General features: G+C 41.3%; 1 protein-coding gene across 4 annotated transcripts; it reads right to left on the reverse strand.

Annotated features, from left to right (window-relative positions):
* Nucleotides 1–4,051: 4,051 nt before the first annotated feature.
* LOC138210383 (complexin-1-like) lies at nt 4,052–56,509 on the reverse strand. Of its 4 annotated transcripts, none has more exons than XM_069169501.1 (4): nt 56,123–56,509; nt 55,036–55,155; nt 13,314–13,489; nt 4,052–7,932 (listed from the first exon to the last, which is right to left on the reverse strand). In XM_069169501.1, the coding sequence occupies exons 2-4, from the start codon at nt 55,064–55,066 to the stop codon at nt 7,738–7,740; spliced, it is 402 nt and encodes a 133-aa protein (XP_069025602.1). In that variant the 5' UTR covers nt 55,067–55,155; nt 56,123–56,509; the 3' UTR covers nt 4,052–7,737. The 4 variants fall into 4 exon arrangements, with proteins under 4 accessions (XP_069025602.1, XP_069025603.1, XP_069025605.1 ...); XM_069169502.1 differs by lacking the exon at nt 56,123–56,509 and adding an exon at nt 55,501–55,647; XM_069169504.1 differs by lacking the exon at nt 56,123–56,509 and adding an exon at nt 55,497–55,647.
* Between the last annotated feature and the right edge of the window lie 15,580 nt (nt 56,510–72,089).

Here is a 72,089-nt window from a genome sequence, read left to right on the forward strand (position 1 = left end):
TCTGCAGCTACACAAGCAATGGTTCATGTAAACATACTGTGCGTACTGGTCTTTAGGAGCAGTCGGTGGTACACAGCCTTCAGACTGAACTTTAAGGACATTTAACTTTTCGGTTTTTTTCATTCCTAAGAGACGCAAATGCAGCTTCCCTGAAAGCAGAAATGACAGGTGTCCACATGTGGAGCTACTTCAGCATCTTTAATTGGCGAAATTGGTTAAGAATAAAATACTAAACACAACACATCTACACTGCCAGAAATTGCTACAGGTGGGGTAAGAACAGGTATGGCAGGTGCATATAGCAAATCCATTCATCATTTTCCATCCATTGGTATATCCTTGCATCCATCCATCCATTTTCTACCACTTATCCCAGGTCAGGATCCCAAAACGTTCTGGGGCCGATGAGCTGTATCATCTCTCTAGTGTGTTTTGGGTCTACCCTGCAGTCTCATACCATTTTGATATGCCTGAAAACGGAAATGGAAGATTCCTTTCAACTGGCTGCTTTTGACACGAAAGGCTTTACTCCGAGCTTCCTCCGGATGTTGGAGCTTCTTACCCTGTCCCTAAGGTGAGCCGGCCACCCCGCAGAGGAATTCCCATTCTTTCAGACACTACCCAAAGCTCATGACCATAGGTAAAGGTCGGAACCTACATTAACTGATAAATCCAAAGCTTTGCCTTCCTGCTCAGCTTCCTCTTCACCAGAACGGTAGAATAGCTGCTTCACCGCTGACGCCGCTGCAGTCAATATATCCTCAGTAATATTTTCTGCACCTTTACTATGGTCACCATACAGTGTATCAGCAGTTAGAACAGTCAAAATGCCACTGATATCAGCAGGTCTGTCCATGTCCTCATGAAGGTTATTATCTCTATCCGCCCTTAAAAGAAAAACTCCAGATTCCAGTTACAGTCTGTGCACACTGGCTAGTACATAGGGCCAGGGGCCAGTGCCCAGTGGAGAGCAGTTAATTGACATTGACTGCTGAATGTCTACAGGACACCAATAGAGTCACAGATCTCCTGCTGCCTGAGTGCCGCTCAGAGAGCACAAAGGCAGCTCGGTTTGAAAAGGCTACTTCGGAGCATGAATGCTAATGGAATTGATTTATACCTCCATTTCCTGCAGGGAGACTTGTGGACTTTTATTGCAAAGGAGGAGCCAAGACCCTTGTGAGTGCTCAACAGCCTGAAGAGGAGGAAAGATGCCCAAGTAAAAACCGTCAGAGGCATTGCAGTTGTGTCGCAAAAGAGAGCTACTAGATCTGGAGCTATTATGGAAGTCCACCAGAGAAATGGCTGTGAACATAATGGCACAAAAGAAGGCAGGACGGAAAATTCCCGTGAAGATGTTGGTGGTCTCAATTTAGTAAAATGCAGATTAATGTTTCCTGTGGTAAAGAATACTGTCCCTATCTTTACCTTTAAAGCTGAACAGTGCGCTCAGCTGACTGAAGGGTAAATTAACTGAAGTAGCCAGCTGGCTGATTAGTAATCATTTAGCAGCCACTAATCAGGCTATTATCTACTTGATATATGACTACTGACAGCAAGGAAGAGATGGTTATCTTACTCAATAACCGGATTTGGAAGCTTAAAAAGCTAATGTTGCATTAAGGTTGTGTAATGTTAACCAGAACAAATCCGACAGGCTAAAACTTCTATTTTTTTGAGACGGTTGTGTCAAATGATTAAAACGAAGAATGTTAAAATCCCAATATGTTTTTATATTTTGACCTATGATGTCTGAAAACCTTTATACTGTAACTACTGCAGCTATAACATCATATTTTTCAGACCAGCCCACACTCTCTTTCAAGTACATTTTGAATGAGTCTGCAGGGCACCATTTACATCTAGAGCTAATATTCACTCCCACAGCTGTGAGTAGTTTAAAGGCACAGTCACATTCATATTATTAATTAAGTCCAGCTTACACATCAGTGCTGGTATAACTCCATGTGAAAACAGTTCATGTTATCTGTGGCTTTAGAGGAAGCTCTCTAATATCAGAGGGAATACACTCTGATTATGTCATGGTGATGTCATCAGGTTTACTTTGTTTCTTGTGTAATGCTTCAAAAGACCGGCATTAATGAGGCTCTTGAAAGTTATTGTTTTGCATTATGGGCTGTGTAAGTTTTCATGGGTTTATTTTAAGTGCCTCAGAACGAAGAGTCAGGATGTCCTGGCCTCCTTCTGCTTCCTTTCTCTTTTACAATTTTCACAATCTTATCCTCACTATTTGCAAAATGCAAGAATGAGAAGTTCAGGGTGGTGAATAAGTGTCCAACATGTTGGACTTGAATGCTGGGGAATGTCAGCCTGGCTCCGCTGGACTGTTGCTCACAGCGTCAGTCTTCGCTGTATTACAGTCTGGAAACCCTGTTAGCATTAAGGTTTGTGGACCAATCAGCGACCAGTGGCGGTAGCTAAGCACAATGACGTTGAAGTAGTTCCAACAATGGTGGTGGCGGTAATGTTTTAGCGCACAACTGCATGTGGCGGTCAATGCAAAATTGTTAAAGGCTGCCACAATAATTTAGAAATTAACTCAAGGTCTACGGCCATTCGGATGCAACGACTGGAATCAGTCCTCAATGGAGGGTCACCAGACTCGTATATTCACAGTGAATTTGGGTCAAACCAGGATAGAGGTAAAACCAGGATAGGAGAATGTCACCTTGTGTATCAGACAAAAAAATGAACATTGTTTTCTGTCAAGTTTTTAACCATGAGCGAGAACTTCACCTCATCTTAACCAAGCGTTTTAGTGGCCAACCCTCAACCATACCTCAATCATCAGGCTTTTAAAAGAAGAAATAACCAGTTTAAAACGTGTTGGCACCAAATGTTTAAAAACAGGAAAATAAGGAACTTTTATCTCAGTGGATGGATAAAATGTACCTACTGAGTTGTAAGTGGTATTTAGTAATTAATCTCAATACTACTGCTAATACTTCCATAAGTGGTTATAATAACAACCTGTCTGTGAGATGAGGGTATTAATGTGTGAGGAGCTGGCAGAGCATAAATCACTCAACATCTGTTGCAACAGACAGCGAGAAAGATTTCGTCCCCACACTGCTCAAGAAACCACGTGCTTTTTGAAGCGCAACAGTATGCAGCCATGTTGTCTGTATCTGGCAAGTGAAATATTAATTTATACCACAACTGAAGAGCTATGTAAATTTGTTTTCAATACTTTGCTACTCTCAAAAAGAAGGTGTGTGTTTTTGTAAGGTAAATAAATGACACGACCTTTTGGAAGAACCGTTTTTAAAATCCAAACCAAATCTCAGATAAGCACCAAACTCCAAAAATGTCAAGGCATCGTAATCGTTTAATTTCCTTTAGACGTCAGCCTCCTTTCTGTGCTAGAATTAAATGCAACTCAGAAGTCATTGCCATCCCTGATCCTTGCTTGGCGCTCCTCCATTATCTTTTTAGTGGATTTGTTTGATGTAAAAGGTTTTTTTCCGATACCCGTATCACAGGCCCACTTATGACAAACCGACTGCTGTTGAGATAGAAGCCATTTGCATGGCTTTGATGTCCGTGTACTCACTGTGACACCATCACGCATCTTGTCTCCCTCGCCAATCACGATTTGAACGACACAGTGCATTCTGTTTACAGCCCTTTTCGCTTTTATTGAATAGATGTTGAAATTCCTTCTGAGAAAAAAATAAGAATAATAAAATGTAAAAAAAAAAAAAAAAAGCACAACAGTCATGTCGAGATGAAAAACAGGATTGACTGACAGAAACAGTAACATGTGATATACATCGAAGGTCTTTTGCACATACTTCCTTTTACGAATGCCATGCAATGGGATATGATCCATGACTGCAGGTCACGTCTCAGTCTCACAAATCAGGGATGATCCTGCCTCCCAAACCAGAAATACACTACATGTCTCTACTACTGCTTCTACATATTGTTTTTTAATTTTTTTTTTTTTTTAATTTTACACAGAGGTAGCAGTAGCCAACGGACTGCTTGCAGAATTAGTTTGAATGCAGAAACACAAGACGATGAAAAATTATATGAAATCACTTTATTCTCAGTGTGCGGTGATTCCATTTTTGCAGGAAAGTTACAGACTGAAATATTCGTCTAAAATGGCATGCAGTGAGGCTAACAGGTGGAGCTTTGAAACACAGAGGACACAAAACGATTATATCAACAACCTTGCCTACATCGCACACCATAAGCATGCATACATTTTTGTCAACAAATAGGGAGAGAGAGAGAAAGAGAAGGAGGGTGAAGATTTTTGCAGTACAAAAAAAATGCACCAAATGAACATGTTTTTTTTGTTTTTTTTCTTCTTCTTTTTTTTGTTTTTTCTCAAAATACCAAACCACCAGAAGACAGAAACAGGACTGGCTACAGACACGAAAGAAAGAAAAAAAAAGAAAAAATACTGCACCAGTGTAAGCATCTTCTCAAAACATACAGAACAGAGGAAGACAGATGCAAGAAGAGAGAAAACGTCAGACAGTTACAGTCAAGTCACATCGAAGGAGTATTTATTCAAGTGCCATGTTTCTTTTCAGGCAGTTTTTTTTTATAATCCTATTAATGGCTGAATGAGCGGCACTAATGAGTGACTTCTAACTGCAGTGGGGTTTCTGACACGGCGTCTACCAGACGACAAAATATTGATTACGCATGACTCGGGCAGTTTGTTCGGGCAGTGGTCTAGAAGCCATTTGGAGCGCAATCAATTTACAAAATGATGATCAATGTGTTTATGACGGGGTGTGATGATGTCAGTGGGTTGAGATGCGATGGGTGATCTGATTTCAGAGCACACCAGTTTGGAAAAAGACTCACTGATTTGCCTGAACGCGCTAACGATATCTGCTAAGGTGTTGTCGACGGGAGTCCTTTTCAGGGGCAGTCGTTGTAGCTTTTTTTTTCTAGAATATTCTTGGGCCAAACAAGAGTTTGAATAAAAGTTGCTGAAGGCTCGCTAGGCCCCTGGCAAGGAAATCGTTAAATTCGTTAGCAGAGAAGGCTAATTTTGCACGAAGAGAAGGCTAGTTATGGTTAATCTGGTAAAACTTAAAGGTAGAATACCTGAGAATTTACAAATAAATAAAGATATGCAGCAACTAAATAAGAATGAAACCTCTTGTTTACTACTACCAGCACTATTCTTTGGTTTGATTGAATAATTGCTCTGATAATGGGAATGGGAGTGCGTGATGCGTGATGTATGATTCCAAAATGCCTAACAGCTAACGGTTGCCAACTATCTGCGAACAGAGGCTGGCAAAGGCAGTTGACAAGTAAAATCACAGGAAGGTCAATACATGTGCTCTACAGGTGACCTCACCACACTGTGCCTTTTTTATGTTATGTATATATATATATATATATAAAGAATATATAAATATACATATATATTTATTTATATAGATATATATGTATGTATATATATCTAAATATGTATATAAATATATATTATCGAGCTCACAATGCACAGTGGAAAGCTAATTTCCCTCGTCTATGCCACATGAATACACTGCTCTGTATGTAAAAACTGTTGACAATGTGGCTAAATAGGTGTTTTTTAAAACCCCTTAATTACACCTACAGCTACTGTGTGCAAGAGGATCACAAAAACATTTTCCAACAAAATGTATCACAAGATTTAACTGATCACTGCTAGCCGCACATTTAAGATTTCCCTCAAAACATCATGTGGGTTTTTTTTTTTTCTTTCTATACATGGCAGCTATAATAGCTCTTGAATGCATCAAGTCAATACATTATATTCGCTCTAGCAACAATTTTCAGGTTATATTGTTGTGATGTACTTGTTTAATAAAAAGGCATTTACTGCGGCCTACTGTAAATATTCAGCGTGTTTCCAGAAAAAAGTCTGGTGGAATGTCTGAAATATCTGGAATGTTTAACAAGACACTGTGGAATGAAAGGGAAATAAAAAACAAGGCATATGGAGAGAAACTAGAGTTCATTCTTGTCTCTAAATTTGTGCCTTTACACATTTACCTGCAAGAAAGAGTAGACTCTGCAGAGTCGGCAAATGTTTTTTTTCTTTTGTATGATCGTGGGCTTTAAGTTTCTCGTTTTTTTCCGCAAATTTCTTTGCATGATTTGTAAACATCTACTTGTGAAAACCTCCGGTGCAATTTGCCTTTCGGTTTGCAATTTTGGCCACGAGTCCTGGTTGTGTTCGTTGCTCTGTGACTTAACATTTTTCAAGACATGAAACGAATCGTCCCACCTCCCCTCTTTTCTCTGTTTTTAATTAAATATGCATGACCTATAAAGGCGTCACCGTTACTACAGCATGTAGACACGTCTGCGTCTTCAACACACGACTAAACACATTAAGGAGTAACTTTTAAACACACAACAATGAAGATTGTCTGTTATTGCTGATTTGGGACTACGCTCCCATCAGTAAAACCAACGGACACAGGACAACTTCATTTCGAACAATATATTGCACTATTGTCACTGTCTGTTCACATATAATGTGTTCACAACATAGTTGTGTTTGCGAAATGGATTTCTTACTTATTTTTTTTCTTACAAAAAAAGTCATGAAAATGTTAACACAACTCAAAAATTAACTAGCCTGGTCAAACTTTTACACGTCCTATTGCGAAAGCAGAGTATGCGACACCTGCCACGGGACATCCAACTGAATTTTTAAACCACAAACATGTATAGCCAGTGAATTTTTAGAATTTTTATGTTACTGCTTTCAGACAAACTTTATGTATGGAGAAGCTCTATAGTCTTCCCCATGGAAGAACATTTTAGACACAAAGTCAATTATCGCTTACTGTACATGGTGGATGTCAATTAAATAAAATTGGAAAACCAGTTATTGCCTCAAATATCAATGTATTTTGCTTCATCATAACAAATGAAATGGTATCCATTTATGTACTTCACTTCACACCAATTTACTGCATGCTTTAAAAAAAAAAAAAGTAAACAAACAACAACAAAAAAGTCTAATTTCAAATTAATTCCTTCCCTTTGTGGGTTTACAGATGCTGCTTGGACTTTACCGGAGCTCACATTACACATTCACAGTAAAATCAATGGGAACATAAGGGACAGTTTTTATGGGGTGAATCCTCACAACGGAGAACCAATAAAAATGCTTTTTTTATATATACACTATGTATCAAATATTAGTAAGAACATAAGAGGAAAATTTCAGATTTTGATATGATTTGGATAATTTCTTCAAAGTTAAAAATATGGCTTATACTCTTAGTCATCTTGTTATATGTCATATTTCATTCGTATATAGTACTCTTTGTTTTTTATATAACCGAGGCTATTTACAAACAAAAAGGGTGGATGATGGGTGATATCAGGTCTTTTTCTAAGTGCTGGACATTTTGAAAACATGGCATCAGTTTGCCTTGAAGTAAAGACATTAGATCTAGGTGTTGCATACTTTTTTAGAAATACGATTATAATAACCGGTTATCAAAGAAGATGCTCTGTTTTGAGAAGTTCAAAAGTACGAATCACTGTCTGAGACCCGATGGTTTAACTCGAGGACAAAATCATGGCACGTTGCGCAATTCCACGACACTTAAAAGTTGGGTTGGCGGGGTGGGAGGGAGGTGAAGAGAGGTGTGATTGCGGGTTGGGGTGGGCCAGGGTGGTACAGCATTGATTAGATGAGCGTTGTAAGAAGTTAATCACGTTTCACCCAAAACACTGTTACTTTTTATTGAACATATCCATGAGTGGTGTCGGGATGAATTTCATGACCGTATCCACGATGCTCTCCTCTTCCTCCTCGTCGCCGCAGCCAGTGGGAACCGCCTTTTTCGGGCGGGTGAGGCTGCCCTCGGAGGCCTGCTCCATAGCAGCCGCTGCCTCGGCTTCCTTCTCTTCCTTCTTCTTGATGCCATACTGCACAGGAAAGAAGAATGAAAAAAAACAAACATATAAAGCCGTCTTCAGACAGGGTGTTTTCTCCAAGCTCGGTGCTGAGTTTTGTCTCATATTTTTGTTGGATCTAAAAATAGATGGTCAGGAGTAAATGTACTTTTGCAAAAAACTGCCAACATCAAAAATCAACCCCATTTGTTGTGTGCAACTTATAAAACTTATTATGACCCAAGTTTTACTGTCTGTGGTTGTTGCAGAAGAAAGTGTAGGCCATTTTAAAAAATACAAAATTTACTGGGAAAGAAATTCAGAGCTGCATGTATCTGCTGGACGAAGGTGACCCACAACATGCTCTTGTGCACCCTGAATGACAGGCACACAGCCGGAAAAAAACTTAATGGATTCTTTTAATGGCCCACTGGGATTTGTTTCAGTATTCCAAAAGGCCAACACACCACTAGAGACGAGAAGGGCCTTTGCTCACTTTCTTCTATTATTTTTTATTTTGAAGTGCTCTATTGATCCACTAAAGTTGTACCCATTCCTATGTACAAGGACTAGTGAGCATACATATATAGTAGTAGTATAATAACGCCAGGGGACCGACCAACAGGAAAGTTTTACATCACACATTTTGTATCACATTTCTAAAATTTTTGGTAATTTGGTTTGAAAACAGATACCACTCTTGCAAAGTAATTCAGAAGTATTCATTTGTTTGTATTAGCTTCATACATTAAGTGCAGTGTATAGTGTAATATTTTGGGTCCTGTAAGAACAGCAGTTAAAATGGATTTCTGCAATTAAATGTAGAGTTAAAACTAAAAAGAAATTGAGGTTGTTTTGTCTGTTTGTGGCTGTAAATGGAAGCTTTAACGGCTGCTGGCTCTAATTCTAAAATTTTATGGAGCAATTACAGAGGCACTCAGCAGGTGTCCTGGACAACAATTAGCTCACAAACCTTGAGCCTCACCGGACTTCTATTAAATCAAGAGTGCGTTTAGGGCAGAGCACAAAATTGCTTTTTAAAAACATGAGAGAGAACAACATCAGCTGTGAAATCTGTTTCACCTGCACCTTCACTGAAATGCTCCTCTCTTCAGTAAAGAAATGATACTAAATCAGTTTAGTAGGACGTTATTATGTGAAGGCAAATTGCTCTTCATTGATTGATGATATCACTCAGCTGGCACCTCAACTCTCAGTTAACAGAAATGCTCCATTATTGCAATAACAGGAAGTAATTTAGTATTTTTACTGTTGGTGTGCCAAAAAAAAACCAAAAAACCTAACAATGCACAATGACTACAAAATGAAACAAACAAATCTGGACAGCCTAAAACAATTTACTACTAATGCAGCATGTCAGTTCAAACACTACATTTGTAATTGAACCTGAAGCCTTGATGAATCCAAACAGATGGCGAACTGATTGGATTAGTTTCAGTTCTGAAACCAGGAACTTGTATTCTATTTTGGCATCCAGTCTGTACATTTGTGCTCATTAAAGTATATTTTGTGCATTTGCAATCCAAGTTTGTGCAAAATCAATACAGCTGGACTGCAAGGAAAAGGTTGTGGAGTACAGGAAGGTCACCATGCAGGCTGAGTGGTGGTTGATCGAGAGGCACAGATATGGAAAATGAGCCGCACTCCTCTGTGACCTCTTTGCTGCTTTCCCAGACACGAGTTAATGTGATTGTGGAGCAGTAAATATCTTAAAGGAGGACCAGTAGTGTCCATTTCCACTGTAAAGACACAAGCTTAGACGAGTCTTGCTGTGGAGGGAACGGTAGTTAATGTCTGTTGCAAAAACACGTCGTTTTTTCCACGGTACAGATGTTTGCCATTTATTAAAGTACAAATCTAGCTCAATAATATATGCTGCCATCACTAAACCATCCTTTTTGCCTGTATGTGATATTTTTCTTAGAAATGCCTCCAAAGAAAGTCTCTGAGGTTTGAGTGACAGCCTAAAGACTTGACAACAACTGAGAAATGAAAAGACCGTCTTGGAAATAAATACACATTAAAGAGCTGAGTGTTTATAAAAGACTTTGCACACTGACAAAGATCAGTAGCTGGTCGGGGCTGATTGTGGGATTAAAACTCAGTTTTACTGTAATTCTGGTCCAACATTTCACTCAACAGAGGATTCAAAAGATTTGGTCTGCAGCCAACGAGGCCCGTTCGGATTCTTCTCAGCTAACTTCTTTATACCCAGTCAGCCAATAACATGCCACTCTCTGATCCTTATCACACAGATATTTTTCCTTAAACATACCGTGACAGCCATCAATGTCAAATCAGATATTGTAAAAAAAAAAAAAAAAAAACTGTTTCACTCGGTCGATGTTGGGCAATCGAACAAAGAGCATCAGAGAATAAAAATATCATTAGAAGACAGGGAGGAGAGATTATATCTAACTTGGATTGATCTTTATCGTCAGCACTAAAATACCATTAGACCAGTTCAACCAATTCCCATGTTTTTAAAAAGGAAAAGGTCCTGAGTGTGATGAAGGTGCTCTTTGGTAGGGAACACAAAAAATAAGGTAAAAAAGTCCAAGGCACTCTTCTGGCAAAAAAAACTAAACAAAAAAACCCCACCTTTATTCAGATTTCATGTAGAAATTCCAAAAACAAGGAGTTTTTACATGTTAAAACAAAACTGGGTTACAACTCTTGTGCAGCGGCACAAATAGTCTTCTTCGGAGTTTAAATCTCAGCACACAAACTGCCCCTTTAGTAAAATCAGGATGATTGCAGGCACTTGATAATTTCCAACACTTAAACAAGAGGCTGATATACAAAGTACAACATGTGTAGAAGGATAACGAGAACAAAAAAAGAAGACATGAATATACAGATACCAATAAAAGAGACTATATATTGAGTGCCTTGCACTTTTTCCTTTCGTACAATTCCCATGTTCGTCTTTGTGTTATAGTTTTGTTATATTCAATTTTTTTATACAGTAAACATCTGAAAAAACTGAAATTGGAAAATAGCACTGGATTATTAATCACAAACAACCATTGAAAATAGTGTGATTACATTATGGATGACTTCATTAAATGAAGGCGATGGAAGTATACATTATTGACTATGTCAACTAGTAGGAACAGGAGCCACAACTGAGCCTTGTGTGTGCATCACAGATGCGCTCTAATCGAACTACAGCCCTGATCATCAGGGTCCTTAAATCGTAGCTGCAATCCTGCATGCCTCTCAAATTTTGCGAAACATATGCAGTTGCATTATTTAACAAGTCAAAATTTTAGCACAGTTCTTCACAGGCAGCTTTAATAATGAAGATATTTCAGGGGGTTATTGTTTGACTTTCATGCCACTATAAGAAATTGCATTCATCTGCAGCTGCATTGCATTAGCTGCTATGCTTTTAATATTAATGTGATGTTTACCACTAGAATGTGGTTCTTTGAAAAAGAAAAACTTTGGGTAGGGCAGATGTAACGAAGCATCCTGATTGGCTTGATGGTTGAAACCACTTCTTCCCAAAAACATTTGAGAATCAAAAGTATTTTTTTCTGAGAAACCTTTCTTCCTGGTTTTATGACAGAAAAACACACTGATGCGACCGGTTGATGGATATCTCTTCTGGATCTCCCTCTATTCCCATTGTTTGCTCTCTGCCTTCCCTTCATGCTGCTCCGTCTCAGTCTCTTGCAATCTGTATCACTCAGCCTCTCTCTCTCTCTCTCTCTCTCTCTCTCTCTCTCTCTCTCTCTCTTGCGCTTGTTCCACAGTAACAAAGGCTTGCATCAGTTGAAGTGAAGACAGTCACGCTTAGTCAGCCCCTCTCCACTCGCTATAATCAAACACTTCCCGGAGATATGCTGTCATATCGTGCTCTCTCTCCCCTCTTCTTTCTTCTTCCACAATTGTTTCAAAAGAAAAAAAAAGTCACGGCCACTCAGTGGAGTTCAGAGCTGATCCCCAAACTCCACTGATAGTTTTACAAGGGCTACACATGAAAAAGTTTTAAAGTCAGCCCGAAAGCCCTCAAAGAGCACTCAAGTCAAATATTCAGTGTGTTATTAGCAGTCTGAAGGAGAATATTTCACTGCCAGCTGCAGACACTTTAATACTATCATTTAAAATTTAATTACTGATTAATTAAATATTGAACATGAATTTATCAAAGACAAGATAGTCTTGGTGAAAAAAAAAAAGAAAAAAGGGGGGTCAGTAAGACAAAAAAATAAAATCCCTGTGAAACTGGAAATTAGACTCGTGCTGAGAATATTTTTAGCGATCTGTGCGTCTAGTAATCTCATTTTATGACCTGGACCAGACTGCAGCAAATAGACTAATGTAAGGCAGCTTTTTTTTTTTCTGAATAGAAGCAACCCTGTCTCCCTGGCTAATTAGTTTTGGGTGGAACATAATGCTTCTTGCATTAATGTTTTCAGCAGTAATTGTTTCAGTGCAATGCTTCCTCCTGCCTCATGCTTCATGCCAGCATAATCTTTTCTTTATTCGAAGCTGCACTAAATTATGTATTTATATTAACAATGGGTGAAAGACAATGTTTAGAAAACGTGGGCAATGGCCCTTAGAGAGTGTTCATCAACTTTGCAGTTTCTCTCAGCTGTAGAGAAACAGCTTAGCATCCTCCAGCTCATTGGTTTGATTTTATGTCCTGTAACTTCACCACTTTGCTCTCATTGACCTGATTTGCAGCCGGCAGATGTTTTTGGCAATACAACTCTGTTCCTACAATATTTTGTAGGAAAACTAATGGGACAGTTACACTTGAACATTTACACGTTTTGCTGTAGTGGATGCGCGTGTGACTTAAAGGAAAACAAAACCATGAGCAAAAACACATGGTTGGGGCTAGGAAATAACCACATGGTTAGCGTTAAAAAAAATCCAAAATTAAAGAACAATCGTTTCAGCTCCTGGATTCGAACCCCATCGTCCAGCATGGCAGTCTGTTATTAAAAATGTCCCTTGTACCTGGTCTCAGGACCTCTGTTGCGGCACCACGGTCACATGATCCTTTTTCATGTTACATTTATGTGCGTGTAAGTTTCACACCTACAAAGCGTGTCATAGACACGCCGGTTGACTACAGCATAACGTGTAACTGTCACGCCTAAACATCGCCAAGCGTGGCTATCTCACATTTTGCCTTAGTGGACTGGCGTGTCTATTTCACGCTTTGCTGTGAAACTGGGTTGAAATATATTAGCTGCTATACAACTTTGTAGTATAAGATCAATATTTGTATTAGACAATGCTGAGTCGTCCATTTCACCCAGTGATGCTGTGCAGTGGTTTTGTAGGTAAGAAACAAAGGAGCAATCCTCTAAATATTACCTTGTGCAGCTCTATTAGAGTTGGAAGTACTGAAGTATTTTTTTTTTTTTTACCTTATCCCTGATGCCCTGTCGGAGGTTTTCTCTCTCTGCCTCCATTTTTGCATATTTGGCCTTCCTCTCCTCTTCCTGTTGCCTCAGCGCTTCTTGTCTTTCCTCCTCTTTTTTCGCAGCATCAGGGTCTTTCTCCTCCTCTCCACCGAGCATCTTGCCCATGTCTTTGGTGGCCCCTGTTGTTGATGGTGACAGAGAGGGAGAGAAAAGTGTTAGATGAAACAAACGTCAGACCTTTTAATATACAAGTCTGGCTAATCACGAGTAATTTTGTCCTAATGGATCCCAGCATTTTGGCCTGTTGCTCAGTGGTACATCTAAGATTTGGATAATTCAAGAGATATCGGTTTGTGTTTTGAGTCCTCTCTCAGGCCCTGTGAACGAGCAGGACAAAGTGCCCTCCACTGAACCAAAGACAAAAGGGTCTGACAACAGAGAGAACAAGAGGTGAGTGCCACGAACAAGAGCCGGGAGATAAAAGACGCTACAATAAATTATTAGCAATTCTCCTGATTGCCTTTGTTCTGCTCTCTTTGGCCTTTGCTGTCTCAAGCAGGAATTTACATCCTCGTGTCAAGTGTCCACTTGGATCGAGGGTTAAGACTCTGAGAACAAAAGGCACGTAGCGCCGCTCTGAAGGACCATAACAAACCGACACTGGGGCTCCTTCTACTGCTCATCTCATCTCGTGTCTGCACGTCAGATATGCGAAACAAGAGATGAAGCATGTGGTAAAAAGATAATATTCCATGTTTCTTATAGCTGAAGGTTGTGTTGTGTTCCTTATCTGCTCACTTTTGATGCCGATGATTGCCGATTAAATATTCTCTCACTTCACCGCATCGATTCCTATCTTGAATGTAAACGTCGACGACGTTTACATGTCACCGGTGAAACCTTTGGATTCTGTATTTTTAAGGACGAGTAAAAGAGAGACTAGAAAGATGCCAAATAGTCATTTTAATGACGCTATCTCTTAACTAATGCTTATTAAAAGGCCCGCTGGCGTTGGCAAAGCTGTAGCAGGTGCTGACAGACCACTCTGTCTCGACTACTACTTGTGTCTGTGTGGAGCATCTGGTGCGTGCTACAGGCATCAATTTTGCATGGATGATGTGTTTTGTCCTATCTCGGTGCCCCCTAGGAATTATTGTATAATTCAATATTAAGTTCCAGTCTGAGAACCTTTTATGTAGGGAGTCTGAACGTAACATGAACTGTACTGTAGTAACCACACACAGATGGAGAGAGAAGGAATATTTAAACATTTGCACTGAATGTCCAAAAAACCACCATGAAAAATATCTGCTTGTGTGTGCACATCATCAAAGCTGTCAAAGTGGAAGTCTATCCTGGAAAATGTAACTTCAAAACACAAGCTGTCTTACTGCCGTTATTCAGTCATGGATGCTTTATCGACACGTCATTTTTGTTTAACACACAGATACACTCACACCAAGACAGAGAACATTGGTACTTTTACCGGTTAAGTAAAACTCTTAAAAACAAAACCTGTCATTATAATATAAGTGGTAACAACTTGAAAAAGTCAAAGTTCAATTTAGGATATCGCACAGCCCAATCTTGAGTGTCAGCCTGCATGCCGAGCCGCTACTGCAGTGCTTCTGCACATTGCCTTTCCACGGGGCTCCGCCTGTGTGTTCTCACGGCAGGGGTATTAGCTCTTCGCTTCCAGCTCAGTGGCTGGAAACAAGCCAGCGGCCCGATGAAGGCTGAACCCGTGACTCTCTGTTCCGTTCCAACTCGCAGGGAAGAAATTGATTTTAATGAGAACTGGACCTCCCGGACCACAGCGGGCACATGTGAAATACACCTAGCTCTCACCCTGCCCTCAGTCCAGCAAACTGTCCTTTCCTTATTAGAGCCTCTGTCTCCGCCCCGGTCGGTCAGTGCTCGGCTGCAATGCTGAGCCTCGCAAGGCTCTCTGGAGGGAAAAAAAACTTAACGACACAGCCATCTGGTTGAGCAGTGAAATTGATGATACAGTGGTGAACTTGAGGTTCTTGGCAGCAGTTCTAGATTGCCATGTTGACAGGGTGACTGTTAATTAATGTGTTTTAAGTGACTTGTTACACGACACATAACATGTTGTCATGCCAAGAATGTATCACCTTCATTAATCTCGGGACTTTCTCATGTCAGCGTAAGATATACGGTAAAGTGATTTGCATTTTGTGGCCGTCGGCGTGGAGTCCATACAGTGCAAATAAGATGTAGTCAATCACTTAACATTAATTCAATTAATTAGATATATAAAGTCATGACCTCAAGATAAAACATGATTTAAACATGTGCTTGTCATCACCAGCTGTACTTGTTTTCTTATTATTAAGTGCATTACATAACATCCTAAAGTTATTGATCGTCAGTGTTCACTGGTTTTCTTTTTCTTTTTTGGAAGGAGGGATTGTTCAACACAAAAGTATAATTGTTACTTTAGACTTGCTGCTTGTATTTTTATGAATTCAAGGTACTGCAGTCATATTATAAGTAGGACAGTGACCAAATATGAAGTTTAAAACTTTCTCAGGCCCGCCCCCACACAAACTTCCTGAAAGTTTGCCAGCACAGAGTTCTGTCTCTCTCAGAGATGAGGTCTATGGAGGGTTTAGAGACTCATCAATCACCTGTCCATCTTTGGCAGCCAATTGGTGCAGTCTATTTCTATGACTTATAAACAATGCATGAACTTTAGTGTACCTAAAGTACCGTTAAGCAAAAGGGAAAACAAGTCAGCTACACTTGATAAATAAAACATGAATAATATATAAATATAAACCCTGTTTTAATCTTTAGGTGTTTGTTGACTTCAATTAAAAGCGGTGGCCTCAGATTCAGCTCATATTCAAAGTGTGATAATAACTGAGACCAGCAAATAACGTTTAAGAATTCATTGTTTTGTTAAAGACAACAATAATTATCAAGGAGTCAGACACTATCTCTGTTTTCTCTCTGCTGTTCTCTCTATGATCTCCATATTCTGGAGGCTATCGAATCCTTTCCTTGCAGGCTCCAAGGAAGTCTGATGTTTCATTATTAATAACATATTTCTATGCATCCATAAAGAGTTTGGTTACTATCTGGCGGTAACACTCATAAAAATGCGTCTTAAAGATTTTTTTCTGTGCCCCGGGATAAAGTAAAACTGCTGAATAGGACTGTAAACTTTCTCTCTGTTTACAGCTTGAGGGGATTTCCCAAATACTGTATTAGTAGCAATCTTCACAGAAACTGAGGGCGACCATACTTCATCACTTCAGGGATAATATATTCTCCTGTGGCCGAGCCAAACGGAGAAAACTTTCTCAATTAAAACTTGTTCAACTTTGGAGTCGGCAGCTACAAATTAAAATAGAGCACGACACACAGTGTTACATTGTTTGAGCTTCACCTTTATTAGATATATCTTCCTGCCTTCGTTCAACGTGAACTATTCTTACCTTAGATTGGAGAGCACCATCGTACTTTCATTAAAATTGCTCCTTAATTTTCTATTCATAACAGTATGTCTACACTCCAGTGGGCTGGACCATTCTAGCTAACAAGTTTTGGCCAAATTGGGTCTTTTTCAGTTTACATGGGCTGAAATATCAGACAGATATGTTATCTGTCTACTACTGATGTATTTTTATCTCTTGGTTATTGATCCGTCTCGTCTCTCCATATGTTGCTGCTTTTCTACGCCAGCCTCTCCCAAATGTTCGCATGAATAATCTTGATGCTCACGGCTAATTAGCTCGCCTGATTGTGACAAAGTTACTGTGAAAAAGTCGGAGACAGTTGTCGGTCCCAAAAGCCTTGGTGTCATCAGAAGCTGCCAGCTGTGGAGTCTGGGAGCAGCGCAGTGAGAAAGCTCCAGAGTCAGAATTGAGAGCCTCGGCTATGGTTAGGAAAACACTGAAACATGCTTTAAAGTACTTAATTAGAAGTACCTAATTAAAAGACAAAGAATAACTCATTCCTCTCCAGAACTCTAGTGTTTCAGAGATGTAGATAGTAATTTATTTTGTTTTAAATGGCAGGAAAAGACCCCTGCAGATAAAGATTTTCACAATCTTATCGTCACCTAATTGGCCCAATGATCTCTGCCTTCACTGAAGTTCCCATCAGTCATCTCTGATCACCCCTCTAGAAAACAGGTCAGATGACCGTCCATATCTGAGCCTGGTTCTGTTGGAGGTCTTTTCCTGTTAAAAGGGAGTTTTATTCCTGTTAAAAGCGTTTTTTTCCCACTTCTTGCCAGATGAAAAGTCCGAGTCCATGCTCTAGGTACCATGAATGTCTGCTCCAAATCCTTATAATACTTGTTTCAGTCTGGACCAATCTGACCAATTACCTGACGGATGGTAATTTCCAGTTTTATAGAGATATGCCGCTTGGGTTTGTAAAAGCATGTTTCAAGTCACTGCAATATACCATACTACAGTATAATACATCACTGCCATGAACGTGGAGAGCGAGCTGTGCATGCTAACTTACTCATTACATCTTTAGAGGGACTTTTTAGGTCAGCTGAAAGCCTGGAGGCTAATTTTGAAAAAGAAAAAGGCTTCGTAGGATGACGAGCAGAAATTGAAAAGGAGAGAAGTTTGGAAGTCACGGATGGTCGGGTCAAGAGGTGAATTAGACTGTTATATAAAAAACAGTCTTAGAGTTAGAGGGCGCGTGAAAACATGAAGAGAGAGTGTGGAAGTGTGAGTGGTACTGTGTGTGTGTGTGTGTGTGTGTGTGTGTGTGTGTGTGTGTGTGTGGTTCTGCAGAATGAGAATGAAATGTACAGGTCTGAATTCCCTCTATGTGTTTGAGGTGTGTGTGTGCTCTGTGTTGGTGCACTTATTTCTGTGTTTAAAGTAAGCTCGAGTGCGTGTCCTCCGGGTGCATTTGGGCTCCAAGAGCATTTCATGAATGTGTGTGTGTGTGTGTGAGACTTGTATGTTTCGTGCTGATGGATTGGTTGACACCACATGAGAAGTGTCCCCTGTGGAGCCCAAAGGCTTCTGAAGAAGGACAGCAAAAAATAAAAAAAAGAAAGCAAAATAGGACCAGAGAGCTAAAAATGAAAACAGAAAAAAGTATCACTGTATGGCATAAAAAAAAATATTATTTCTACGACAGCTAATTAAAAAATGTGATGAGAAAACATCAGACTGCATCAGGGAGGGAAAAAAAAAAGTGTCAAAATAAAAGAGGAAATCGGTGACAAGGACAAATAAAAGAACCAAAGAGTGGTTCACAGAACGATCGACGATGAAAAGGAGCACTGGAGAATAAAAGAGAACAAGGTGTATTTAAGAGAGAGAACAGAGGTTGAAAAAGTCCATACTAGTGAAAAGTTAAAAGGAAGCGACAGAAGGGGAAACTGAGAGATAAAGAAACATTTGACAATAAGAAGGGAAGAAGAAACACATTTAGAGGGAGAAAAATGTCATAAAAAGGCAACAGTGAGAACAAGCGAGCCAACGGGAGATAATGCAGAAAAAAAAAAAAAAAAAGCGGTAGTGTAAGAGAGAGGAAACAGCAGGAGCAGACTCAAGGACTCTGTGTTCCTGCCCTCCCATCTGTCACCAGTCCTCACCAGTCCCACGGCTGCCGACCGGCAGGTCCCCGCCTCAACCCCCACGGCCCACACCGGCCGTGTGGACCGGCTTCCATCAGCCTCCTGCCCCGGGGTGGGTGGGGAGGTGGTCCCAAAACCCAGTGGAAAAACCACCAAGGGAACTGAGTCTGGCTCAGTATGGAGAGAGCACACTGAAAATGTTCTTCTCTTTTTTAGTGTGCTCATTTTGCAGGTATAACTGGTGCCCATACATACATATATACATAAAGCTCTATAAAATGACCTGTTTTTCCATAGATGAATAAAATTGAGAAAGTAGCAGCTAATTAAAAGCTAGATATTGGGCTTTACATGGATGCTACTGACAGTCTGTGTCTGTTGGATGTGTAAATAATTCAATTTTAGCCCCAACTACATCATAAGTTAATAATATAGGTATGTGAAATTTTAACCTTTTAAATTTGATTGCCTGTTCTGGCTGTTTCAGGATTCATGCAAAGCACCTTGGGAGCATTTTAGCGTCAGTAAAGTTTAATCGATTAAATGTTTCGATGCAATGTTCAGTCACTTTGAAATGATTGTGAACAGTGACAGCTGACATGGTGGCGTGAACACAATAGGTCATGTGATTTGGGGTGATCACGACACTCGTCATTTTACACCCGTCTTCTTCGCCGTGACATAAAGGAGTTAGTTTGCATCAGTGGGTCAGAAAATAGCCCTATTTTGTCCATGACGAAGACTTATGTGACATTAAGCATAAAAAAATAAAAATAAAAAAAAAGTAATGTGAAGATGAAGCCGTTACATTTACTAGCAGAGGATCAAGGATGGTCCAGTTTTTTTCCTGTTATTGTGTGAAAACATTTGATAATCGCCTCGTGCGGTTTATGGCTTTTGAAATTGCTTCGACTGGATGAAAACAGTTGCCGAGGGAAAAGAACCAATCGAGTTATCAGTGTAGGTGTTTACAAAAGTGACAAAAGCATCTTGCCAACTTCTCAAAGATCACGCAGAAGTCACTTTAGCATCGTGATTGCTTTAAAAGAACCAAGGCTGTGTTTTTGAAACTCCTACACAGAGTCGTATCAATGTCAGACCTTGAAGAGATCGTTTGTGAAAGGACCACTGAGTCACTTTTCACACGGAGCTGTCTGTGCTCGTCCTGACTGTTGACTCCATCAGCGAGACCCGTCCGGTTTGTGGAACACAGCCGTCCTCGGAGAGTTTTAACAGCACTCTGGGTAACAGAAGAGGAGAAAACCGTGTTCGGTACGGGAGATTGCTTCTGTATTGTTGTGAGTGACAGGCTGACTGAGGAAAAGGTTATTTTATAGTGAAATGGTGCCAAGTTAAATCTGTGTGCTCGAGCGAGATGCTGAGCTCCTTCCTTGTCATTCCTTGTATATTCATGTGGATGAGAGAGCGCACTCTAAGCGGCCTTGCATATACTTCTACGAAGGTGATGCAGAATAATAAACAGACTGGAAATTAAAAAACATTCAGGGCTACAAGGCCAGTGTGGAGTGTATATTTCATTATGTGTTGCTCATTTTTTATTTGTTTTTGCTTTGATCGGTACTTCATATTTTTCAAAACGTCTGTTTGGGTTAATAGAAAATTCCCTTTTAATATGGAGTTCAATGTTAAACTTGGAGTAAACACTATATACACCGAGTTTGCTTGGAGGATCTCTGTCGTTGCATCCGTACTTATAAGCACTTCGTATTATATCACGTTATCTCAACACGACAATAAAAGGAACATTTAATCCATCCAAGAGGATTACAGGAAGTGCATCTCAAACATTCTACCCAGATACTGAAAAGGTAAAAATGCATCTGTCACAAATATGCTGTGTTCAAATGTTTTTGTTTTTGTATTTCCTGCCTTACGTTACCTCCCCGGTTAGCTTGCTAAATTGTTAGCCCCTGTGGCTTCTAGACGCCGTCCATTTTGTGGTCGCTGACAAGAGTAAAGAACAGGAAGAGTTTAAACAAAGGAGGCTGATGGTGAAGTGCAAACAGGCGGAGAAGCAGAAGGAGGAGACAGCAAAGTGGAAACAGGTGAGAGTGATCAGAAGAAGCGGGAAAAACACACGAGCGCAGAAACTGCAAAGACAAAGTGCAACCAGGAAGTAAAAAGCTCAGTAGCAGAGGAAGTGAAAATATATGACCACGGCAGCTGAACATGAACGCATAACAATATTTCATGATCGAGAAGCAAGATGGAGAGAACGCACTCATGAGACATGAGGTGTGTGTGTGTGTGTGTGTGTGTGTGTGTGTGTGTGTGTGTGTGTGTGTCCACACCCTCACCCCATCCACAGAATATCTCAGGAAATCTCTGGGGCACATTGGAGGCTTGAGGTACATCACTCCTGTGCTTTATCACCCGCTCACAACCATTATCGTTGAAAGACAGCCTCACAGAGTCTGGCCTTGGCGACGAGCGAGCAGGGACAGAGCGCATTTATCACCACTGAGGTTGGCACCAAGGGCGAGGCATCCATCCACACACACACACACACACACACACACACACACACACACACACACACACACACACACACACATGCAGGTCACCACAAGGAGCTTTTACTTTTGGATCTCTGTTTATCTCAGTAAACTGTGCACATTCTGCTTGATAAAGTGAGCATGAAAATAAACACGTAAATCAAAATGCGCAGTAGATTTGAAAATAAAAAACGAGCGTATGATCTCGACCGTCATCCACGAACTATATCCGATTGAGAAAGAGACGCATCCCCAGGAAGCCTTAAAGAATGATATTAAATCATAAATCATATCTGTTACATAGAAACAGCGAGACAAAAAAGTAAAGTAATCATGTCTACTCTGATCTCAGTGAGGTAATATCACTTTAGCTGTCACTTTCACCATCTTGTTCCGGGGTTATTATGATAACCGGCTCTGTCTGAACGTTAAGGTCTGATAGCTTCTCGTGTCGCTTCGAATGAGCACGACCCGCGTTGGGGCGCCTTCAAACAGCTCGGGGGAAAGTGGAGGTGGGGGGGGTCGCGTGCCAGAGATCACAGAGAGCAATCGCACGAGTTCATTAGCAATTACTCTGGAGTCACTGTGGTGATGAGTCATGGAGGTGACGCGGCAACAAACACTCTGCTGAGCAAAAACAGAAAATAAAGATGAAAAAAAATTCAAAATAGACTCAAAAGCTGAATTGAAGTTGGAACGTTAGGATGAAAAAATCTTCACATGCTAAATAAAAAAATTATTTCAAAGTAGCATGTATATATATATAAAGACGTGTTAATGATGTCAACTGTTTAACCAGGTGTGTGGTGCTTCATAAACTTTCATCAACTTTCGAGGGAGGCTCTCTGTTGTTTACAGCGTCTTAATTTCCAGCGCACGACATACATGATGTGGTGGTCAATGCGGATCGGTTAAAACCAGCTCGAGATGCTTTAAAAATCAACCTGAGGTCCGTTAAGATGCAACGACTGGAAATAATCCCCAATGAGGCGTTTGCCAGACCTATTCAAGATGTGAATTTAGGTCTGGAAACACCAGGCTATTCATGTACACATGATATTTAGCGCATTCGATTAATCAAACTGCATTACTGTGCTGAGGTGACATTATCAGTTCAAAGGTTTCAGCCTCTGTCGTGGCACCGCTGATGTGTCCAAAATACTATGGGGATCAATAAGGTATCAGACGGTACTTTAAAGGCATAATCTTTTTGTTGTTGTTGTTGAAGCAATGCCTGGATTTCTCATCGTTGTAGGTTTGCATTAAAGGATCTAAATATAAAAAGCCAGACAGGTCATGAAACCCATCTGTGAGAGACTTCAGGAATACATTTCTTTTCTCTCTCTGGTCAGACTACGTGTACATTTTAGTGAAGAAAAGTAGATCAAATATACTCCAAGATGATGGGACCTGCTTCCTTTCACCTGTCACTTCCCCTCAGACTTCAACTCGTGTGCTTCTTGTTTCGACAGTTCAACGGGCCGCATCAAGCTAGCGATCAATGATGGTGAATAACCCCGGAAGTAATTCACCTGCCATCGGTCTGGAGAAACAGAATATACTTCAGTCTCATCTTGCTCTACAATACATCCAAATCAATTTGTGTGTAAATGGTTTCATTCTGCAGTTGATGTGATGCAGGAAAGAAATGTTGCGATCTTCAAATTTTTTTCGCAGTGATAATGTTCATTGTTTGTTTCCCGTCCCTCCACTGCCGTGCCTTCGAGACTTTGATTATTCTGTGTATATTTTCCGTCAATAATTGGGAGGTGAAGTGAACCCAAAAGTTGCACCTGTTTCATGTGCTCCGTGTGCGAAAACAAACAGCGGCTGTCGACAACAACAGCGATTCTGGCACCTGGAATACCTGAAATGCAACAAGGCTTGGCATCGAGTTTCAAGCCCTGCTGTTAAATCTAAATCATAAGAAAACAAATACTGTTTTTACGTACCTCTCAGCCGTGACATGTATGTTTGAGGTTCATGCCGCAAATTTTCGAGTTTCACAAACTTCTATGATTCTCACTGGGAGTTTCCTTCATCTGTAACAGGTTCTTCTTGTTTACTCTCCATTGCAAAGAACTAAAATCAGACCAAACTAAAAAAAAGTAGAGAGTGTCCTCTTTCAAAAAAACAACCCTATGGGTCTTTTGTGCGAGCAGGTTATTCTGACCCACAGCTACAATTTAAAGTTAAGCACCCTCTAGTGGTCGTATGAATAATAACGCTTTACTGGCCTCGGAGAAGTGACGCAGTTCAGACAACAAATTTTTTAGCATGTTGGGAGGACGTGGGTTCGGTGGACGCTTACATAAAACAGCGAGACGATGTTTGCTTCCCGTTTACTGTTGCCATGACGACAGAAGTTCGCATAACTTTAACGTAGCCTAAACGTAGCCAGGGGCGTTAATTTAGGAAACACTTCTGCTGGTCGTATTTGAAGGTCGGAATAAACAGAGGACTTTAGACTACAATCACATTTCAATAAACTGTTCATTCAATGAAGCTATTTTTTACTTTGCTTTGAAAGAGACAAAATCTGTATTTCTACATTACCAGAGAAAATGTGTTTTTATACAGGAATTCTACGGAAAGCAATTAGGGTTATTTCTCTGAAGCTTTGTTATAACTGCATATCAATCAATCCAATCACTGAGCTCATGTTAGTTCATTCTCTCACAAATTATTCGAGACCTAATTATCCCTGGCTCATTGTGTGGCTGCTTTTTGCTTTGTTCTGCCAGGTAGGAGACTTGAAAGCACTCATGTCTGTGTCAGATGTGACAAAAGAAATCGTCCGAACAAATAAAAAAAACTTTTAGTGGAGCCGAATAATTGCTTTCGATAATTGCTTTCTGTGGGGATCAAAGTACAAGTGATAAATAAAATAAAACATATTTGCAATAATAAATCAATCAGATATTCAAAGAAAGCCAGTGTTTGTTTGCATATTTAAATGTTGCATTTAGTCTTTCACTTTTCAGATGCTTAAAAATTTGAATATTTGAATAGGAAAGACTGGAACATGGTGTTACAGCAGTTTCCATATTTTGAAATGAGCTCACCTTTTCACAAGTCAGGACAGGGATTAAGTATGACAAATTACAGGATGAGTCAGTCTCAAACACGTCCTGAAAGCATCCATTATTGTTTCTTTTGTGACGTACTTTATCACACATTTACCTGAAAATCTTCACTTTATTTTCACATCCTATTCATACACTTTACAACATGTGACTTCTGACACATCGGAATTCATACCAGAGCCAATTAACAGGTTAACGAACTAACAGATTCTTTCATCTCCTCCTGTTACTGCTCGGTATGCAAATAAATATGACGTATATGTAATTGCATGTTGCTTTATTTTTTATTTTAACTCAATTTCTCATGTTTAATTCTATGCATTTTATTTATTTTCTATATTTTCAAATGTTCCTTCATATCTAAATTTTATGTGAAACACTGCATGTCATTTTCTAGCTGTAAAGCACTTTGAACATTTATTATTATTAATATTATTATTAATTGAACTCATCCTCCTGTACTTAATACAATGGATTGTACATTTCTCTTACGTCCCTGCAGCTCATGTGGAAAACTTACCAACGTATATAATGATTCGTAATCAATCAGCTGGAATGTAACCGTGTCATTTCTTTTGTTCATGATAGGAAGATATGCGAGAATATTGCATGACTCCTAAAGGAGAAAGGTCTTTGTTAAATCTGGCAACTAGAGGTTGCGTTTAGGAGAATCCATCAATCTTTCATTTGCATTTTCCATAATAGTATTTCCCACATGGTTAAAGATGCTAATGCACCTCCCTCCTCAGCTCTGCAATAAAAAAAAATCCCCCCCCCCCCCCCCCCATTAGCTATTCAGCTGAGAGACTCTTTGACGTTATGAACAACAGCATCTTCTTTCACTTTACACCATTTCCGGAGCCATCGTCTTAAAAAATAAGTAAATCAGTGAGCCAATCGCTGCCGTGACGACGTTCCCATCTGCCTGAAAGAGTGCTACATCTAAAGGCTGAAACTAAAGCGAAACATGTCTTGATGTTCATTTCAAATACACGTTTAAAAAAAAAAACACCACAGGAAGCTGAAAACCGAGCAGTTAAGAATCAAAGCCTCCAGCGTTCAAATCTCACCGAGCTGTTGAAAGAGGAGGGAGAAAAATAAAAGCTGTGGAGGTTTAGAGGGTGAGGTATTTCAGTGGTGCAGACTTGGAAGTTCTTCAAGTGGGTCAACAACTATTTATTTTTGTTATTAGCCAACTTGTTCAGTTTCTTCACAAGGAACTGGGGGCACCGTGAAAAAAGCCAATCTCTGTCGCAAAGATTTTAATAAGACGGCGACTTTTGATGAGTTACTCGAGGATAATATCAAATTCATTCTGAAATGCTGAAGCCAAAGTAAACAGGAGTCGAAATCGAACCTCAAATTGCGGCGTGACCTTTGAAGGAAAGTCGTCCTTCGAAGCCTCGAGCTTCTTCTTCTTCGTGAGCCACCGCAAAGCTGCCGTCACCCACTGAAATAGGCATTACCGTGAAAAGCACACGGGAACTAAGCTGGCCGGGATCCTCCTCGGGTATGTATTGTCGGCATTATGCTCACACGTTGATCCCTAAGACCCGAGGCTCCGCTTCCCTCTCGCCCTTCCAGTTATGCTTTTAGCTCCAATTTCAGCCTGCCGCCTCCATGCTAATATCAGGAACTATGATTCAATCCTCCTGATGGCCCCGGAGAGCCTTCGTCTGCAAATTAGCCCGATGGATTCACGGGTTTCCCTGTTCATAATCGCCCCGGCCTCATCCTCCCCTGCCACTCTCTGAGCACACTCATCGATCACATGCGAGGGGAGTGGGGGGGGAATCTGATTTCAATGACAACCGGCGCCATTACTCAAACATGAGATCACGCCGACCTCCGCGTCGTCACCCGCAGATCGGATTTCTGGAGCTTTGGAGGCTTTTTAAAGCATCCAAAATATGAAAATGCAATTCAGACCTTCACAGCATGAGTGGCCATGCAGGAGTGAAGGCAGCGCGTACATACAGAGTAGGACTGAGAAGCACTTTCTGACTTTACATAGACAAGTGTGAACAACTCCAACAATTGACATCTTTTTTTTTATTTTTATTTCCTTTGCAGCTAAATTCTTTTAATTTGAGCATTTCTATTTCTATCTTCTCCTTGGAAATGACATAACCAAAATTAAACGGTTGCAAAACTCTTTTCATGACAGATTTTTTCCTTTTGAGTTTTCCATCAAAAACTCAGACTTAGTCCAAGGTTCTTTTACCAAACAAAGTAAAACAATTTTTTTTTCATACGACTGAAGTGTACAGAATTAAAGTACCTCAAATTATACATGTGACTGTTCATGCCAACATCCTGAACCATCTGCATCTTCAGAAACTGGTAACCCACCTTCCTTTTCAAGGCTTTAATGTCCTCCTGTCTGGTTAGCAGACGTTCACAGAAGAAATTTTAAATTGGACAAAATCAAAATGGGATCATACGGTATCTTTCCCTTCAGATCAGCTGTTATTTTACATTCAGGTATTTTATACATTCAGTGAGACTGAGTTAAAAAAAAAAAAAAAAAACTTCTCTTCAAAGCCAACCTGGTTTCGAAACAAAACTCCGAGAAGAGATGAATAAAAACGCACTGAACACACGAGCATCAAAATATGTTTGAAGTCTTCGTCACAAAGTGGGCTGCAAACTCCTGACTTATTCACCACCTGGAAGTAAAAAGACAGTCGCTAATAAAATACTGTCGAGTTGATTCACGGTGAATCAGAGCCAGCTGAATAATTGCAGCGTCTCTCTCTTTCTTCAGCTCCATAAAACCTCCCATTGAAATGATGCGATACTATGAAATGAAACCTTTCCTATCCGCTCATAAAGGGGGGACCACATTAATCTCATGAATTTGCTGAATCCCGTTAGGGATACGATTGCTTTGTGTTATTACTTTTAAGCTTAATCAAAAGCATGAATAGCTGCATTATCAGCCCTCAGTTCTCATTGTGCTCTCTGGGTTTGGGACACCTTTCTCGCCTTGTTTTTTCCTCACTTATGCAAAAGAAAAACTTTGTTTGTTCAGAGTTTGTCATTATGTTTCAAAAACATGCAGTTTGCATTTTTTTCCCAAATATATTTAGAGTAATTTACAATTTGACATGCCAAGGTTCCCTCCAAGGAGGTTGTGAATCTTTAGCGTGTTCACACTGGAAAAGTGGTGAAATTAAGTTCTGTGAAAAAGCATCAAACTTTGACTTTTTGAGTAAAAAAAATAACAATACTCCACAAAAGTTCTTACTGAAATCACAGTGAACTTTGACCCCCAAAATGTACTCAGTTCATCCTGGAGTCCAAGTGTCAGATGTAATAAAAAATTCCCTCAAGGCCTTCCTGATCTATTCACGTAAATGGGACAAACAAGAGATCACAGGGAACTTGACCTTCAACCCTTAAAGTCTAATCATCCAAGTGAACCTTTGTGCCAAATTTGAAGACGTTTGTTCAAGGCATCCAGAAATATCACGTTCACAAGAATGGGACGTTCACATGGACAGACGGATGGATGGACAACCTGAAAGCAGTGCAAGGCGTTGTGTTGGTGACAGCGTGTTGTTTCAGGGACATATGAAACAAACTAAATAAGAACATCAACTAAGAGCATCATATTTAGTGAGAAAAAGAGGTGAATCCGTTTCTATCATTTATTCTGTCATTGAGGACAGCTATTATAAAAAAAATTATCATCACGAATTTCAAAATCTATTTTTGAAATTCAGACCAAAACAACCTTTTTGGCTCACACCAGCCTCCGAACAAACAAACTCCTACTTGTCACCTTGTGTGAGTGGCAAGTAGGAGTAGCTGAGAGGGATCCAACAGAAAATAAGCAGAGAGGTGAACTTTCCACACCACACAGATTTCACTCTTCAGGCTGTGCTACATTTCTAATCCTAAGAAAGAACTGAAGGTGCAGAAATTCAGGATATAAAGGTATCAATATATTAAAAAAAAAAATTAATGACCTTATTTTCCCCTAAAAGCCTCTCATGACCTCCAGTTTTGACAACCGCCGCTGTGACGCACTCAGCCCAGTTAGGTGTGAAAAGTGGGACCGACTCCAGCAGTAAAATCCCATCATGCATTTCCCTCGGCTGATTCTCAGTCATGCAACATGCTCTGGCACACTTTCAGGCGTGAGTTGATGCTCGAGCGTTTTCTAGATGTCCTCAGATGTTCACCAGACGACCGGTCCCCCGCCTTTCCTGCAGCTCTTTGAAGTTCGTCTCGGGCAACAACAAAAAAAAAAAAAAAAAAAAAGAGCACAAGAAAGTGTAAGAAGCAAGCTGAGAATCGAGGTCAGCGTTGGAATCGTGGCGGGTTTTCCGTGGCGGTGAGGGCCGATGCCTTTTTTTCCTGTCTGGATTTCTAGAACTGTAATACCCGCGTGATGGAAAAGAGACACGAAGAGAGAGTGAAAGTGAAAGAATCAAAAGCAGAGGGAGTGATTGGAGCACGGAGACGGAAAGAAAAGGAACGGGGAAAAAGAATTGGAAAATAGTGGTGGGGAAAAAAAAAGGCTGAGAGCTGATTGTCGCCGAGGACAAAAAGGAAGTAGAGTGTGACGGCTGGGGCTTGTGGTGCTACTCATCCATGCCAGCGACCTTGGCTGGCAGAGGGAGGGTGTGTGTGTCTGTGTGTGTGTGTGTGTGTGGGGGGGGGGGGGGGCAGTACAGAATATCAAAGCTTTCTCCTCCCGTGTAGAGCAGAGAGACAGAGGCCACACTTCACATGTTTTTAACTATGTTCGACAAAGTCTGACCAACTACAAGCTTCATGCCATTGTAACAAGTGGATTCGCAAAACGTGGCAATAATACTACGTGGTAAATGTCTTGTAAAGTAGATTTATTTCCAAACGTAGGTGACAGTGACACAAAAAACTGTATTGTATCTTTCTAACCCTGAAATAACAAGCGCTGAGATTAGTTCGGGGGGGGAGGGGGGGTCTTGAAGCCCATTTTCCACTAGTTCCACCCGCGCCGGTTCGCCGTCATTAAAGTCAATGCTTCGTATCCCAAAGGTTGCGCCGCGGTGCGTATCAGAAAGTGGGTCGCCGCGCTAAAGATAGGCAGCGAGTTGATTTTTGACGGATGCCGAGACATGTTGAACAGCAGACCGGCCGGGCAGGAAGTCAGTCAGAGAAAAACAAAGAGAATTCGGTCATTTTTCAAAATAAAACACCCATGTGCAGACACATCCCCGTCTACCCCTGCGGTCTTTTAATTTGGAAAACAAAATGCGTTCTCCTCCTGCTACAGGCGCAGTACGTGAAATAGTTATGGTATAATTAAGAGGATTAATGTTGTTTGATGATAAAAACACAGCATGCTGCATTAACTTTGGTTGCGGGCGGCACAGCGGTGCAGTGGTTAGCGCTGTCGCCAGCAAGAAGGTTCTGGGCTCGAACCTCGGCCGGGGAGCATTTCTGTGTGGAGAAATGGGTAAACATAATGGATGGATGGATGGATGGATGCTGCAGCACAAAGAAGGAAGAAACAACTGGTAACACAAAAATCAAGGAAACAAATGAGGACGTAAGATAAAAAACCGGCAGACAAAACGCTTCGCTTCTGAAACGCTCTCGGTGGGATATTATAAGCCGTGCAGAAGACGGAACAAAGTTATGGTGCATACGACCCGCGTTTAGTAGAAAATGTTTAATCTGACAGCAAAACTCAATGCAAAGTAAAGAAACCACCAAAGCAAGACCTCTCCTGTTGTTGTGTTCAAGAGCAGCTCCAATATGGCGTCCATATTCAGGGAGGCTCATTACATAAAGGTGTGGTTGGTGGAGAACAGGCTGATGGTGCTAACGATGGTCTCTCCCAGGCTTCGGTTATGGTTTGGACTGACAGATATTTCTGGTGCAGTTATTTAAGCCGTGGGTGGATACAGCTTTTAAAAAAAAGACCACACTTCAGCTACATAATGTGTGTGAAGGCAGCCGTGTCGGTGAGCGTCCGTCCGGGTGAAAGTACCTCTCATTGCTGCTTTTCAGATGTCTGACCTCACAAGAAATATATTCTATTCTTTGTTGTCTTGACCTCACAACATCAAACAGATTCAAAGCTAACAAAGTCACAGAGTCCGTTTCAAATTTTCTGACCGCTTGGAAAACGCAGCTGTGTCAAAAGACATTTCAAAAGCTCCTGGACTATAAATGGACTGCTGATGCATCCTGGGAGGTCAGCGAGGACGCTGCAAGGAATTATTAGACAGAGAACAAAGATAGATGCTCCATACAGGAACTCTATTCCTCTCAGGGAGGAATCATTAGTGCTAGTTTATAATGTCTTCATTATGAACCTTGATTAAATTATGATGTAAAAAGGGGAGATTTTCTGCATTAAAGTGGTAATTATGTCAGTGATTTTTTTTTTCAGTAAACCTACATCTTCCCAGTGGGAGAGTGCACAAGGAGGGCAGGTAGTCCATTTTCTTTGCAGGTGCAGATGTATAACTTACAATTACTACACGTTTTTTTTTCTCTTATTCTCAGCTTTGAAAACTTGTATCAGCTCAAGCTAAAAAAAACCAACATGAAAACATATGAACTGCTAGAAGCACCTTTTGAAATGCAAAGTCAGAAAAAGTATTGGGATGTTAAAATAAACTGAAAACTAGTCAAGAGAATAAATAATTGGATTCATAAAGAGAGCAACTGAAATATGTCTATTATCCAAACATGTTTGTTCCTGCACGAATTATTTAGTGGCACTTTCACTGACTTGTTTCATTGTGAACATTTAATAAGAAGAAGGGGTAAGCAGGAGGACGAAGGAAATACTCCAAATTCGTTGTCTCGTTAACATCAGTTGTCCACACTTGCGTACGAATTTACGTACATTGAATACGTTTCCTTATTAACCCTCGAACTCAAATGCATTGACTCCATCAAATACCCGATTTAATTTTCCTCTCTCCCTTTACATAGAAAAAAAATATACATATATAACTTTAACTTGTAAAACCTTAAAAGCCAAACATCATGTTCTTGTGAAATAAAGATTGTTTTTGTCCGTGTAAGTTTTAGTTCTTTGAGGTTTTCTTTTAAGCCCTCTCGCATTAATAATCTATCAAACTGTGTAATCTGACATATTGATGAAAGCATGATGATTTTATCACCCAACCCATCAACCTCCCACATCTCTAAAAACGTCTTAGCAATCTTTTAACTCATTGTTTTGATCGTGCAGCCCACAACTTTACTAATTGTGGTTCAGTCTCGACTCTTTCATCAACTTAGTTTCCTGCCACAGCAGACAAGCTGTTTTTTTTTTTTTTTTGTGATAATACCACAACCGCCCACCAGCAAACGGCACACAAATTTAGCAACTAGATGACGAACACAGTGTCAAGTTGAACTGAATATGTCCCCGAGGAGCTAAAATATGAGTTAATATTGGGCTAACAATTGTCAGGTGGCAAAAACCATGACTCCAAGTTGATGCTTGTGTAATTGTAATGAGTAATGAGCCAATACAAAATATAATTTTCCACTTTTCAAGTAACTAAACAGAAAAAGCCTGAAAAAAAGAATAAAACCTTCAAAATTACCTTACTTTTACAAAATGTTATTTTTTTTTCTGAAAAGGGAAATCTAGAGTTTTTTCCGAGAAAGTCTTACCAGGAAAACAAAAAAAACAACAACAACAAGAACAACACAGGAAAAGATCTCTGTACACCAGCCCATGCTAAAAATGCGATACGAATTGTGTTTTAGTCCCGCAACGTCGTCCAGATAACTCAGAAAACCTTCTCTGTGGGAGTGTTCCTCGACCTCTCAAAGGACAAGTAAACAAACCCACATGTGGAGTCAACCGATGGCTGCAACACGAAAACGCTCACTACTCATCATCGCACTCGTGGCCCGCCCGGTTGTGTGTTCGAAGGAGTCGGAGCGTGGTCGGCGGCACCATTCAAGCCGGAGCTCACTGAAACCTTCTGACAGGCTCGATGTCTGCGAGTCACCGTGAGTCAAACGCGGCCGTTGAGTCACGGCAAGATGCTCTCGCTGCCTGGAGACGTGTACACGTACCAACACACTTGCTGCTGCACTGTTTGTGAATCAGTACGCTAATGCGTGTGACAGCAGCAGTTCACTCGGAAAATTAACCTTTATCCTCCGGGGGTTGAGCGGCGAAGGCCGGTCGGCGAGGCTGGTGGCGACGAGGTTTCTTTAGGAGGCTGACTGGACCTGGAAGGTGTCACATGGGGGCTAAACTGATGTCAGAGCAGCTTAGGTCGCTCAGCTGGCTCATGATAAAAAAAATAAAAAAAAAAAAAAAGCCTGGCTAGCATCTCCTGCCTGGACGGCACACTGTCAAAAGAAGACGGTTTGTATCGTACAGTCGAGAGGCTGGAAAGTCGCGATTGTCATTCACTACGGTTTGTGCATTTCCTGTTTACTGTTTAAAATGTGCCATCATAGCTGCAATAGATGTTCAGATGAAGAAAATATCATTACCTGCAGATCCTTCAATGTTATCATGAAAAGCACCGTAAAGGCCCCGCCCCCAACTGAAGTTCGAACCAGGAGTTTCTTGCTGTGAGGCGGCCGTGCTGACCACTGCACCAACACCGTTCGTTTGCTCCCAAAAAAAAAAAAAAGAAGTTTGATTTCACTTCTTCGAGCGCAGAATCCGGCCTCATTGTGTTTCGTTTCAAGACACACGTTTGAGAAAATCCTTTCTAAAAGCAGATCTATATTCTGTGGAAACAGGTGGATTTTAATTTTGTTTTTTCTTACTGTAAGACTGTTGTCTTGTTTTAGGAAAAGATCAACTTTTACACATTTCTTGCAGACTCTGTGCGCAGCAGGTTAGCTGTACGTTGACAATTCAGTCGGTCGGGGCAAAGTGAAAAATGGTCTTGAACCTTTTGACTCCAAAAGTCTCTTTAATGCGATGCCACATTGGAGTTTGCACCGTTGCCACCTGAGAAGAAGAAAAATAAAGAAAAGAATCCTAATTAATCAAAACTTCTTCCGTCCCATGACTCAACATCATCTGTTTTCATCCCAGCGAGAATCCTCAGTAATTAGCAGCCTCACTATTAGCATACCATCAGTGCTGCGTTGTAAATTAGTCCCTCCTCATTTGCGAGCTCCTCATCGCGACTTCTTCCTCTCATTAAGTTTTTCTGCCAACGCACAGCTTTGAGCTGAGCCCGACGAGCACGAGAAACAAGGGAAGACACACAAACAGCCTTCAAATGCAAAGTTATGTAAATATTTCTTTTGTTTCAGTTTGAGAAATTTGTTTCTTGTGATATTTGTTCCATAATTATAAAGTGACGAGTTTAATGAGCATTCAAACAAAATCTTTTTTTTTATATAATTTTTTATTTTTTAACAATTTGTCACAGAAAAGTTACTTTGCTGTTTAATTTGATGTGTTCGCCGCCTCGCTGTGATGAATACTTGAACCTGAACAAATCAACCAAGAAGAAGAAACTTCAATTTGGATCCACAGTGTTGGGCACTATGAGTTAAAAAAAAAAGTAAAGATTTAAAAACATTTACATTTACTGACTGTAATCAGTATCTCATTTGCATTTTCCACCAGTTTCTTTACACTTTCCATTACTGGAGGCGTTTTCCAAAGGCGTCGGTTTCTTAATACCTCATTTAACTTAAATGACAAAGATCAGCATCTTCTCGCAAGATGCAAAGAAACCTAATTCGAGTTCATGGAGATGTAACCTTTGAATGAGAAGTGGTTCAAAACAAATTGAAAAAGTGGGGGCGTTTAAGTGGAACCAAAAAGATTGTATACGCCAGCGTATGATTGCCACACTCTGATGTACATCTGCTGCATACAGGGTTCGGTGCACCATGAATAAGAGACATCTTGCTGCTTAGAATGATTATCGTTGAGGATGTACGTTCCTTTTTCTAAATGTGTCAGAGCACACAAGGGCGTACGGTCCCCTTTTTTTCTTTTTTTTTTCACGCAGCCGCTGTCGTCTCCATCAATAGTTTTTCATCTGCTCAGTTGACTGTGGGGGCTTTCACGCTGCTCTTTTGGCCCAAGGGACGAATGTCTTTGCAGCGCTGTAGATACGAATTGAGAAGATATCTCCTCTATTGTCTCGGAGGGACAAAAACTGACATTGATTTCTGAACTGTGCACGGCCCTGATAACAACGCTGCCAATTCCCTCTCATAATCACTCCAGCAATAGAAAAGAGCAATTCTCCTCTGCAGCGTGACCCCTCATGCTACGATTGATTCTATCTTTTTTTTTTTTTTTTTTTTTTACCCCCCGGGGAGTCAGCGAGGTGACACGATTTCAGCAATGTCACAATAACAGTCAGTGTTATTGTACGCCGAGTGTTAGCACAGAGTCCATGACCGTCTGGAAGCCTGTGGAACGACTGACCTTTACAGCAAAGGTGTGTGTCTGCTTCTCTTTTCTTATGAAACCTATTCCTGTGTGTGTGTGTGTGTGTGTGTGTGTGTGTGTGTGTGTGTGTGTGTGTGTGAGTGTGTGTGTGTGTGTGTGTGTGTGTGTGTGTGTGTGTTTGTCCTAGAGCAGCCTGGCAGATTTCAGGCAGGTTGTATTAAATGTCTGACAGAAGGTCATTTTTCTTGCCCTCAATTCCGACCCTTTTAACATCAGGGAATAAATTAGCAAACTTTGGAAGTGGCAGTCCCAACCTGCACCATCTGGATCACAATATGCTCTAGCTGAGCCTGAGATATACGTCCATACACTGTTCATAGAAATGGACGTGGCTTCCCAGGTTAAAAAGTAAAGTGTCTTAAAGTGTTATACCTCTAAAGGTCACGAGGGGCTGGCTTAAAAAAAAAAAAAAAAAAAAAAAACTCTGGCTCCAAAGACTCCCATTCAACTTCTCTGATGAAATACAAAGTCAGTACAATTTCTTCCACAAGTTAAGATCAATTTAGTCCTTGTTATCAGGGTTCTGGTGGTCCTTCTGAAAAATTCCCATAAATAATGAAATATTAAGCCTTAAAGAGAGCTACATTTGAGGACATGTCTGGTTTGATTGACATGCTTGGGGTGCAGTCAGGTTTCGAGTTTAGTTTAGGGGGTGTAGTTTTCTCTGGTTCTCAGTCAAATCCACCCTTCACTCCCCCCCCCACTTCGTCCAAAAACGGTCATTTCTGGCTAAAATGGCCGACTTGAGGTTGTCTTCCATATCATGTAAACAACAACTTCCTTTCCACTTCTGCTCTGCATCCTTTTAAACTGTCCAAATGTTTCATTCAAATGGGTTCTTGGTTCTTAGAAACAGGACATCCAATCGCTTCAAAATGTGTGTGCCCATTAGGATGCAACGACTGGAAACAATCCACTGTTGCACAGGAACTCTACTTTAAACCATCTCAAGTGACTGCAGGTACCTCGTTTTGGGATTGACCTTGGAAAGACTGCTTTTGGTGGTAGCGCAGAAAACTTATGAAATCTCTGGCAATGTAACCCGAAGCTGAAAGACTCTCATGCCTCTGATTTTCTTGTAATGTCGGTTTCTCTTGTTTGTGTCTTTTTCTTCCATATTTGATTTTTGGCATCTTTGTAAATGAGAGTTGCTCAATGGTTTTCATTAAAATCGCAAATGAAGGTCGACTGAATGAGTTTGGGTCAGTAAAACGCAGCTACGTGTTTGTAAAGGTGGCGGTTGCGATATGTTCAAGTCCCACTGTCACGTCGTTTCGGATGCTCCTCTTGGACTCATTAACTCCGCGAGCTAAGCAGACTAATTTCATGCTTCTCTCCTTTCCTGCCAGTGACACATTTAACTGTCACTTGCCTCTCGCCATCCAATTCACATCTGCAGACTAATTAAAGCTCCATTGTGGCAGTTGGCTTCATTTCCATGTCTGTTGTTTGTTTTTGTAGTTTTTTCTCTTTTCCGTGGGCTTGGCATCTTACAGAGGGATGCTATTTGCTCAGTTGGAGTAAACTGGTCTTCAGTGATTCAGCAGCTCCTTTTGTTTGTAGCTTTTGTCACAATGTTTAACTGAGAAAATGCTCTTAGTCAAGAACATGTACTTCAGGATTCATACAAGCTGGCTCGCCTATCAAGATATATGTGGAGGGCATCTTTCCATTCTCCGCGTAGATAAGAAAAGCGCAGGAAAAATAACCCCTTTAAGCACCAGGAAGAGATGTAAAGTCTGAGTCCCTTAAAGAGAATACATAACCTGTGACACCCCCACCTCCCCTGCGCCAGCGATAATGGTTCGACCCGATTTCTGGGACGCCTGCATGCTGCTGGTCTTTACGTAGAAACGCTCCGGGAAGCTTCGTAAAGCTTTTTAGCAGTCAGCAGAAGTTCACACTCCCACTCGCGGCAGCCCAGGCAGCCCTTTTCTCAACACCCACATCTCCTGCACCTTCACAAAAGGTTCACAGTGAGCGGAGTGAAGCGATGCAGCTCGGAGAGACCCTCAGCTTCAAGCTCTGCGCTGCTCTATTCAAGAAAAAAGACCTTACAGAGAACAGCCAAATAGCTATGATAAAAAAAAAATAATCACGTCCTCTTTTAATTTGACAGGAACGACTCTGATTTTTATTTTTATGTTATCACTAGTGTTACAAATATGACATCATTTGGTTTTTGGTGAATAAAATGTTAAAAGAAAACAGCCTATAGGACTTTAGAATCGTCACAGGTTGAGAAAAGGGGGATTGTGATACTAATAAATAGCTGAAATAACGGTTGTAATTTTACATTTTGTAACGGTAAGCAGTCCAGGCAAACATTAGGCTGTGTGGGTGTCCACACACACACACACACACACACACACACACACACACACACACACACACACACACACACAAACACACACACTGCAGCGGTATAAAAGCCCAGACTGGAGCTTCATCCAGTTTGAAAGCTTAAAGAGTCAGCATCAAGGATTGGCGAGTCGATTCCCCGGAGTCATCACCTGAGCTCAACAGTTTTGTGGGAGACACATGAATCACGCGATGACTCATCGCTGAGGGGATATCACGCGCTCGAGTCTCCAGCTACGATAATCTCAAAACAAAAGAAAATAAAATGTCCTCGGGGGATTCCGACCGTCTGAAAGCAGTCACGTCTGCAGGAAAACAAAACCGTGAGCGGCAGCTTGTTCTGGCGTCGGGATGAAGCGACGAAACGCACGTGAAGCATTTGCATGATTTAGCAGCACAATGACTTCCGTCAGGGGAACAATCCCATTTGCACAATGCCACCTTTTCTTACCACAGGCTGGATTTAAGATGGGATGTATCCTACAACAACTGAACACACTGTACTTTTCAGACCTGCTGTCTGGTGTCCTTTTTAAAACGGGAGGATGTGGAGGAGTTTTCTACCTTAATTTGGCATCACTTTTATTCTCTGATGCACTTTTAATGTGCGGATTACAACATATTCAAGTTGTTTACCTTCTTCCAAGTGCCTCAAAGTTAATTTGAATTTTGGTTTTATTGACAAATTCCAACCACTGGTGTTAAGGTCAAATCGTACAATCACCTGCACCTGCAGTGCACTACAAGTACCGGGATGATGCACTCAAACCGGTCCAAAAAAAAAAGAAGCTGCACACTTTTTTTTATACCTTAAACAGTCGCCATTTTGGCTACGTAGAAAACACTTACAACACCACTACTATCAAAACTCCTGCACGACACAAGTAAGAGTCCTGACATGTCAGAGGACTGTTTGTTAGTGTCACATCTGCCGTTACCTCCACCTCCCTGTGTTTGCGTCTTTATGTCCTGCCTCTGTTGCTCTGTCCCGACCGGCGAAGGAGGAATTTCCCCTTGACAGATGGCGGATGACGCGGTTCTAATCTTGTGTTTGTCGGCGTTGTGTCCCGGCAACCCCCTCTCCCCCCACACACCCTCCACCACCACCACCACCACCACCAGCACCTTAACCATCGTGTCCTCGCCCGCATGCCCCCCTCTCTCTCTCACGGCGGTTCGCCAAGTACCACAAGCTATTAATCCACGGAATCGTACGATATCTTGAGTGCACGCATTTTCTGCATGGCTTGGCCCGGCAGGACTCAAACCACAGAGAGCTTGGCCCGGTAGGACTCAAACCACAGAGAGCTTGGCCCGGTAGGACTCAAACCACAGAGAGCTTGGCCCGGTAGGACTCAAACCACAGAGAGCTTGGCATGCGTGTCGACCCGAGGATTGTTCAGGACACTCGACATATGACACCCAGCAGGGTACGAAGCTTGTCCTGTACAGACTGCAAAAATGAAATGTTTATAGTGAACCATATGGAGTAACCATACCATAGGATTAAGATTTGGAAGAGCAACAAAGCAGATATAAGGCAGGGTATCGGTGTATTAATTAATGCATGACTTGCTGATTTTTATTCACAATTGCGGAGCAATGTAGACTAAAAAAACATCTTACAGAAGTTCCTGATCTCAGTCCATAGGATCCAAAGTCCTGCTGGCTTTAATTCCTGCCGGCTAATCGGGGACTGAACTACACCTGGGACGCCATGTGAATGCTGTTAACACCAATTAACTTAAGGTAGAAAACCAGCAGTAGCTTCACGGAGAATACAGACGACAGGAGCGCTGGGCTGAACGTTCATGTTTTTTATGTGCATCTAATGGAAGCTGTTTGATCATTTTTATAGTTCATAATAGTTGAAAGACGACATGTTTGGAAAAGCGGAGTCACATGTGGAGAAGTCTTTGCTCAACGTCTCCAAGGGAAGGCCGTACGACTGATACTCGTGTTCTGATTTGGTGCAATTTCAAGCATATTTAGGAAATAACCCACAAATGTGAAATAAAAAAACCAAAACATTGTTATGGTGTATTTGGGAATATGAAGACTTGCAATAATGCAACCTCAGTCTGCCTGAGGGGTCATGTGACAGATGTTTGTACCCTGTAAATATGCATTACCTCTAGATTTAAAGGAAATGTGAAAAACGTCAAACAAAATGTCCCTGTATTCGTTGTTTAGCTACGTCTTGCCCAAATTTATGTCCAAGTCTTTATATCAGTATTTACATTTAAAAATCCTGTTTCTAAAAAGTAAAATAAAAAGTTTTGCACTGACACACCTGATGCTAAGCAGCATGATGACATTCATTATTTCACTAGAGAAGGGAGTGTGTCCCCGCGTATACCCTGGAATCACATCACAATAAAATGATTGAAGCTAAAGAGTCCGTTCACTGACTTTAAACCTAAGTAGATATTTTGCAGGTAATGGAGTCGAGATAACTGCGCTGCGTTCAGGTTAATAATCCCCCGGAGCTTTTAGTGACGGTGAGGATGAAAGCAGCAGCCGCTGGTGAAACCTCGACTGAAGCCTCAGTGGGCGTTCTGCTACGTGTCTTTGATCCATAGGCTTTCAGCTCGACCTTGCACCGTCTATATCTGCTGCCTCCAGACCCACAACAACACCTCTGCATGAGCACCTGTGCAAGGCGAAGACACACACACACACACACACACGCGCACACACACACACACACACACACACACACACACACACACACACACACACACACACACCTGCGGAGAGTTTGCAGCAGACAGCAGAAAGTGTTCTGATTAATGATGCAGCAGAACAAATGGAGAAACACAGTTTAATGGACCTACACCAGCTCAGCCCACAGCAGACATAATTGATGGGCCTGTTTGTTTTTCATGGAAAGTGTGTGTGTGTGTGTGTGTGTGTGTGTGTGTGTGTGTGTGTGTGTGTGTGTGTGTGTGTGCGTGCGTGCGTGCGTGCGTGTGTGTGTGTGTACACTTAAAAAAAACAGGGAATCACTCCGAACCCTACGAGTGTCCGTTGCCGGAGGGTGTAACTCAAGCCGAGCAGCGGGTCGCTAACGACATGCCAATACGACATATTGAAGAGGGCGGCCATTTTGGATGCCGGTCAAGAAGGTGCGGTGAAGGTCAGCGGTTGCTTTTTCCTGCCGTCGCCAGAGAATTACACATTGTTCTCACTGGGAGGATCAGCGCAGCACGTCGCAGCGGAGAGCCAAGTGGAAAATTAGTGATTACCTAAGAAGGGGGGAGGACGTCACGAGGGTTATTTTAGGCAACAGTGGTTCCTTTACATAATCAGCCACAACTTCTGCATTAAGAAAGGTTATTAGCGCAAAATTCATCTTTAATTTCAAGTGTTGTATTGTGGTGAAATAAAACTAAGACTGCTTTGAAAATTAACTTCATCCACTCATTTTATTTTTACTTTCTATTTCGACTCTTAGAGTAGGAGTAGTTTTGTTTTTCAAGCATCTACAATTCCAGAAGTAAAAATCCTGTTCTCATGTTCTGCACACATACTATTAGATAACTGTTAGTTGAAACACTTCCAAGCCTCGAGTGGGCACAAATCTCTCCTGCTTGAATTAATACTGAAAAACACAACATCAGATTTGTTAGTAAAAAGATAAGCCAATAAGATTCTATACGTAGAGAATTAAGTGAAGCTTGCTATGATTGCGAAAGAGCTTTTTTTTAAACATTATTTTCAGAAGCATCACAGCAGTGATTACAAGGAGGGAATCGAGTTAATGTCACTAGAATAACTTGTAGAAAATTGTTTTTATTGACTTTATAAAAAAACTTGATGCTTTTTTTGAATTGAGTCTATTGGAGCCTGATGTTTTTTGGAACCAGCCCCTGGTGGTCCACAGTGGTATTGCACCTTTTTGGCACTCTTGCATTGACTCAACTTTATCTTTAAAAGAAAACTTTCTAATGAGAATCTAAAGTTTGGAAAAGAACCTTCTGAAGCCAACTTCATAACAAGATTGTTAATTGTCTGTCTTACTTCTCTGTAGTTTCATGGCTCCGCCCACTTATGTGCAAGTCAACAAATCAGATCATTTCTTCAATCAGGGAGGCTCTGCCTTACAAAACAAACTAAACAAAGGGGAATGAAGGTGCATCCTGCTGATTATAGGAGCCTTTTAGAAACTTTCCCATCTCAGTGGCTGAACTGATTAACTACACTGTGTACGTTTTGTGTTTCTTTATAACCTCATGTGGCCTTGACGTTATTACAGAAGTGCCTCTGTGATTTTCCTCTTTAACTCTCCTGACCCAAACTAAACAGTGAATAAATCGCCAATAAATGGACAGTGGAGGACGACACAGTGATCTCACATAATGTAGGTGCTAACAGATGACTCATTTCCTCACGACACAGTCAGTGCAGAGGTAGAGACCATCTGTGGTGTGCATGTGTGCGACTAATGTGCTGCTTCGTCCGTGTCTTTGCAAAGTTATGTATTTGAAATAAGTGGGTTAACTTTTGCATCTTGTATTTTTGTGCACGTTAACACGCTCACATTAATCTGTCTACATGTTCTTGTTTAAGTGTGTCTATGTGTTGTTAATGTTTTCTGAGTCTCGTGTCTGAGCAAACTTGAACGCGGGCGTCTTTATTTTGTTGCTTACACGTCGTTCTTGGTGGACGTGCATCTGTTTCCGAGTGTATGTTTCATCATCACGGGTCGATTCTCGCCGGCCGATGGATCAAGCTGCCCCCAACTACATCTGCAGGGGTTGTTCAGGTTACTGAGCGACAGCAGTGACTCAGTAATTTCTTGGCAGTGCGCTTCAAAAACTCCCTTCGCGACCCGACTTGCGCAAGAGAAAACAAACTCTGCAGTTTCCAGCTCTCCTGCAGCGGCCATTGATAACGTCTCACCCCTTCGTGTGCGTGTGTCGCGGTGGCAGGAGGCATCTCTTTGCATCAGGATCCTGCGGGTGGGTCAGCGGGCCACAACACATCACTGAATCCTTCTGGTGTGTGTGTGTGTGTGTGTGTGTGTGTGTGTGTGTGTGTGTGTGTGTGTGTGTGTGTTTGCCAAGTGTGCAGCTGCTGACCCCTGCAGAAAGTGCTGGATGCTGCTGGGCTGGCTGACAAGGTGTCCTGGCCAATTCTTCTGTGTGCCTCCCATCTGTGTTCTTATGCAAAGTCAACCCTTTGTCTCAACCGCAAACTCAAACTAATTTAAATAATCACAGGGAGAAAATTATGATATGTAAATGTCCCATATTTTACACTTTTCTGGTGTTTTATTTCCAGTCTTGATGTATATATTTTAAAATGTACACATATTTAGTTTTAAGTACCAAAAACCACAATCACAGGTTTTCTTTGGTCTTGTAGTTTGACAGCTTTGCGACCAAATGACCACTCTGAGTTTGACATCACAAATTTAAGGACGTCCAAATTGCACAGTTTTGGAATAAGATCTGTGTGCATTTGTACATTGACTGAACAGCTGAAACTTTCACATCCTTTATATAGCACCGAAACCTGCCTTATAATCCAAAATGAAATGCAAATCTGAATTTATACAATATGGGACCTTTAAAATCCCTTTCGTATATATTTAAATTGCAAAGTTTTGGAGTGTGATGATGTTTGATGCATTTTTTTTTAATGTGGCAAATTTGATGACTGGTTGTAAATCAACCTGAAAATAAAACACTTAATTCAAGTTCAAGTTAGAAAGCCTCATAAATATTCATGGAAGTGTTTCACAGTTACATTGATTTCAAACCATACACATATTACATCAGATTTTCTTGGGGAAAAAAACAGTAAAATAAATATATTTTGCACATTTAATAACCGTAGCAGTCACCATTATTACAATACTGTGAGTTAATTGGATACAGTGCAAAGGAGAAAAAAATTAAAGTCAAGCATTCAAATTTTAACCACATCTTTCTGTTGCAGGAGTTCTAAAACTACTTCGTTCTAACTATGTGCATGGACACAGTTTTTCTATGCAAAAAATGATATTATAACCATCTAATAATTTCAGGTTCAGTAACTTGTAATCTAGATTTTCTCAGATCTCAGCAATCCTTTAGTTTTCAACTGCGAGGCTACTTCTCTATCTAATCCCACCCACCGCGTTGCCTGGAGGAGTCTGGAAACACGCCAGCTGGAGTTGTTATAGATTATTGTCATTGATCTCAAATGTATGCTGTTACAAACAACAAACTAGTAGGATACAACAGCATTACAGCATTTAATTTCCAAAATATTTCAGTTTTTAACGGCTCCTGCTTCACATTAGCATTAAAAAAAAAAAAAAGATGGCAATTATCATACTGTATACAAAACTGAGAATGCTCAAGGTCCCAAGTCAACTACTCTCATGAATGTATGCACATAAGATGCCAAAAACACCTTTCTGGCTGTAACATTTTATGTTACACCAGAAAGTAGTTGGATCAGAGCCATAAAAACTTGACCATGAAATAATACCAGCAGGGAGAGCAGCAAGTCAACTGCGCATTTCAGTTAAAACAGACAAACGAGAGGAGCGACTTTCCCACCGACTAATGATGATATACTGAACACTGCGTACACACACACACACACACACACACACACACACACACGCGCGAAACACAATCAAGAGGGTGCTCCATAACACTAATGTGTGCTATCCAGTCATCCCTCTCGCCACAGCGTATAGTTAAGTGTCATGCAGCCTCAGCGTACGCTATTAACCGCTTTCTAGGTCAAAGCGTGAATCGCTAATAAGCAGCAGTCGCTCTCATGCAGAACAGTGTCCCTCATCTCCCGGGCGATGCAGGTGGAGTGTTTCGATTCCCTGAACTCCCCACCAAGTTCAGACAACAACAACAAAAACAAAAAAAAATCGATTTGGAGATGTAATTAGCACCGAGAAGGTGTTTGTGTGTTTAGGTTCAGAGAGGCTCGTTTGTCTGCACGGAGTGGAACCGCCACATGCTTTTTTTCCTGTAACCGTGCACGTGTTTGTTTATCCGCCGTGCTGACAGCAGTTTCAGTAAAGCCATTTGCTATAATTTAGCCAATATGGATCCACACACTATCCCAGTTAATTAGCCAGTGGCATGAAATCGGTCACCTGTTCACACAAGGTGAAAGGCAATATCATCAGTCCGGGGAACAATTGAAACCGAAGCAAAAGTCTACATTACTGGGGAATTAACACTAACCACGATGAATACAAAGGGCAATTAGATTCACAACTCGGTGCAAAATTCGGATGATAATGGATGCATATATCAGCGGCTCCAAATATTAGAGGCACGGAAAAATAGGGCTCATCGCTTTCTGAGAAGTTTTAACACGTATCTTCACCGATACTGCGCCGGAGAATAATGAAGCCATGATTGAGGATTTCCACTTTGAAATTGCCATGATAGTCTCAGAAACAGATTAAGACAGCCAGGGTGTCATACATCACACACTTAAAGAAACTTTTCCATGTCATCGAGCAGCAAGTTCGAGCTGTGTTCACTGGCGGACGGGTGGGTGGAGATATAGACGGCAATATATTTGCACATTTCAACTTTAACTTTTCGGATTTTTTTTTTTTTTACTTTGGTTCAATGTCGCTGCTACGACACACTAGAGAAAAAAGAAAAAAAAAAGTACTGAACATGTAGAATAAGACAATGATAATACACAAATCTACTTTTGACATTCCTGATCCCAGAAATCTGTCTGTGGCTTTTCCTTCCCACTCTGATCATCAAGTTAATGAAAGACAGCTCAGTGCTGCTGGTCAGACTTCAATTAGTAATCAATGTTCATCTCTCTCGACAATGTCACAGTGATTTCCTACACCGGCTAAATATTCCGTCTTGCACAGCTTCCAGCTCGTACTGAGGAAATGAGCCACGAGGAAGTACGATGGAGAAAAAAACTATCGCCCTTATCTGTACGAAACAAAACTCTACTGTCACCTGAAGGAACCCGATGAACCAAACAGGCCAACTGTCATTCAAACACACAGTGGCACGGAGCAGTTTGTGTGTCCAGAACCGCTGTGCATTCGGCTCTTTGCTGAAATGTTTCCACACGGTGGATACCTCAGGGATTTTTCATGTTGAAAATGAAAAGGCTTGATTGACAGGCACGTTGGCCACATGGGAATTCCCTCCGCAGTTGATGGATCGGCCGCCCCCGGCAGGCTTTCGCAGGGCAAAAAAAAAAATTAAACGCCCACAGACGGGAGAATGTCAATCTATTGTCATTACTACATAAGGGAGAAAGATAGTTCAACTCGGCACAAAGAGTATTCGGGTGGCAAAAGTCTACATGGGCGTGAAGAACTTTGGCCAGGTTTGGATCTATTTGTGAAGTATTTAAGTTAGAGAAGTGCTTTGATTCACAGCGACGGTCTTTGTGTTTGTTGAGCTTCATCACAGGTTTTTAATCTACGTGAAAAAACTTGTGTTTTATACATTCAGTGTTCAAATCTTCTGACAGGCAGCGAAGAGGTGTGTTACATTTTCTTGTAAAATGATGATGAACCTTGTCTCCTGCTCGTAGATTATGCCTGAATCTTATTACAGTAATATAAACTTTATGACCATATTACTTCTTTGCTTCCAGCTTATTATCAAGTGAGATAATGTGAGTGGTTTGAGAGTTGTCTGTTTTTTTTATGTTAGCTGATAAAAAAAAAATAATTAAAATGTTGCCAGGCATATTGAGGTTAGCACTGAATTTGTGATTTCCTGTTAGAGACTAAAAATATTAAAAGTAACGAAATTAAACATTTTAATTATGAAGGGTGAACGTCATCACCTCAGTGAAAGTGCAATGTTGGTGTCACATAAATTTCACATGCGAAAACGTTTATACTTTTATTTTACGTGGAGGAAACATGGTTTTAGAACATTTTCATGCTGTAACGTGTGAAACCCGCATAGATTCCCATGGAATTTTTTTTATCATATGTTGCAACAAGTGGTAGACAATGAATCATACATGTGATTGCTAAATTGGGTTAAAATGGGTTGATATCTGCCATAAAAAATTTCTTACATGCCAAGTCTGCTGAAAGTCAGTTAAGTTTTATATGAAATCCAGCGCGCAGCCTGTGTTTTGTCAAAATTACATGTGACGTTATCTGAGCTTGGTCAGCAGCTTGTGGAGGTAAAGCACATGTGAGTGGAAAAAACCCGAAACATTACCACTGTGCATGTGCAGGGCTGAAGGGCTTTAATAACATGTAATATCGCGATCACACTGGGAGGAATGCGGCTGCATAAAAATCCAATTTCCACAACCTGTGATTACGTTCCCGTAGTTTAAATCAAAACTTGATACAAAGAGAAAAAAATGCGTTTACATTTTTACAATCAAGGGTTTAAACGTGCGTGTGCGGATCCATGCTGCTGCTTTTTTTAAAGACGGAGGGGAGGAGGAGAGGGGGGAGATGGCGCGGCGCCCATAGCTCAAGAAGACACGGCCCATACCAGGCTCATTGGCAGAGACTGGACAGAGCCAGATGATTGGATGATTTCCCTCTCTTTGAACAAGTAAACAACAGTCCAGGTGTTTGTAAGGTCACACGAGAGTTATATATCTTCATATAGCATGTATCCCCCAGGGTTCTTTAGCTAATCCTAATTAATCCTTTAGGATAATTGTGTTTTATTCCCCCATGTGACCACACCAGCAGTAGCACGGGGAGTTGCCTCATACAGCATACTGGACCTCGTTTTCACAGTCACGCCACGAAGTCGTGACACTTTACAATTAGTGCAGGTTTTCTTCCATTACTCTCATGTCTCTTATTAGGAACCCGGTTTGCACACAAACATGACCTAATGCGCACACATTAGTGCAACATATGTACTGTATGTGTTTGACTTAATGTGCACAATGTGAGAATGTGTTTGCAGCAGCGCCTCCCGGCCTCCCTCTGGCAGGACCGCTGCGGTTCTGTCAGATGAGCTCGTGTAAACCTTCACTGAACCCAACATGTCATGTTCAAATGTTTGGTGGTTCAAAACGGATGTTCTTAAAGTGATAGAAGAATCTACAATTTTAAGGCTTGGTTACATTTAGTTTTCTTTGCTTGGTTGCTAAGTTGCCGCTTCCTTCTGTGTGTTTATTCACCTCCTACGCAAATATAAGGACAGATTTAGTGTTAAAAAAAATCTTCTTTTGAAGTACACTTGAACTACTTGAATGCAGAGACATTTTAGGGGAAACTCGAAAATACTCTGTCCCGCTCACCGATAGCAGTTACCTGACTGCACCGCAGGCCTGTCAATCAAACAAACACGTGTTTATTTTCTAATTAATGACACGATTATTTTCAGATGGACCGCCAGAAAACTAATAAGAAGGAGCGACTTTAGCTAACAACACTGAAATAATTCGAGGAGACATTTTTTTTTTTTTTTAATTGACTTAGAATTTCATGAAAGAAGTAGAATGGGAGTCTATGGAGCCGGAGGCTTTTTTGGGGGGCTGACCTCTAGTGGCACACAGTGGTATTGCACATTAAGGCACTTTCGCATCTGTCTCATTTTTTCAAACCTGCAAGCTACAAACACTTTCATATGCAGTCTGTGGTCTGAACACACCTGAAGAGGAAACAACAAGGCATCTTCTGTAGGTCTTAGAGAGAACAAACCTCCAACGAGGTTTTTGTTCAAATATATCTCAGTTATCCATCAGAATTTAAGCTCTGTTTTGGTTTATTGCCTAGTTGTATCTTACATTAATCCAAAATCCAGCTCAAAACCAAAACCCCGGAAGATAAAAAAGGGTCAAAGGTCTTTTTATCCTCCTTAATTTTACGGAAATTAATTTAAAGGCCTTTGAAGCCTTTAGGTCTGGATTTTGAAACTGATACTGTCAGCGCCCAGCTCAGTTCTCTGACCTTCATCGTTACAGCTGAGGTACCCTCGAGCCAAACACTCAACCTTACTATCTGCATTCATGCTCTGCAAACCTTGCACAGACAAATAAAGATTAAAAGCGCACATCTTTGTCAGATGTATTTGAAAGCAATTATTGCCTAAAATATGCATTCATAAATTGAATCTCTTCATTTTCCCTCCTAAATGACAAACCGCTGGTTTGCACGGACAACGGAGCGAGAAGAAGTGAGTCACGAAGAGGAATTTAAATCTGTAAATCACTGACAGACGGACCAAAAACAAAAGAAAAGTCTCTTTGCTCACACCTGACGAGAAGTGTGTACTTATATATATATAATATATATATATATATATATACATGTATATGCACTCAGCTTCACATATCAGCTCCATATATCCAATATTGTAATCTGTTGTTTCTCCAGAGAGCGTCTGCATTTTTGCCAAGTGAATGTGTGTAAACTGTTCCGACTGCAGGCTGCTATATCTGTGCTGTTATGATGCTGTTCCCCCTCCTGTGGTTTTCAACTGGGCGGGAGGTCTGTTACTTCCCACTGATTATGAGTCCCAGTGTGTGTGTGTGTGTGTGTGTGTGTGTGTGTGTGTGTGTGTGTTCTTGGGATTGTTTATCGGTATGTCAGTCAGTTTTGAATTTCATATTTTAGTCCTGGTCGTGTGTGTCTACGTTCATGCCTTTGTCAATTTGTATGCGTGTTTGTGTCAGCATCCTTTGCTTCCTAACCAACACACACACACACACACACACACACACACACACACACACACACACACACACACACACACACACACACACACACACACACACACACTTATCATCTAAAGCCAACTACTAAGGTCCACCCTGGTCTCCCTCTGTGTAGCACACTTTGCTGCACTCTTCTCCTCTCTCTCTCGCTCGCTCTCAGTAGACAATGACTCACATCCAGAAACACACACTGCCCACCCACCACACACACACACACACACACACACACACACACACACACACACACACACACACACACACACACACACACACACACACACACACACACAGAGTCACACAAACACATCCCAGTTTTCCCCCCGTGGCTGCCTGATTGAGGTTTCTTCGCCTCGCCCTTTAGATTTACTGTAATCGGCAGGAAAGAAAAGGGAGTAAAAGTTGAAACTGGAGCGACGGAGGAGCAAAGAGATGATGGAGAGAGTGACGGAGGAGAGAAAGGAGGGAAGGTTCGGGAGCATGGGCAGTGATGAGGAAGCGAGAGATGGTGGAACAGAGGTAAGAAAGTGACCCGAGAAGGACGAGCAGATGAAGAAAGGGTGTTAGAGGGAGAAAGGACTCACGAAAAAAAGGAAGCAGGAGGTGGTGGAGGAAAAAGGAGAAGGAGAGAAACTCGGAGGTTCTCCCATTAAACAGAGATTACAGCTTCAGCCGGTCCAGAGTGCAGCTCCACTTTTACAACCTCTCACCATCAGCTGCTGATGATATAACACCCAGTTTTAAAGATCAATTTGTCACTTTTCATCTCCTCCTACACCTCATTTTCCTCCTCTTCCTCCTCCGAGGCCAAGGGCGGGAGGAGGAGGAGGAGGAGGAGAAGGAGGAGAATGAGGAGGAGAAGGAGGAGAAGGAGGAAGAAGGAGGGAGGAGCTGGTGCAGCAGCTTCACCGAGGGAAAGAGGAGAGAGATTCTATTTACGAGCACTTTTCGAATGACCTCACGTTCTTGTGATAAGAGCCTCTTCACACACACACACACACACACACACACACACACACACACACACACACACACACACACACACACACACACACACACACACACACACACACACACACACACACACACACTGCATCCACTGGCAGGCAAATTGAATTGATCCCCCATTTGACCTGACTTTTCTCCCGACACGTCACTCATGAGTTACAGCCAGTGGTTCTAAAACCGAAGTCCATGTTCTGAATCCATTTAGATTTTATTCATGTGATATTAAACGACGGGGGCCTCTGCTTATTTTAAAGATTCATCTCTTGTCATAAACCTTCAGACTACATCTACATGATAATTCAATGATAATACCAGACTTTCCGTGGTACCGTATCATCATATTGGGTTCATTTTTCCCAGAGTTCTGCTTTAGAGTGGAGTATCTAAAATAGAGTTGGGATTCAAAGCAGAAAAATTCATTATTGAAGGTTTTATCTTTTATAAAGTGTATAACATTGTTGATTGAAGATTATTTTTGATTACATTGCTGCATATATTTCACATATTGTAACACTGAAATAAGAAATCTTCTTTTATTTTCTTAATTTCATATTTTCTTCACATAGAACTGGTTCAAGTAGGAACCATTTTGATATGTATCAATATATATATATATATATATATAGTAGTGAGTCGGGGCTCCCCGGCTTCGAGACTGGTGGACTTTTAAAACGGAGAGCGCACAGATTTTTGTTGGGATTATTTGATGGTTTTAGCAGTTTTAAGTGACGTAGTGACGAGATGGTAAACTACTGTGGCAAGCTAACACGCTGGTCAGCTGGAGACGTGTCAGCACTACGGTCTTAACGCAACTCATTTTAAAGGACACATTTGAACCAGTCGACTGCTCTCCTTGTCGGCTAACCGTACCTCTTTGTGGGGAGGATTGTGGGCCGGCAGCACAAAGTCAAAAAGTGGACGCTTCAGCACAGAACTTGGGTCTCTGATAGCTTATTCTGTTTCGGACTTTCTGGCTCGTACTGCTCACTCACAGCTCAGGACTGTAAAAAAACAAAAACAAGTTTCTTATGATCTGTGGCACAAATTCATGTGTCAAAGTAAACCAAAGTAAATCATGATGGGTTGTGGGAAGAGCATGTAGTCGCCACTAGTTGGCAGCACGAACAAGATTATTAGCCTGTGTGCAGATACTCATGTAAATACACATGAATAGTGATTATTATTATTATTATTATTATTATTATTACAACCAGCTTGATCTTTTCTCACATCTCTGTATAGACTACCAACTGTCTCTTCAGACACGTCTTCTCAGATATCTCTCCTAAAGTTTTACTTATGTGAGTCCTTGACATAAAAAAAAAAAAAAAAAAACTTTGAGACCTTCTCCTCTATGACTTGCAATTCAAAAGATGAAAGGGTCATGGGTGACAGACGAGTGCTTCCTCGGCGCCAGGCGGGACGACCTCGCTCTTCACTGTACAAAACCGACAGAATACAAATCAGGTCCGAGATGGGAGCAGATGGAGTGTGAGTTTCTCCTCGGAGCGCACAAAGAGAAAGAGAAGTGAGATAATAGCCCACAGCTAATCCACTGCACACTGAAAACTCATTACTCCTTAAGAAGGGAAATAAAAAACAAAAAACTTGCTTCCCAAGACGGAAAGAAATTCTCCGCTTAAGGTGGAGACCTTGGCATGAAACTGCCTGCTTTTTTCCTCGTGTGAAATTTCTTTTATGCACAGTTCAGCGGGTTTGACTCGTCTTTTATTGACGGGGAGTTTTTCGCGGCAGCCGGGCGGTGGGCAGCTGCAGCTCCACGGGACAACAACGAACATCCCCACCACGCGTGATGAACACACGGAGCTCCAGAGCACCTGACATCAACAAACACAAAACAGCTACAGAGACCTGCAGACCGGTGTGTTTACAAGCTCTACAATCATAAATTATATATATTTTACATGTTTTCGGAACATATAAGAATACAAGCTTTGCAGATTTACATTTTTTGGATGTAATGTTTTTACTGTCCTTGCCATTGATTTTCCGTTTTTTTTTCTGTATTATTAAGGTCACTTTTATTGTACAATTTCTTAAGAAACGTCATCTCTTTGTTTACGTGCAGATAAACTGGAAAACTTTTGCACGGAATTACCTAAATTCAGTTTGACATTGCAGACAAACTTTGAGCGTCAATAGTCTATAAAAGATTTGTAATAAATGGATTGAAGTCAATAGCTGCTTGGAACAGCAGGCAAAATAGTCTTTGATATTATCAAATGTAAGCGATGTAAATAATAAATGATTTGTAGTAAATGGTTTGACATGTTAAAACACTGGTATGGTCTTTTAAAAGACAATTTAGCATATAAGGGACTTTAATCCATGCTGTTTGACAGCAGAATATGCTGCAAATTCATTATTACATCATATTCAATGACAAATACCTCATTGGTCAATAGATAAAATCTCAATTAAATGAAATGAAGTTACATAATTCTGAATTCCTCACAGAGATGTTTGCATTTGCTACATTACACAATCGAAGACACTATCCTATAAATGATCAAGCGTTTTCAATCTAAATGATTGTTAATCAATGCACTTATTCAGAAAATCCTCAACGGACAAGCAGACTGAGTGCAGCGAGGCTTCTCCCTATCAGAGTCATACCGGAAAACCTGATTTGTTGTGGGAACGTATTTTTTACCGAGGATGGCGAAGGTATGACCCGCCCTCCGCCTCTGATTGGCTGACCTTGACATTCTTACCTTACCCTAACCAATCAGGCCTCAACCTAAACAAAAAAACAGATCTGGTGTTTGGGACGCATCAGGTGGACACAAGGCTCACCTTGTCGAATGTAAACAGTGGAAAAAGGAAGTAGGAAACATAGTCGCAGCAGCGTCACAGAGAAACACCTGGCCGGCCGACAACATGACAAGTCTTCCACAAAATACTGTCAGCACAACACCAACAACAGCATCAAGCATCCTTCATCTGGAGGAGAGCTTTATGTCTCAGAATAAATCAATGAAAATACAGTGAGTTTGCATCAAACAGAGAAACCACACTGGGGGGTGAGGGGGGGTGTGGAGGGGGGCGGAGCTTCACACTCGAGCTGTTTAATGAAGTGGATCCTGCTCCGCATCACACTTCAACATCTCTACCTGCTGACAGGCCAGACTGCACGCACACGCTACATTATGTTCATACATTACATCATGTGATGGAGAGCAGGTGGTCGAGCAAGGTGTGTCTGCATGAAGACACGGGGATGAGATGAAACTCACAGGATTATTTCCTCTTTCACAAAATGTCTTTGCATGAGACAAACTGATCAGAAATGTCCTGATATGTTCAACCTGCAGTTCTTTGCACTAGAACCTGCATTGTGCAACGACAATTAACTGAACCTGAATATAAATCTTAATCCTTACAATTGAAGGATTTTTACGACAATAATGCATCACGGTTTTGTACAGTACTATATAAACTGAGTGAAAATGAAAACGGCGTACTTCAATGCCAACAGTTTGGCATTGAAAAAGTACTGTGGTGAAGTTCTTTCTCTCGTTCTGACCTGTTGCATCCATTCATACTGAACTACGATCACCAGGTGATCTTGTGATTTAAACTCCAACACATGCACAACACAACAGTTAGTCCACAATATAGTGAAAAAAAAAAACCCACAGCTTCCTGCTCCTCCTGTTAGCGCTGATGCTCAACAGGATGAAGAGGTTTTCTTAAAACAGATCAACAGAGGAAAAGGAGAAGTTTCTGGTGAAGTTTGAGACCCAGCTGTCGTCCTTCACAAAAGGGAGTTCGGTCTGAGCCACCTTCGAGACTTCAAGCAGTGAAGATTTGCAACTCGAAAGGTCAGCGGAGAGCTCGTTCAAGTTTCAGCGAAGATCCCCTTCATGACGACAGGAGACGATCTCTTCCAGTGTCGAAGTTACATCATCTCACGGCTCTGATAACGCAGGAGTTGCTGAAGCTAAAGATTTGAATCAAACTATTTCAGAAAAGGAAAAGGTTTGAAACAGTCTGAAAATGTTTCATCAGATTCTCTCAGCCTCCAGTTTTCAGCCAAAATAGGGACAGTTTGGATCATTTCACCTGAGAGATTTCTGAGTTCTGGGTGTCATCTCCACCCAGGTTTTAAGTGGGGGCGGGGCTTAATGAAAAAATGCTGATGTCATATGTTTTCAAACACCAATCAGGATGTGATGACAGCAGTGTGGTTTATTTATGGCAGGCCGAAGGAGTCACATATTTAACTCAGATTATTGCTTATTTATTCCTGAATGTTTAATTTGACACCAGGTTGTCAGAGGCTTCAAAACGTCAACATATTCTTGACGACAAAGACGTTTCAATCCCCTGAATAAATATTGCTTCTACCAAGCGGGGTGCCTCCTCTGTAAAAAAAACAACAACAACCACTCAGGTCATTTCACCTTCCACCATCTGCATATTCACACACGATAACAGCTTCATATTCCTTCAGAATTCATTACTCTGTTATGATAATCTCATGTCCGGGGAGCCGTTCGCAGCACAAGCAATTACAAAACCATTCACATGCCTGAATGAAATTATTGAAGATTAGATTCTGCCTTGATTATCCTCCCCCCACCTCACCCCACTTCAGGTGGAAAATGTGTACTCAGCGTGTGGAGATAAGCGTCCAGTCAGGAGTCACACGCAGCCCGATTAATGGTAAAGACCCGTTTCAAACAGCTCGTGGTGAGCAGGTTGCACCCACCGAAACATGAAATGCCACTTTTGGCCACAAAGGTTTTGGTCAACGTTACAAATCAATTGCCTGTCACAGTAAACTGTAGACTACCCAGCGTGCCCCCCAGGGGGGCCAACTGCGCCATGTGTGCAGCAGCAGATGTGGAGGGAGGACAAAAAAAAAAAAGCGCACAATGGAAAGGAAAGACAAAAGAATGGAGTTCCTCAAGTGTAACCGTCTAAGATTGAAGACAATAACAACGTGTGTGTTTGTGCAGAAAGATTAAAAATAAAAAAGGGGGCAGGTACTGAAAATCATAAGTCGTAATACACAAAACAGCAGCAGACTCACAAACACAGTTAAAAAATAAAAAAAGGTGGAACTTACCTCCCAACGCTTGTTTCATAACGAAATTCATGGTGATGGCTTTTAATTCCCTGCCTTCCTGATCTGAGCGATGTTACATTCAGTAGTAGCGGGAAAAGTAGAAGTCCTTTGTTGCCAGATCTGGAAAGAAAAAACGACAACAAAAAAAAAACCCATTAAGACCACTTATGTTTTCACCACAACAGACACGCCCCCCTATTTAATTTGTTCATGAAAAATATGAAACAAACATTTCTGAAATTACATTTAGCTCCTAATCAAGCTTGCAAACATTCACACGCAGAGGATTTGGTGCTGTATTTGTGCGTTGAGCACGTTTTCTTCGATGCGCCAACTGAAGGACACCAAGGTCAATGGTTCAAACACAAACTGAACAAAGAAAAGCCCCAGACCTCTCTCTCTCTCTCTCGCTCTCTCTCTCTCTCTCTCTCTCTCTCTCTCAAAAAAAAAAAACCACACACTGACTGAATCAGCAGCTGCCGCGTGCTATTTCCCTGCGAACGAGGCGCTTTTTAAAAACACAATATTTCCGGGCAGCTGAGTGTTTAGTGTCACGACGGTCCGTTAGAACCTCTCCGTTGGCGAGTTGTGAGAAAGTGACACACGGTGCAAGTCCTCAGCCCGGCCGGACGGCTCTGTTGTCATGCATGTGGAGCCCCCCGCCCCCCCGGATTAAACCACTCCTGTGTTAAAAAAAAAAAAAAAAAATCCTGATCATGTGGTAAAACTTTCCATTCTCTATTGGAGGGACATTGGACACAGCCATCCCACTCCGGCATCAGAGAAAGCTGCTCGCACAAGCCAATTAATTAGGCAACAAATGCCGACTGATTGCACGCGAGTTTAACGGATGCATGTGCAGCCGATGTGCGCTAAAACATCGACCTCTATTGTGCATATTGCGTGCCAAGGGGACAGGGATGCCGTAATAAGCAAGAGCCACACATGCACTTCCTTGTACACTCAGAGACTGGTTGGTTTCAGCACCACCGCGAGTGGATAGCTCCCCCTCTACCCCCCCCCCTCCCCCCCCTTCTCCAAAACCCGTTGAATTGTATTGAAGCAGCCTCATTACGCATCGATTTACCTTCAAGTCCGGCGACCGGGCTGAAATCCTTCCTCACACACTCAACACACCGAGCAGGGATCAAGAGAGAGCACAGCTTTCAGATGCAGCACCCTTCCGGAACGAAGTTATCCTGCAGCAGGCAACAGCAGCTCGGGGATAAATCTAACTGCTCGTCCCTTGCATCTCCGGTTCCCGGGGCTTTGGAGGAAGAAAAAACCAAACACAGGACGTCCTTGGTGCTTCCTTCTTTGCTTCGTCTCCCTTTGCACACACTCTCACTCACTCACACACGCAGAGAGAGAAAAGAGGGGAAGGAGGAGTAGAGGGGGCGGTGGTTTGCGGAGGGTGAAGCAGCTGCCGTTAACACCGCGATGGGGAAGGGAGCGACTGAATCACATGGAGGAGTGATGGAGAGAGAGAGGTGGGGTGTGGGGGGTGGGGGGAGAGAGAGAGAGAAGCGTCCCACTCTAACGTCCCCCTGACCGATAGAGAGAGATCAATTATTCAGCCCTGACGCTGGCTGGCTGGCTGCTCCGTCCTACAGCCCCCCACCACCACCACCACCACCACCACGGCAAAGCGAAGAGGGGACTCGGCTCGCACTTAACACGGTAGTAGCAGAATATAAGCTACCGGGGGGGATGATGGGGGGGGGGGGGGGGTTAACATGTTGTAGTGTGACGTCTCTTGGTTTGTCTGGTTTTGATGTGACACACATTCTTCCAGGTGGTGAAAAAAAAGAAAATCACACAATGTTCCAGCGCAGTTTTTGGTTTCAGTGATGCAACAGGGAATTTCTCTGAGTCGGTGGTGCTCCGGTAGTTTTACGGTGATCGAGGTGTTCTTAATTGCATTTAGGAGGCATCCCGTTGTCACATTGTAAGGTAGACATCGGGGCACGTCAGTGGTGTGCACAGACTCTGGACGGGGCAAGATGGAAAAAGAGGCACCTCTAATTATGGATCACATCAGAAGAGAAATTCATGAATCCAAAGAGCTGTCAGGCAGAAATGAAACATTTCCTACATAAATACGACTATTTATTTTAACTTTAAGTACGTACTGCAAGTACCCTTTGCAAAGTATGTACTGTTGCATGTGGTATGTATATGATTGGGACATACTACTTTATCGTAAAAGTGCATCTTGAACTTTGACCCCCTTGGTCATATTCGTTGCGATGCGTAGCGCGACATTTGAAGTAAACGAAAGAAAAAAGGATGTGATTTGGAACATGTCGGAGCATCGGCGCCACCAACTATCTCGGCAGCTCAGTCGATGGGACGTATTTTCTGCCACATAGAAGATTGTGGGTCAGAGCAGTCAGAGAAGCACGCTCAGCCTGCAGACTGCAAAATACCAACGGATGCGGTAGGACATCCTGGTACTTTTATCATCCTACATCTAACATATCGAGGCAGAATTTAAGGAGAACACACAGAACTTGACCATATCTTGATGTACCTGCCTCGTCTGAGCAGAAACTGTCATATGCGTTGTTACGATGGATCTGACCCACTAGGTGTTGAATGGAAGTCTTTGCTGTGATTATAGTCTGGATTCGAATAAAGGTTTGCCCCGCCAGTCTGAAGGGAGGATCAATCGGTGGCCAGTGGAGGCGGCTAAGTGGAAAGATATTGAAGTTTAGTGTTTGTTTCTAACTGCAAGTCCAACAATGATAGAGTTCTTGCGCACACCCTACATGTGGTGGTGTATGCCAACTGATTAAAGGCTGCTCCGATAGCTTCAAATTAACCCGATGGCCATTAGGATGCAGAAACTAGAAACAATCTCCAGTAGAAATTGGCCACAACCTTATGTTCACACTGTGAATTTGGATCTGTGAACACTAGGCTGGGTTAATGCAGCTCCTTCGTTTAACTGTTAACACTTCTTTTGAGTCATATTCAGTGTTTCTTGTCACCCAGCTCGACTGAAAAATAATGAGCCTCCACTAATTTGTGGAGCATTTTGTTCACAGTCTGAATGCCAGAATCACTGATGACACCAAGGTCCCATACATACTTAATTTTTCTTCTTTTCTAAATTGATTTGAAATGCAAATTTTTCTTTTCTTTATTTGGTTCTAATTGTGGATGCCTTCCATGAAAGTACTTCAAGGTCAACTCAGTGCCAGAGAAACTTACCTTCAATTATTTGTGATGATTTAAAAGATTCAAAGAGGCTTCCTGGACCTCCACTGGCTCTATAATAAAACAGGGCCCTCAGCCTCTCAAAGGTTTTTGTACACCCTTAAATCCAGCTCCAGATGTGAGAGCTTGCAGGGACAGATGTTTACACCAACCCAGTATCACGGTAAAGCAGGAAATAGACTCGTCCGTCCACGACAGAAAAACGTGAAATAGCCACGCTTCAGACTGTCTAGGCGTGGAAGTTTCACGTTGTGTAAGCGTGAAACTTACACGCACGTAAATGTCGTGTGACGAGGGATCATGTGACCAAGGTCCCGCAACAGAGGTTTGAAGTACAAAAGAGTACAAGATAAAAAAAAATTGTGTGGGAGTAGGATGAAGGATGGGTGGCATTACTCAAAGACTGCTATATGGGATGATGAAGTTCGAATCCATGAGGTGACAGCGTTTTTCTTTTTGTTTCCTAACCCCAACCATGAGCGTGTAACTTTCACGCTTAGACAGCGTCAAGCGTAGCTATTTCACATTTTGCTATAGTTGGCGGTGCGGGTCTATTTCACGCTTTGCAGTGATACCGGGTTACATGTACATACATACATATGACATTGTCACATGCTGTAAATAAATATTCTGTATCTACTTGTTTCCCTCAACTCAGTGCATCATTTTTATGGCAGCTCCGTTACAGCAAAACGAGAGAATGGATATATTCGATATGACATGACAAATGTAATACGTTTATACATGAAGTAAATACTTATTATTATGTCACAAAGGAATCCCGCTGGCATCTCTTGCCCGTCTATCATGTGAGCCTAAACTCTGGCAGACTTAATACCATTTTTATTGAGCTTGTTTCAGTCTCTAATACCACACGAGCCCTTTTTGTTCCCTGTTCATAACATGGTTTCCGATCAGGATCCCAACAAGTCTAACCTGGCAGGGCGATCTTTCTTTTACAGACACCAAACATAATACAGCAATGAACTTTTATCCCGATACACGACATGCTCGGCAAATGTATGCAAAGCCGTGACACTACATGTTCACATCTTTATCACCCTTTCAGCTGTACCTCATTTAGCATCCCATTCAGCATTCACGGCTGTCCTTTGGTTTGTGTGATTTGCGTGTGCAAATCGTGCCAAACTCGAAGCGCTCCGCTGTTCGGTTGTATTTCAGGGACTTGACACGTTTCCTGGAAATAGGCTGCATGTAGAGAAGTGTAATCCCCGCTTTCATTTTATCTCGCGTGCTCTCGTCATTTGAAGGAATTCTCTGTGATATAAAGGTTGAACACGATGCCAAACTCAGGTAATTAGGCTTCCTCAGTTTCCCCACCAAGGTATTTATCCCAAATACTGTGGCTCAAATGGTGATAAAGTCACATAAATTCAATCGATTTTCCACTCTGTGATATGTGTGGAACTGCACATACGTGAAGCTCGACTCTGAGTACAAAGAAATTTATAAAATGTCATTATAAAAGCTAACGATGACACCTGTATGGAATTATTCTGTGTAAGGCTTTTACTCAAGTTAAAGCAACACAAAGCAGGACTTTTATCTGGAAATACAGTGATTATATTCTGATAAAAGTAGGACTACAGCAAAGAAAAGATGGCAGGTTAACCTCGGCTTGTTGTTTGGTCACTGCTTGTTGCCCATAAAGAAGAATTCACCAGTTAAATGGAAGTCAGAAGTTAATTTTAAAGGGGTTACGTGAAAGAGCAAAGTATAAAATGTCAAAGAAAACTTGGACTCACCAATGCTGAGTCTTTACCTTCCCTCATCCCTTCAGCTTCTTTCAACATAAAGCATCAAAGAGCGGCAGGCAGGATTAGCGGGAGTCGATTCAGCCTGTCCCGCTCATGTCACCTTACAGGATTTCTGGAAGTCCTTCAACTTCAAAGTGACCTCTCCTTTTCATTTTGGACAAATTCGCAGAGTCCAGCTTTCACACACAGCGAGACACTTTTTATGTGTTTCTTTTTTCTCTGACCAGAATTTGTTATATTTTAGAAAAATGCAAGAATTTCCATATTAGCACCAACCCTTGCATTTCCTATCACTGACCGGCGCTCATATTGCACTTTATATTACATGCAATTGGAGCAAATACGTCAAATTTAGCACAATGGACATTTTAGATGAGACAGAAATCTTCAAAAAAAGTGTCAAACTTTATCGCTAAAATGTCTAAAATGATTAGGAAAACGGTGCAAAATGGAAGTGTCAATTCAGTTCACAGCTCATTACCGTTAGCTTCCAATATCGAACTGCAGGGTTGCTGCTGCCACAGGTTTCCTCCCAGGATGCCTTTGGGCCAAATTGCAGGTCATTCGAGTCCACACACACGCCTTCGTCCGTCCCCTCCATCTCCCTCCGAGATGACTATTGATCAGGGTAGAAGATCAATGGTAATTCACATCAAGTGATTTTTTTAAAAACCCATTCCTGTCATGGCAGTACTGCACTGCCGATGAGAATTTGTTTGATTTGCATTAACTCTCCTGATCAATCGCATCGTTCAGTTACAGGTCTGTAAATAGTCACGTGGCGACCCGGCAGTGAAGGTGACCCGGCAGATTTAAGACTGAACAAACGCTCTGGTGCTTTTTGGTCACCTTGAAGTTAGCGTATGAAGCCAAATGATGGTGTAACTGAGAGAAAAGCACAGTGTTAGCACACACCATCCTACACTGCCTCTCTTGCACACATACTCCCCTGACATCTTGTTAATGCAACTCTGGCCCTCTCTTTGGTACTATATTACGCTCTCTCAATGCATCTTCTCTTATAAGACACACACACACACACACACACACACACACACACACACACACACACACACACACACACGTTACAGTATTGCTGCTCTGCCTCGTCGACATCAGACGATGCCCGCTGGCCTGTCAGAGCTGATCTGTGTGTTTAAGCAGGAAGGTGGCCTGTAGATCAACACGGGGAAACCAGAGAGACACCACTGATGTATTGCATTTATTCCCCCATGTGGCTGCAGATCTGTGATCAGCACACAAATTTCCCCAGAGGATGAGACGTGCGACCTGCATGTTGGAGTATCGGGACAAATGCTGGTTACTGTGTTCGTTTGGTTGGTTGCATGTTTCTCTTTAACGAATGTTCTCCCAAACACGCAGTCATATTTCAAAATAAATGTCAGATTAGACGGGAGAGAAACCTCAGAGTTGCACCGAGCGGATGGACGATGGTCAATTCAAGTTTTACACTGGTGAAAACCTTTAATCTAGTCCTCATTCATTTTTAGCTTTAGAGTTATAAGGGGTTAGAATTCGGGGCAAAGATGTAGAAGTAGACAAATATGTGTGTCGGTGTATAAAAAAGTCAATGCAGCATCAAGGAAGAGTGTTTTGACAGAAATCTAAATGATTTTTTTCCCCCTCAAGGTTTGTCCACAATACAACCGTCGAACAGAATATTCTCCCACGATGTGATATTTACAACTAGACACATACACACATGTACAGTACGCACAGACCTAACAGAACACACCTCAGCAGAGAAATATAGATATTCAATCAATATTCAATACAGAATCAATTTTGTAGAGCTGTAAGTTTTTGAATCTGCCAACTTAACCAATATTCAAGCTGCAGACTCCCTGCTGTGTCATTCCCTTTAGTGCCGTTTTTTTTTTATTGTTACTAGACCTGCAGGAATCAACATTTTATTATTATACATTCACAGTGCTGAGCTTGCATTATTAAATTGCTCACCGTTGCACGCCACAATGGAGTTATGCACCTTTTCTTTTTCATAGTAAATAAAGCAAATCGCCCAGCTGGGCCGTCTGATGTCACCCGAAGGGCTGGCTGATATACAGACGTCCTCGTTTTCAGAAATCAATCCGGTCCTCGGCGGAATAATCCAGGACGATGATATCAGTGCTGTTAGCAGAAGCAAAAGTAAGTGGGAGTGTGGAGATATTTATTGTGCAGGATAAAGTAGATGAAGGTTTAAGCCTGGTAAATCAAAAAGATAAATGTTGTCCCAAATACCTGCGGCTCATAGTGGGAGAGAATCGACTTAATGGTAATGTCGCTCGAACATTATTCCGATTTCTTCTTATTTAAGTTAGTTAGTAAATTAGTTTTAAGGGTTACCGTCACCCAAGGGGGCTGCAGCAGCGTATAAGCTTTGGGTGCTGCGTACACAGGAGTCAATAAGTTAATTGCAGCAACTCCTGCAACTGGAAACTGAGTTGGAATTGACTCTAGAAATAAAGCAGTTGTACTCCATCACCTTTTGAGTCTGACAGCACACTACAGCTGGAGGGGAAAGGCACAGAGAGAGAGAGAGAGAGAGAGAGAGAGAGAGAAAGACAAATGGGCCCACAGCTCTTTTGTAGTGAGTTGACACATAACCCAGTCATTTCACCGGGATCAAATGATTTGTTTGCTGCCGTGTCATTTTCAGAACCACGGTGGCAGCAGGGCGGAAACTACAACATGAGATCTTTAAAGTCCACAATTAAGGCAGAACAGAGCAATCAATCCAGACAAAAGGGATTTTATTGTTGGAGGCAGTAATACTGAGTGATTTCCAACTGGAAGTTGACAGCAGTTCAACGATGAGACGGAGGCAGGTTCACTCATGCCTTTCTCCTCCCGGACACACCTTTTTCACAGAAGATATTTGCTGCGTTCAAATGGGGTCATATTTACCAAGCACATGAGAAGAGTCAGTATGAACGGCGGCATCTTGTGGTTTTCACGGCGTCGGAACTCAAAATCTTCCATAAGCCTCGAATTCACGAGTTGTGACGTTGTTTGCTGACGTTTACAGAAATGGCAGCGGTCATGGAAGTTCAGTTTTCATTGGATGCTTGGCTAATATGTTATTATTACGTTACCTCCCCTGTTAGCTTGCTAAATTGTTAACCTCTGTGGCTTCTAGACGCCGTCCATGTTGCTGTTGCCTGGCAACGGTGTTTTTACAACGTGAACACCGAGCATACGAAGCACACCATTCCCCATGCTGTAACCATGAGCTCACGAGATCCATTTGAACACAGCATTATTCAACTTTCAACTCCATATTGATTTGGTGAAGTTTTTAGTAGTTGAAATGTGTCTGAACCGAAAACACATCTTATGTTTATATGCAACAAAAACACAGATTTTGGATAGTTGTGCTTCAAGACCCTGAATGCCATGCAGGTGTTTTCAATTCTTCTGGCTGATTAGGGCTCTGCTCAGGCTGAAGACAGGTGAAGCTGTTTCTGGCGCTACATGAGCACACCAAACTCCTAGTACCAACTCTAGAAGACCTTTTTTTTTCTCCTCTCTGAAGAAAGTGAAGACGTAAGCTGAAGCAAAAAGATTTTAAACAGCTACAACATCTGCCACAGAGGGCTGATGATTAACCAGCAAGTCTGTCTCCTCTCCGTTCAGATGTCAGGCAGGAAATCCTCAGCGTTTATTCCTATAGAGATGCCACACACCGACACACCACAGTGATGAGCACATGATTGAAAACACCCCCAGAAGGCTGGTTTCCACTGCCACTCATGTTTCAGTCACAATCAGAGCATCCCTCAGAAAATGATTAGTAATTCTTCCTGGCTGTTTTGTCGTCTACTTTTCTCATTCTCTGCATACTTTTGTACTTCGTGAGCAGATTTATCCTGATCTGAACCTGCTCTCAACTCATTTGGACTTGTTATCTTGAGCGAGCAAGTACAGTGACACAGAAAGCACCTTCTTCTGTTATACCACACATCATCATTATCCACAAGTACGTTTTTTTTTTTTCCCTCCCCGATGTCTACCTTTTATGATTTCTGGGTCAAACAAGAGACCGTTCAATCAAATGTCTTCACGCTCGAATCGTCGTCGATGTCACCGGGGTCGTTACAGTCCCCGAGACAGATACGTATCGGATGATCTCTGTCAATTTATTTCCATTATCATCAATTTTTCTTTTTTTCTATACCCCCACAGCTCTTAATGATGAGGAAATGAAACACGGGTAATAACTTTTCTGTGGCGGGAAATGAGCTGCTGAAATGAGTTGGGGTTCTATTGTCATGGCAGTGTGTCTGCAATTCACACGTGAATGGACGACGGATGAGGCGACGCATCGTGACACAGAGGAAAAAGTGTCACCTCATACGCGTCACAGGATGCAAATCACCGGTGATTAAAATGCATTTGCGACAACCGACATACAAAGTTCTTGGAAACAAATTCTGTGTGGGGGGAGAAAAAGATTTACGTCGAACGTGCCGTGTTTTCATCACCCTGCTGCATTTTCAACAGCGGTCATTGAAATCGAAGCACCATTTTTCCTTAATGAGTCGCTAATAAACAGATTTCTCACTTTTCAAACTCTGGTAAAACAACACATTTCGGTGAGTGGATGGAGAGCAGAAGTTAATGAAGTGCTCAAAAAAACATCTTCAGTCCCAATATGTCCTTTATGTGACGGTCAATGAAGCAGCATCAGAAAAATAAAAACAAATAAGTGATGCAGCTTTTTTTATGATTCCAAACTCAAATCTTTTCAATTTCAAAGTGGAATTTCTTTTGCAGCAATGCAGGTCTTTGATTGACAGACATTTGCAGATCATCTATAAATAAGAGAGAAATAATGTTAAAGAAAATGTTATCAAAAGCTTTAATCCTGATTTATTCATGTTTTTGCTTTAAGTGGTCAATAATTGTTGAATCATTTTAATAGCAATAGAGAAACGAAGCAACTCAAGTTATCGTGGGAGAAAAATTACAGAACTTGTCTGAACGTGTGTTGGTGCAACTAAATATACAATGAGAACCTATTTCAAAAGTCGAGGGATTTTTTTACTGAACAAAGATGAAAATTCACCCTCAAACTTATAAAATATATTTTTTGCGGTTCTTTCTGTAGTTTTTAAATTGTCTCTTTGGACAGTAGTGTCTCCTAATATTGTCCTACAAAAAAAAAAAAAAAAAATCAACTTCCATGACCTCGGATGTTTCCGTAGACGTCAGCAAACAAACGTCATGAACTCGAGGCTTATAGATAATTTCGAACTCCGACGTCGTGAATACCACGAGAGGGCGCCGTTCATACGGACTACCCTCGTGTACACGGAAATACGACCCCGCATGAATGCAGCGTATGAAGTGACAGACTGGGTGTAGAGACACTGAGGGCTGATTGCAGAGTGGCTGCAGGTGCTGCTGATTGGGGGAACAGGCAGCAGGTGAGGTGGGCGTGGTAGGCGGGAGTATTTAAGAAGGTGACTTTGTCTATTTTCACCCGCTTAGTATCTCATTTCCCTTCATTCCTTTGAATGGAAAAATCCTCTTATTGCACTGTCTGACAGAATAATAAATTTCCCTTTCGAGAGTGTGAAATATCCAAACCCAGCCGCATTATTTTAACGTCGCTCCCAATTTCGGCTGAATGTGTCCTGTACTTTTTGGAGTCTTTGAACTCTGCAAACTTTAGACAATTTTGGCTGATGAACACCAGTTTGAAACGATAGATTTCCACTGACATTTTTTTTTAAGAGGTTCAAAAAGGGGACTCCACAGAAACTCTGCATGCTCCCGTGATCACAGAGAAACGTGTTTCCCACTGGGCTCTTCTTTTTTTTTTTTTTTAAACCACCTACGAGTTCTCATCCAACTTCTTTTCTCATGGTAAAGTTTTTCTCTCACTTCTTCTACAATGATTTGTTAAATGATGCTCCATTTCACAAACTCTACAACAAGAGCACAAGATTAGTGCATGATTATATTAATATCTCTCAGCACGAAAAAAAAGTTGATTTCTGGGTAAATTCATTAAAGCTGCACATATTTTGGGCGGGTGATTATAAGCCTGCCATAGCTTTCACTGTAAAAATGTAAAAGAACAAAGATAATCTTTGATGAAATATCCCGAGCTGTTAAGGAGCTGCAGTGCTCAGTCAGCTCCCCGTCGTATCTTAGATGCTGTTCAAGATTTCCACCCACCAGGAGGTTCACTCCAAGTTCAGGGAGACTTCGTCGTCGTGACACGTTGGATTTGACGGCTCATCTTCTGGAGGGAAACACTTCAGCGACGGAGTTAAATTTAGACACAAAGAAGCAAACTGAACAAAACAAACAGGATGACGCAGGGAAGCTGGATTCACACACTTAATTAATTGAAATGAAATGACAGTTTTACCAAGTTTTGACAAAAGTTCTGCAAATACTTCATTTATTCTAGAATTTTAAAAAAAACTTTCAGTGATTTACTGATGTACTTTCTTAATTGGAGCAGCTAAATTTAATCTGGCAATTGACTTTCTCAGTGGTGGAGTTCCCAACATTTGCCCTGACAGGAAAATATTCACTACAATTGACATTCGAGGGTTCATTGTACCTCTTAGTACACATTTTTACTTCACACCTGCAGGCCACATTCATTTCAAATGCACTGAAAGATGCTGTTCACATCTACTCACTAAAGTGAGATGTTTTTTGTTAAACACACATTTTAAGAGTCAGAATAACTCCCTTTGCTCCTATATTTTCTAGGTCTTTAGTTCCTGAATAACTTCCAAAAACCTAATTTAGTAGAAACTTAGAGACCGTGTTCATTTGTTGCACTTCTAATCATTTATTTCTGATGAATTACCAGCACAACCAACGGAGAATGTAATCAGTGTACGAGTGAGTTACCAGACGAATAAAAATGCTAACAGCCAATCAGACCTGGGATCAGAGCAGGTTTCAGGTTCGGCTATTTTAACTTCCTGATTGTTGGAAACCTCATGCATGCCAGCGTGAAACCGAAGAGCCGCTGTGCTGCAGCCACTCTCAGTAGGATATGGGGCCACTCATAGTAAAAATAAAATGTTTGACCAGAGCTGACTCATTTTGGCTGATTCCCAGAAGAAGATGGAAATAGTCCACCATTCAAGAAGAAAGTGACCAAATGAGCAAACATTATAGCAAAGTTTTAGTGGGGGAAAAAAGTGCTTTTAGAGGAATACAATTGTAAATATAGCACAGATAAAACACACTAAATATGTAAAGCCTTCCAGATTTAAAAGCTTGTGAAAAAAAGCTTGGTATCAACACAGTATGCAGCTTGTCGTGACTGCATCAGTCATGAAAAAGGATTTTGGTCGACACAACAGGCTGCGAGAGAGAGCTGCAGATAACAAATAACTATAATGCATTAACATGTCTTTGTCCCCAAGCCAGTTTCAAAATGATCAATCTGGAACACAGTGGCGTTTTGCCTTTGTTTGCACACTATACCCTCATTGTGCATTAATAGAAATTATGAATATTTAATGACAGCGAGCTCCTGCGGTCTTTCAGAGAACTTGTGTGGGCAAGAAGTGTGTGAGAGGAAGTCGTTAGTGTTGAATTTGCCAATTTAATACACCAAGATGGAGAAAACGGCACCCAAAGGTCACGACGGAGAATCTAAAATGTTAAATTGTTTATTGTGTTTAAACCAGATTCCAGCTGCTCCATGTGGACACAGTCTATCCAACATTACAGCCCAGTATCACGACAAAAGCGTGAAATAGACACGCCCGTCCAATACAGCAAAAATGCGACATAGCCACGCTTTGGACTACGGAGACGTGAAACTTGCAGCCACGTAAATGTCAAGTGGCGGGAGGATTATGTGACCAAGGTCCAGCAACAGAGTTGTTGTTTTTTTCTTAACCCCAACCATGCCTTTTTGCAAAAAGTTACATTTTCCTGTAAAACACATGGCTCTAAGCATGCATCAGGCTTCATTTTTGTCCACTACAGGAAAATGTGTAACTTTAATGTGTGGCCATCTCACATTTTGCTGTTGTGGACAGGCGTGTCTATTTCACGCTTTTGCTGTGATACCAAGTTGTACCTTTTGATTAAGAGACAAGCATGTCAACACAATTACCTGCAAGTTCTTCATTAGAGCAGCAGTTACATGATGAAGGCAGCAACAATGACTTTAAAAAGACCAACATGGTCCTCGTTAAGGATCCAAAATATGGAGAACATAATGACATTTATACAGCGGTGGATGGTTGCATTAAGTTCCAAAGGTGTTTGAATACATTAACACCTGCAAGCTTGACATTTCAGAGTGCAGACATCTGATGAAGAGCGCGGCACTCGCAGCATCACCTCGTGGTAATCTCGTACACTCTGGCTCTGCCTTCTTCTCTGTCACATTTGTCAGACTCGTCTCACTGAGCAAAAATGAAATCCAGGCAGACCAAATGGAAATGTTCCAGAGGCAGAAATGTGCACACAGTAAATGGGAACATCATTTTAACCAAATTATACCAGGCCACAAACGCTAGCAGAGGTATGATTTAAAACAAAACAAAAAAGAGAGAGAAAAGAATACTTTTCCATTTACAAAACATTTAACCGTCTCGTTTAGATAACACAAACCCGTTTATCTATCAAAATCACAGATGCACATAAGTTATGTCATGGTTTTGAGGTCAACAAAAATCCAAAGCTTTTAAAGGGCCGGCTACAGCTTCAAAGTAGATAAATACGGTGTTTGTCATTAAATAAAATTAAATGGCTCGACTAAATTTAAGAATTACAGTTGGACTACAGATTCGACTTCATGTGAAAGTATGTCCATCTTACTTTATACTGTTAAAGATCACTGATAGATGTTCACTAATAATATTTCCAGAGCACAAAAAAAGTGATGATTTGACATTTAAAACGTACAAAAACAACAGCAAACGAGCACCTCATCTTCACGAGGCTGACATCACCAACAACGACTAAAGCAGCAAAGGTTTTAAGAAGTGCGCATGTCGAATCAAGATATATCTTTAGATGCTGCATTGATGAATACGGAAAAACAAATACAGCGTTTAATATTGGCTTAGAAAACAATTTTCAGGCTGTTGTAAATTCCCTATTAAAGTGGACGTTACATGAAAAAAGTGAAAAAAAAAAAATAGTTAATAACTGTCACCCTTTACGTCACACCCCTGAATTTGTCCGCTTTAACGCGCCATTCACGTTTTCATCTGTACCTTCGGTATTCCTCACACAGTAAATTGCAGGACTCACTTGGACGATGTCCACAGAGATCAGACACATAATGTCGCACACACGCACACACACACACACACACACACACACACACACACACACACACGCACACACACACACACAGCAGAAAGAGAGAACGAAGAGGAGGCAGGAAGTCTGGCTTGTCAGATTCATTAGGAGCCTGAAGGTCACCGAGGCTATCATCACACAGCCTTTATTTGATTTGGGCAGAAGGGTGAAATCTTGTTATAGCTCCTAATGAGCAGAGACGAGTCCCCAGAACACACGGAGACGGCGGAGGCCTGTCTGGCACCTCGTGTCGCTTGACATTTGTTGTGTCCCCCGCTCGGGCTTCAGGACGAGGTTTGAGGACGGAGAAAGAGTGCAGGGACACCTTCTCCCTCTGCTTGTTGTTCCCCGGTGAGACGACCGACAAACATACACACACACACACACACACACACACACACACACACACACACTGTGCAGGCTGCTAATGAGGGCAAAGCTCCCTCACCAAGGTCACTGTCGTTACCAGAGGATACACAGATGAGATGAATGTGGGGTAAAGCATTTATTGTCACACCGGAAGATGTTGAAATTTCATTTTCAAATGACAGACGTGAGACTTTTTCCCCTCCGCAGTAGAGCAGGACTAATACAGTATCTGCAGAGCACAGTTCATCACACCGGCTTTGGGAGCTGCTCTCCTTTTCTTTTTCTTTTTTTCAGTTATTTACACCGAGGTGCTGGTTGAAGTGTTTTTCCATGTTATCTTCTTATTTTTTTTAACAGATAAAAAAGGTAGATAAAACACGAGCTGCACCGAACGCTGGCTGGTCATCCGGTGGAGAGCGTTTCAATGTAAAATGAAAGAAGTGAAAGGCTTGCTTTTGTCAAATCGGCTAATGTATGCCATTAGTGCTGAAAGGAAGCGACACGGACCGGTCGAGATAAAAACATAAAAACATTAAAACCCACAAAAAAAAGAAAAAAGGCTATGAATGCTGGAGCTTTTAAGACTGCCTGTGCTGCGGATGAGTAATTTAATTAGCTAACTCATTGAATTTTTATGAATTATATATATATTTTGCTTCACCTTCCTACTAATAAAATGGACTCTAAATAACCAGTCATCATAATACTGATTGTTTATACATTGATTATACGATATTGCATATTAGTGCTAGGCTGGTTCATTGGTTACTATAATTTCTAAATGATTTGATTTGTTTTACGTACTGTTAAATTAATGCAGCAATAAAATAATTAGACGCAAACTGATCGTATTCAGGGAACTAAAGTTACATTCAGTGATCTACTATTTCGCTGCAGAGAAAATTATAGAGCTCTTTGTATGCGTTAAGAAGGGACACCTTTAAATTTCTTACTAATGCTTCTAACTTTTTTAAACACAACAATTAATAAGCCATGTACTAAACCATGTAATCTGTCTGTATTTCTTGTTGAGTTTTGTGTTTTGAAAGTAAATTTTTTACCCCGATGAAGTTTCTGATACAGGTAGATATGCACACACATATAATGAGGTGCATCTCTCTGATGTTTAGCCTGTAATGAAACCCGGTTATTCTGAGTCACCTGGAAGCTCTTTGAGTTCATCCTTGTAAACTTGTGACTAATGAATTGGATATTTTTCCAAAGATCAAATAAATGTAATCCCTTCTGCAGCCTGTAAATGTTGAATCGCGGTCCTGCAGACTCTACTCGTGTAATTCAGGGATCTGTGTGAGAATAGCAGAGTAATAAATGAGATAGACATCGTAAAAAGATGGAAATTCAGCTCATTTCACTGCTTCCTTCCTCCCCACATAAAAAGCAGATCTTCCTTCTGCAAAAAAAAAAAAAAAAAAAAAAAAAAAGATGAAGAAAAACTGTAAACAGTGGGATTTTGTGCGCGCACATCTGGCTTCAATTGTGTAAAATCCTCGCTGCCGTTACAGATACCATCTTTCATTAAGACCACATATTGAAAAGCTTCTTTTCTGCACTCACAGAAACAAAACAACAACAAAAAAGGAGTTAATTTAAGCGAGCCGAGGCAAACATCCAATTTCATCACGAGGGGAATGACACACATTTGTGAAAAAGGGATTTTCCCCATTTGCTTCGACTAGAAAATCAGATTTCATAAGGAGGTTCCCATGGCGATGAATACTACTATATGTTTGAAAAAAAATTCTGAATATTTACAGCCTGTATGCTACTTTCTTTAGGCTTTGCTTCATAGCGGTGATAAAGAGAGTGTAATATAAAACAAACATGATGTATATGTGATGATGTATTTCATCATCCAGCTGTCAGTTTGTCTTTGTTGCCTCGTGCCAGACGCTTCCTAACTGCTTGTTTATCAGCCTGCATGCCTATTTTTTTGACTTTGGTTTCTTCTTACACGTCTGCCTGGCTCTTTTCGAACTGTTTGTGTGTGTTTGGATTGACCTCCAGTTTTCCAGTTGTAAACCAGCTCGTTAGCCTTGACCTGGATTTCTTTGTTTTTAAGTGCCCGACGTGTGTTTTTATTTTTTTACCCTTTCAAACCGAGTTGCCCTGTAAAATTATTTACCCAAAACAGATTAAGTTAACTCCTCAGGTTAGTGCATCTATTTTTGTTTGTAGATTATCTCTGCCATAAATAACAATGTGCATAATGACGAGAATTGGTAACACTTCACCGAAGGGTGAACGGTCCGTTGTTGTCTGCTTGGGAGGCAAATCTGCAGAAATCATGTGACTCAATCATGTCAGCAAGTTTAACAATCTTAGAGGACTGTTTCCAACACA

This window comes from Embiotoca jacksoni, unplaced genomic scaffold, assembly GCF_022577435.1.
Source record: "Embiotoca jacksoni isolate LCO1_2020_lvr unplaced genomic scaffold, fEmbJac1.0.p SCAF_45, whole genome shotgun sequence".
In the NCBI taxonomy this organism is placed as follows: Eukaryota; Metazoa; Chordata; class Actinopteri; family Embiotocidae; genus Embiotoca; species Embiotoca jacksoni.

Bases quoted from the DNA above. Each gene is read 5' to 3' on its own strand.
- LOC138210383 (XM_069169501.1), bottom strand. From the start codon at position 55,066: ATGAATTTCGTTATGAAACAAGCGTTGGGAG. The intron at 13,490-55,035 runs GTAAGTTCCACC...CATCAACAACAG, and splicing joins TATGAAACAAGCGTTGGGAG to GGGCCACCAAAGACATGGGC. The intron at 7,933-13,313 runs GTAAAAAAAAAA...TTTCCTGTGCAG, and splicing joins GACAGGGCATCAGGGATAAG to TATGGCATCAAGAAGAAGGA.